At 41.2% G+C, this 72,089-nt stretch overlaps 3 protein-coding genes across 3 annotated transcripts; 2 read left to right on the top strand and 1 right to left on the bottom strand.

Annotated features, from left to right (window-relative positions):
* Positions 1 to 37,605: 37,605 nt before the first annotated feature.
* On the bottom strand, positions 37,606 to 38,764 carry LOC135497675 (uncharacterized). The gene is made up of 2 exons (XM_064787507.1): positions 38,605 to 38,764; positions 37,606 to 38,300 (listed from the first exon to the last, which is right to left on the bottom strand). Exons 1-2 carry the CDS (start codon positions 38,762 to 38,764, stop codon positions 37,606 to 37,608), a joined length of 855 nt encoding a protein of 284 aa, XP_064643577.1.
* A 2,251-nt stretch (positions 38,765 to 41,015) lies between these two features.
* LOC135497674 (piggyBac transposable element-derived protein 4-like) lies at positions 41,016 to 42,116 on the top strand. The gene has a single exon (XM_064787506.1). The coding sequence runs from the start codon at positions 41,016 to 41,018 to the stop codon at positions 42,114 to 42,116; it is 1,101 nt and encodes a 366-aa protein (XP_064643576.1).
* Positions 42,117 to 47,914: 5,798 nt separating this feature from the next.
* On the top strand, positions 47,915 to 69,370 carry LOC135497988 (uncharacterized). The gene is made up of 3 exons (XM_064788096.1): positions 47,915 to 48,103; positions 61,836 to 62,199; positions 68,247 to 69,370. The coding sequence occupies exons 1-3, from the start codon at positions 47,993 to 47,995 to the stop codon at positions 68,927 to 68,929; spliced, it is 1,158 nt and encodes a 385-aa protein (XP_064644166.1). The 5' UTR covers positions 47,915 to 47,992; the 3' UTR covers positions 68,930 to 69,370.
* Positions 69,371 to 72,089: the final 2,719 nt, after the last annotated feature.

Here is a 72,089-nt window from a genome sequence, read left to right as displayed (position 1 = left end):
ACGTTTTAAAAACTACACGCTTAACGGGCTAGAATTAGCTGTGAGAGTTGTACAGAAATAACAAGAAATAAAATCTTTTTAACCCATATTTATTATATTAAACTTAATGTGCACTTTACACCATACTTTACAATAATGTTTTCATATTATTTACAATCATTTCATTTACACGTTAATAACAATTACAATTAAATTTACCCCTTTAATTACAATCACTTTATTTACATTTGAATTAAAATCTTATTTGCCCCTTATTTACAATCATTTTACTTCACAATTACTTGCAATTAATCCCTTCTATACAATTAACCCCCGTATTAACATGTTACAATCAACGGATTCCCCACCCGCTTTACAATTATTTACAATTAATCCCTTCCATTCAATTAACCCCCATAATTACATGTTATAATCAATGTCTTTCTCCACCCGCTTATCGTCTATCTCCTACAGCTTGGCCCAGCTGTCGGGGCTACCCACAGCTAGGCACCTGTAATTTGTATAGCCACGCCAAAAGTCTTTCTCCTCTGGCTCTGCTGGGCCCTCATCTCGACGGAACAGCTTGACGATGTAGGCAAATGAGCGCTGCAATGCAAATGGCGAACGATTAATAAGAATGCAATATCACAGGGTATGGCTGTTTGTCTGGTCAAAATAAAGTAGTGATGAATAGTCTAATTTTGGCCATCTCCATGTACATGAGGGGTGCACTTGCAATCTGCAGATACATGTTCGCTGCTAACTGAATACAGGTAATGAAACATATATCGTAACTCTATGGTAGGTCCATGACAAGCACATATCACACTGTTGGATGAACCATGTATCATGTACCGACCGGCATGGCCATGGGATGTGCCCTTGGGGTTTCCATTTAGCGGTTGAATAGAAATATACACTTACAGTAAATCTATCAAGCAGAACAGGTCAGATCAATCTGGATCAGATATGTTTATATCGGATAAGTTTAGATTTATGTTAATGGGCAGGGTGAATAATATCGAAACTCCAGCCCAACAACGCAGACAGCACTCATCAGACAATCCTATTCAACATAATCACGATGAGAAGTATATTGTCAGTTGAGTGGAAATGTTGATGTTGATGTGCATGTGATTGTACCAGGTTACATAAGACTGGTCAAGCGACTTAAGCACTTAATAAACTGCTGCTAATAGGCTAATAGCGACCTATATGTAAGTTACCCTGGGACTCAAATAATTGATTCTCATAAGTTTTGGGGCCGTTAATTAATAACTTAAGATCGTTTAGTGAACACCCTGGGGTGAACACTCAATGTTAATCATGTGTATGTTCCATACTGTGTGAATTTCGTTTATTGATTTCGATTGCTATAGCTTGGCCGAAAGACAAGGTAACTGTATTCTGGATGGACCCAGGCAGATGCATACAAATTAGAGGAATTACCTTTCTCTTCAGGTCACTCCTGTACTGAGTAAACCTATGTTTCTTGTGACTGTAGCACGCCTGGATAATGTGCAGATCTGTAGAATCTAAGCCGTGCGTATTCAGCAGCGATGTTATTTTATCCTTGAAAGAGAAAGGACATGGTGAAAGGTGAATCATATTTAAAACACTAGTGACCATTCAGTACACATGTTCCGTCAACTAGTATTTAGAATGACTTCAGTCAATAGATAGGCTTGGATCAGGCCTTCGGACACCGTGGCCGTAGTGGTAACAGAAAGATCATCATGGCCTTATCATTGCCATGTTTTACAAAGAGGGTTAAACGAGTTTTTATTCTGATTGGTTGTGATTGTTGTCCTTGATTATGAGGCCTACCACTGACCACCTAGCATGATTTGAAATGTTTGCATGGCGTGGGATCATCAGTTTATGGTTACTAACTACTGTAATTCAAAACTTGACTTACTGCTAGCAATTGGCAGTTGTCTGGCATGCATACGTCAAGGAAAATGACTTTTTTTAGCCAACGGTCATATGGTTCCTGCAAATATACATGTAAATGTAAGAAAATAAACGTAACCATTCATAAAGGCCTTAGTTGAAGTTGCACAAACTGCCACAATGATATGTATAGAGAATATGTCCATACCTGTTAGTCAAAGTCCATTATCACCCCTGTCGTTTTCCGGTATAGAAGTTGAAAATGTCCTATAATTTGGATAGAATGTTCGATGAACAAAGGTTTCTATTATGCGCTTCAGTCCCTGAGCTACAATAGACCCGGACACTTTTTCCAGGGGACTTTTTTTACTTCTTCACCAGCTACATAGATCTCATTACCGTCTGCGCTAATGACCCTGATATTCATAATGTCCCTAGTTTCTCAGAACATGAGATAAAATTACAATGTATTCAGATTAAGAATTCTTCTTCAATAGTTATTGAACCTCACCATTATAACTGACTCGGTTACTTTGAATGATTTTGATAACATCTTCTTCAGAGATGCGATTTATCTTGTCATGGCATCCATCTGATTAGCCATTTTGTTATTGGCCGCCTTCTGGTGGTCAGAAGCCTTTCTTAAGTACGCCAACTCTTTGACTGAAGTGAAGCAGAGACAGCATGTATTAAATGTATAGAAAATTGGTTTAATTGCTTTATATGTTGGTCACGTTTAATAAACATGTTCGAGGACCTCACTACACATATATAAGTATATCTGAAGTGTGAGAAGAAAATGATAAAAGAAGAGTCGATTATCAGGGGCGGAGCGGGATGTCGCAGCAGGGATGGGGGGGAGGGGTCGCCCGTTTCGCAAAATGCGAGCGCCGAAGGCGCAAAACCCTGCGAACGCGAGACCGAGCAATTCAAATAGCATTCTGCGATTATATACCATGGAGAGCGCGGGAACGATTACATGTCGTCACCAGTATCCCGGATGTCGCACACTATTGATTTAGTCTCTGTCGCCCTACATAAATTAGGGTTGCGAGGAGTCTCTTAGTCTTAGCCTAGGTAAATGTTCCCGAAATAAATAAACCCGCCGTTTCAGGTGACTACAGCGTATTGTCAATAATAGAGATTGGAGGACCCAGCTATGAACATTATGATATTTTATTTTATAGACTTACGGATTTCGGCCAACTGCCCAGAACGTCCACCTGCTCTTGAACTTGTGCTGGGCACCACTACATTTCGATGTCTGCTTGGCGGGGGAGAAAGCGACCGAACAGCAACTTCTTCATCGAATAGTTCCTGGCTTCCGGCTTCTGCAGGCACCGAATCTTCTTGTGACACATGTAAAGTTACAGAGTGATCTTTGGACACGTTCTGACGAAACATTATCTGCATGGTGGGTAATATCAAGTAATACTCACAGATATACCGCAGGGATGTATAGCTAAAGACAGAAGTGTCTTGTATAGAAGCCCCTGGATTTCGTACTAATCTCTTATGCGAATTCAATTTTACAATTGGTGCCCAACGGAATGTCGCATGTCGGCATTGTTTAGCGGGAAACCACATTGTTGGCCACAAACAGGGACTGGGCCGGTGTAGAAGTTTAAAATGTCCTAGGATGAAATGTCCGGAAACAAAGGATTCTACTATGCGCTGAGCTGTTGACGGCCATGGCCTCTATAGAACCATATGCAATAATCTGTCTGAATACAACAGGCCCGGACTCATCCCGTGGTAAGAATATTAAGCTGTAAAATCGTAAGCCGAGCAAACGCCAAGGTAGAGATTATCTAAAGAATCCGGACCAGGCCATCATAATCCTGGGATACTAGTTTAAGAAACATTTTCATTATGTCATCAATACGCGGTTTGTTTTGCCCATTATATATTGCGTTTTCACGCCTTTGTTACAAATGTATCTTTAGGCCGACAATGCCCCTCCCTCTACAAGGGGAACGGGATTTGAAGCATTTAAATGTCTAACGTGATGACTGACGTCACATAGTCATTGTGTCACCGTGACTACCCGACTACCGTATATATCGTTTGATTATGGTAGGGCCGTTCCACAATTCCACAAATACAATGTAGCTATACGGACTTAAAACCGCTCTGCGTACGGGATTTATAACTCACACAACGTAGTGAGTGTAATGGTTACGTATGTATAAGTGTAAACAAAATTCATATATCCATCATGTCCATCGAATCTGAAAAAATGTGTGCAGACCCATGACAATTCTGGTTCCGGTACATTTTGTCGCATTCCATACGGGCCGCGCGCTGGCCGTTCCTGCATTCACGACGCACCGCACCCACAGTTACCACGTCGGACGTGATTCACATTGTTTCCTTCCCCGTGACGCAATTATTTCATGACGTCATGAGCCATTGACCATTCACACAAGTAGATTTATTCACACCGGCGCCACTCAAGTGCGGGTGTGGGATAATATGTATAGAGCAAGCTCTAGTGAACTCACACAACTGTTTGACATGGGGGAGCCCCCCAAACCCCCGTCCTTCTGACATATTTATAAGCCAGTACATTGGGGGATGAGTCCCCCAAACCCCCTCCCCCGTTCTCTGAAAGTGACAGGTTTTAGTCAGTACATTGGGGGAAGCCCCCCCCCCCCATTGGACTCTAAAAATAGAATTCCTTGGAGACGCTGAACAATAAGGCCCCATAAAGAAATAGTCCCCGCCCCGGTAGCTGTCTCATATCTGTGGACAGAAGCAGCTCTTTGTGGTGAAATAAAAATTGAATTTTCCACCTGCTAGCCTAGATATTTGTGTTTGTTTCTTCACCAGTTAGTTAATAACGAATTTTTGTAGCTGATATATTCTTAATTGTTGTTGGATTCGTTTGGCGCCAAAATCAAGAATGGCAAATTTACGATCGAATTTACGTAAATCGAGAAGAAGAGGACATTTGCTTTGTCTGCAATGAAATGTCACAACTGTCTCCGCCGACGTTGTCATGTATGTCTTAGCAAATGATTTTTAAATACATGATGTCCCGCACCCGCACTTCAGTGGCGCCGGTGTGAATAAATCTACTTGTGTGAATGGTCAATGGCTCATGAAATAATTGCGTCACGAGGAAGGAAACAATGGGAATCACGTCCGACGTGGTAACTGTGGGTCATGAATGCAGGCTCGGCCAACGCGCGGCCCGTATGGAATGCGACAAACTATACCGGAACCAGAATTGTCATGGGTCTGCACAATTTTTTTCAGATTCGATGGACATGATGGATATATGAATTTTGTTTACACTTTATATACATACGTAACCATTACACTCACTACTTTGTGTGAGTTATCATGTATTTAAAAATCGTCTGCTAGGGTCTCGTTAGGGAGTTTTTCCAAAATGTACGCGATGATGACGTGTCCCATTAACAGGACGTAACATCTATTTTAAAATGCGTTTCCAAAGTAAATGCATGAGGACAATCCATTTGTGTCGTATATCACTGGAAACGCCCGATTCCCCTGATTCTGCAGGATGTTAAATCGGGCATTTTATTTCTTTAAATAAATCATAAGCGTCGCATTTGCTCCTAGCTCTGTTCACCATCCCAAATGGCAATATTGCCAATTGGGCCAGACAATCACGAAAAACCCCAAATATCATACATTTCGTCCTGAATAATTCTTAGACAAAGAAAACGTGCTCTTCTTCTCGATTTACGTACTTTACTTCAAAAAAGTCAGTTTTAACACTACTGCACAAATATAGAGTGGTCTTAAAGTTCCATTTGGATAGAGATTTGAAGGACTGATTTGGAAATTCATTCCAACCATGCAACTGTTTCAGAAATGAGAAAAAGCTCCTGGGTGTCATGACATGCATGATGTGTCTTGCCTCTGCATTTTTGTACTCAGACATGTCAGAGGGTTTTCAACTTTCATATCATTGAAGAAATAATTCATTCCAATCTACAAGTACATCAATCACATCATTTATTTAAAAATCGTCTGCTAGGACATACAGGACAACGTCGGTGGAGACAGTTGTGACATTTCAATTTTCATTGCATAGAGATTTGACGGACTGATTTGGAAATTCATTCCAACCATCCTGGGTGTCATGACATGCATTCAATTATTATTTCACCACAAAGAGTTGCTTCTGTCAGCAGATATGAGACAGCTACCGGGGCGGGGACTATTTCTTTATGGGGCCTTATTGTTCAGCGTCTCCAAGGAATTCTATTTTTAGAGTTAAATGGGGGGGGGGGGGGGTTGGGGGGGGCCTTCCCCCCAATGTACTGACTAAAACCTGTCACTTTCAGAGAACGGGGAGGGGGTTTGGGGGACTCATCCCCCAATGTACTGGCTAAATATGTCAGAAGGGCGGGGGTTTGGGGGGCTCCCCCATGTCAAACAGTTGTGTGAGTTCACTAGAGCTTGCTCTTTACATATTAAAGAAAATATCCCCAAATATATCACAAGACATATTAAAGCCTTGAATACTGCCCAGCGCGTACGCATGGCGTAAACCGAAACGGTCTAATTAGCTTCCTCCGACGTCGGCATCTCTACGTAAATAGGAAGATAATCGGTCGAATGGCGTCATTCCCATATGGTGTCTCGGTCAGGTGTGTTGGCGGTGTCGGAAACAGTGACGATCTTTTCTGAATGGACACACAATTTATCCGCCAAGAGAAACGTCGATGCTCTTTTGTTTTCAATTGTGACCGAGTTGCTAGGAAAGATGTAAGAGCCGTTTTGATTGGGCGGAGTAGATTTGTCCGCCTTGTCCCGCGAATAACCATCGGATTTCTCCAGGGTCAGTAACGTGTGCGAGGGAAGGAGGATACGACTGACTCTGGATTTTCGAGGATGACTAACCGGCGGCTCATATCGATCTTAAAGTCTTCTCATTAGATAGGAGGGAATGCTTAACCCATGGAACTACTTCAATGCTTTACCTATGTGATTACAATTGTTTCAAAAACACATTATTTCAATTTCAGAGTGATGGAGAAGCGCGATTCGTGCACTACATGTTGAAAGGCTTGTAACCAGGCATGCGGCATTTTGATGCTTTTAAAGAGATGTCTGTTGGCGACCTCAGCTGGGAGAGTATTGTAAAAGAGGTAAAATGCACATTTTGGTTATCAGATATGATATATGTTTTGGTCCTTGAGGACGGCAAGCAGAAGGGCCACTTTATACATGTAAGGTCCTTAGGCAAGACACTCAGCATCAGTAAAAGCAAAGTGTGTTGTCTATGAAATATAAAGTTGAGTGTGTCATTGAAACAATAACAAATAAGTATAGAAATAACCAGGCATCTCGTGAAAGTTGATGTATCCACTATGTCTTCTACATCGTTGTAGGTTCAAGATGACGATGGCAATTTCTTCTCCTTTATAACTCCGGAAAGCATGATCAAGATAATGTTCTCTAACCCTCGAACTTCAGAAGTGTTACTGAGGTAAAATACTGAATAGTGCAACGACTGGATATATACACTGTATGGACTCTTTGATTAAATGTAGCCTTTACATAAAATGTAGGTAGCAAACACTAAGCAATTAAGTTCACCATTAATTGGTTTCCAGCAAGTTTCCAATAGAGAAAATATATTCATATGTACAGCGAAACAACATTAACCCCATTCGTTATCTGTTGATGTGTTTGAGATGTAACACTGCTTCTTTATTTCAGAGGGGACGATTTGACACCGGCAAATGATGAAATATCGGAGCAATGTCATGGGGCTAAATTTCAAAAAATGATGCCATCTGCAGATAAGATTTTTGCGCCTGTTAACTTTTTTCCTGGATGACATGTCAGCCAACAAAAGTCGTCGATGGAAACCACTTCATGTCGTCCAGGCCCAGTCTGCGATAGTCCCAGTCAACTTACGATCAAAATTGGACTTCGTCAGATTCATTTCTGCTTCGGAGAGGGTTCCGATTTTAGATTTGATGAAGGTAATCAAGGAGCATATGGATACAATCAAAGAGTAAGTATGGCACATTTCTGTTTTCAGCAGATTCACGTGCTTTATGTTCAATTAATTTGCAAAAAAATGTTTGCCGTATGCAGTGTTCCGTTGATAAGTAGCTTTATACATTAATTTGTACTATATGCTGGTAGACAGGCATGTACTGTTCCATAAATCTCTATGTTTCCAGCCTATGGAATCTGCTTCCATAACACATGGAGGTAGTACATGTATTATAATACCTCCATGCATAACAGAACCAACGAAGACCAACGAAGAACTTTCGGGGGCTTTGTGGTCGAATTGCATGCAGACAACTTTCCACTTCATATATTCATGCTTAATTCTGTAGTACCCGTTGTCAATATCAACAAGTTAGAATTCAAAATTTGCCTTTTTACAGGAGTGGAGTTGGAGTTTTCGATGCTGCTACGAAGTCTGCGAAATTAATGATGACCGAAACCTGCTGTGGCATTGCCGACTTCACTGAACTTCAGGAGGTTTGTTGTCATTTGGGACCAAATACACATAATACGTTTCCAAATAAATTCTGCCCAAGATGCCATGTGAGTATTCAATCGGTTGGTCTAGTAATTACAGCCTAGAAATGTCTTTTGCAAAATGACATTCTCATCATAATTTATCATAATTTTCTAAAATGAATTACCTTGTATTAGCTTATAAATGTGCAGGCCTGATTCATAACCGTCATCGCGTTTTTCCCTAACGTTACTATCTTATCAATGGTTCTCAGAATATGTATAATATATTGTCTTTTGCAGGCAACAGCCAAAGACTTTGGGCAAAAGAGCGTGATGCGCTCCGTGGCGGAAACACGAACAACCTTGTCGAGAATGAGCATTAGAACAAATAATCAAGAGCTCCGAAAACAAACTGGCATAAAGGAAGGACCAGGAAATCCTGTTATGGATATGCTCAACCCACACGAGTTTGCGGAATTCCAAATATGTTTTAATACACTATACATTATACAACTTTTGATATCATCAAAGGTTGAAATATTATCATGTTGGTTCTCAAATTATCATACAATCTTTTCAACTGTTCTCTTCATATGATCGTCCCAACATAATGATGGTTTAACAGACAGTTATTTTGGAGAACGGGAGCAATGTAAATTTCATTTACGGTGGTCAAAAAGAGGACACTACGATATGCCAAGTTTGTACTCATGTTCTCATAATATTTGATTATTTTCATTACAGGGACATTCCAGTTACAATCCTGCCTTGGATTTATTTGGGCCTTGGAAAGCACCTACTCAAATTCTGCATTAACAAACTGGATGACAAAAAGAAAGAAAAACTTGTACTCCACCTACGCTCGATTGACCAGAGTGACTTTTCAGTCGCTTTTACATCAGATATCACGAAGTATCTCGATTCAAGACAGGGAAAAAAATATCAAACAATATGTAAGTCAAATTAAAGTACCCCATTTAGTATTTTTCAAACAATAATCGTTCAAGATAGGAATGGTTTATTGTCTGTCGACGCTTTCAAATGCAGTTCCTATGCACACTTCCACAAATATACCAACTAAATATGCATTGTCTCCTTGAAATGTGTCATTGCATCTTAATCTCGTTAATAAAATGTAATACATGTATCGTCATTTTTATAGGAATTATATTTACTTTCAGCTTCAACTTGCTCCGTTTAACTTCGATTATGCCGGGTTGGAGCCAAGGTTCTTGAAAATGCTTTGCAAACTTGCTACAGTAAGTTCAATTTACTGGTAGATTAATACAGATGCACAAAAAGAAAACTGCAATGAACTCTGTACTAAGTATTTGGACTTGCAACACCTTCCTGCAACATAACATAGTATCCTTACAGGCTCATTTTTTTGTATTCTATGTCAAATGAGAAACTTTTCTTGAATCGAAAATACGACATCCTGTTTATAAGGCCGGTGCTCTAAATACGGATACATCTAAATGGTAAATGTCTTTTATTCGTCAGATTTCAAAAACCATAGATGAAACAAAAATATACACAACAGACAGTATCATCAATCTGCAAGAAGAACTTAATGGATACTTGAAACAAGTGCAGGAAAATGCGCCTGATCTGGGAAAAAAGGTAAAAACACACATGACCACACACCTCGTAAGTTGGTACACACTTTACCTAGTGTGCAAATGCTTTAGCACATTGCATGTAGAAAATCATTATGAAACAGCTAGCGCAACGAGTAGCACTATCTAGGGCAGTCTGCTTAATAGTCAGTTAGAAGGCCTTATAACCATCCTGAGGAAGTCAATGAGAGGTCAATGTTCGCCTCTCCAGCCTTGCACCAGGGCGGGAGAAGCGAACATCAACCCCTGATTTCCTCAGGATGCTACGACCCCCCCCCCCCCCCCCGCAGTGGTTATCCCGCCCCTTTTTCATACCGTGCTAAGGATGAGGATGACAGACGCCGCAATCCGAAGGAACTGGGTTAAGAGTCAAGTACAGGATGCCTGATAACATGCTCGGCACTTTGGATAACTAATTCTCTAGGGGGAGGTTTTTGATGTGCTTATTGGTGCACTCTTTTAAATTACATATTGATGACATAAGAAACCACGGACCTCCAAAGGCATACCGGAAGGATCAGTTTGAAAAACTTCATTGCAATATAAGAAATATCTTATTCAATCAGAATCAATTGGCCCGAAGCAGAGACACCGTCCGTCAAATTGCCGACTGCCAAATACTGCAACATATACTTGATGGGGGCTATTTCAAGAATGGGGGAGAATGGTGCGTGTATAGTATGTAGCATGGTCAGAATCGTTGTTTATGAAAAAGTGAAATATGATGTTTTGAAAAATCGATGTTTTGAATTAAAATGATTTGTAATTAATCAAAGCACTGAGGAGATCAGTTAACTGTTCCACTGTCGTGGTTTCTTTTCACAGGGTTAGCTGTGGCAGCAATGTCAGGGCCATTGGAGAATGTAAGTACTATCACATCAAATGGAGCCGTAGCTCTATCCTACTTCATGGTACAACCATAATTTTAGCCCAAAAAGAATTATCCTGAACGTATTAACCTTTTACTATTAGATTACCTTCTTTTATTGACTCACTTCATAGAGAGTTATGTTAAAGTTTTGGTTTCCCCAGCCTGTTCGTCATTAATGAAGCGTGGTCACAATGTAAAGACATGTCGGCACCGGAGTTTCGACCATAAAAAAATTACTGTATGTTTGTATTGACATCACATTGACAAACATGACAAGTGGGGAAATGATTTCTGAAGATTGGTTGATACACTTCGCCACGGATGTATAGACTTCGCTTACGAATTATGATCAGCCTTCGTATATCAATTTGCACAGACTTCGTCTACACTGAACCTGTTCGATAAACATTTCATTAAACGCATTTTTCAGCAATGGTGCGATAGGAGAAGAAAATGTATTAGAAGCAAGTGCTTGCCGTGCAATGTCGGGCGAGATAGCAAATGTTGGAAATGCTGTGTTGTATGAAAATGAACATGGAATGGTAAAAAACTATTGCACTAGTTACTATTTTGAAAATAATTAACGTTGTCGCATACACAAGTAAATCGAATCAGCTACATAAAAATGTGCCCACAGCTATATTATACTTTGTGGGATTGATCGCAATAGTTGTACAACAATGCTAAAAAGGTCTGGGGGAAGGAAAATAGTTTTTATTTCAATCTATATTAACTTTATTTTCGAACCAAGACTAACTGATGTTTCGACATGTTTGTTCATGTCGGTTTTATAATCTGTCTAAACTCTCATCGTCTTTTCAGGAATGTTTCGGCATATTCATGGGCGGCAAAAAAATATGTTTGCACCAAGAAATCACGATACAGAAATTGATGCCGATGAGACAAAAAAAGACTTGGTTGCGAACTGGTAGCAAAATCAGCTGCCGACAGCATTTGCACACGGCCATCAAAGTTGATACGGAAAATATCGGTGCTCCATGAATGCCAAGGTGGACATTGTGTGGTAATGGAGAAGAAGGTTAGCAGGAAGGTTGAGCAGAAAAGTGCAAATGTCTTACAAAAGCTTTTGAAACACAATGAAGACCACAATGTCTGGATTGTTAATAAATTCAGACTAAATCGTTTTAATACTTGTTGATGCATCTCTAAATTAAACGGCTGGGGCCATTGTGCTCACCGTAAGTATATTTAGTAGACAATTAATGCATGCTTGTTACAGAAAGTGCTACAGTATGTAGCCAAATGAAAGTTTTATGAGGTAAAATCAAAAACCATGTGCAAGTAATACTGTATGGTGGTTGCTGTTCCCATGTTCATCAGACTGCTTAAAGCTTCAAGTTCATAGCTTTTGCGGTTGAGAAACGCGCCATAATATTACACTCAAACCGCCATTTTACGCCATTTGACCTCTGCGACCTTGAAAAGTCGGTCAAATTGTATTCGGATTCCATCAACTATCCATTGACGGCCCATGGACGTTCCATCCACGGACGCCCATCCACGGATAGCTGCTGGAGATTCTCCATCAGCTATCCGTGGACGGCCCATGGACGGAACGTTCATGATTAATCACCATCAGCTATCCGTAGACGGAGACTTTTGCCTGAGTACCAAGCCAATTTTGGCGCGATTTGCTGTGGGGGTTGGAAGTTGGAACAGCCTGACGTATGTGCCGGTGCCTCGACGAAAGTAACCCCCGATAAAACTGCTAACCCGTCGCTGATTTATAAGCGCGCAGCAGGAAGCCGAAGGCTTTTCTGCGAAGCGCTACTATGATTAACGTACATAACGTATCCAATGTAAACAATGTTTCTCAAGTCCATGGATTCGATTCAAATGGCTTATATTTGACTTAAAATGGCCGCCAAAAGAGATAAACGCGCGAAGGAAGCAACTCGACTATTCTGAGCTCTGAGAGAGAACCACAAGAATATTCACACTATTTTTTAATCAAACTTCAATTTCAGGGGGGTTTGGGGGTTTACTTCCCGTCATAAGTGTTTTGAATTTAGTAATAATATCCAAGAGATGCTTTTAAATGGATATAATCCAGAATTAATGAAGCAAAAGACGGGAAGGCGTTTCGAGAAAAAAAAATTATTTTGAGGTTTCAATAAACCTTTTGAACGAATTCCATATGGGCCGTGGTGGGATCCGGAGACACCTTAAGGAGGAATGTATGTTTTTATGGGGTACCATTGGTTTTGCAGATCTTCTGTTTTTTTCTAAAGAATAATCAATATTCGCTAGCAGGCTTTTTATGCTCCCAGGTATGAAGAAGGTTCTATGTTCCTCAGGTTCTTTGTTCATCAGTCTGGTGTTCCTCAAGAGTCAAGTGTCTTCCAGTCTCTTGGCCTGCAAAAACCCTTTCAAACCAATTTTTTTATGCATTAACCATTTGGCAACATTTTGGTAGGAGAAAAACCTGATCCCTGACCCCTTGAATTGGTTGCCCAGGTACGACCACAAGCAATTGTTTCAAGGAAGCCACCAGTACGACCTCTTGGTATTCTTGCCAATATCATACCAGTGAAAAGGAATGGTAATGATGGTTGAGGGTTGGAGTTAGGGTACCATCAAAGGAGTACTCCTTCCTCACTCTGGGTTAAACGTGTCAAAGGACTGCACCATCATGAAGGTTTGGGGGTTCCACTCGAGCACCCCGGGGTGAGCAGCTCGGAAGGACTTATTGAGAGGCCAATAGGGGGTTGAGGGGCCTTCCCCCAATGCACTGGCTAAAACATGTCAGAAGGACGGGGGTTGGGGGGGGACTGGCTAAAACATGTCAGAAGGACGGGGGTTGGGGGGAGGAGGGCTCTCCATGTCGACAGTTGCGCGAGTTCAATAGAGCTTGCACTTTACATTAGAATCTGCCAGAGTCCCAGACTACGATAGTCCGGACACCTTTCGCGGGGGGGGGACACTTTCCATTTATTTGCCGGCTAAAGTTCAGCCTAAAGAGATACACGGAGAAAACTGTATATCAAAACAAAAAAATTGGCGGATTGGAACTCTAACCAGGGGGGTTGGGGGGTTTCCCCCCCCCCCCAACCTAAAGGCGCTTCGCGCTTACTAGGGCACTGCACTGATAATATTAGCATTGACAATAAAGACACTATACCTATACCTCCTTTACCTAGTACCTTTTTACCTGTACCTTTTTTGCCGAAACCTTTTTACCGATACCTTTTTTGCCGATACCTTTTTAACTGGTACCTTTTTTACCGTACCTTTTTTACCTACATTCGTGCCTTAGTGTGTGAAAGGTACTAATAAGAATTGCCCACGCATATTGAACCAATGCCAACTTGAAAACATCCCGTGTTGGACCAAGAGGCCACCTTCAGTAAACCCCCTCCCGCTTGTCTCTCACTAGATGCTGTAGCTTTGGTGAGTGGAGAACTACAACAACTAATCGGAATATTTGTGCAAAACCGATGTTTGATGTATGAAGTGATGATTGCCCGCCAAAACTACAATCATTTCGATTGTAAAGTAATTCAGAAAGAGACTTGAAACGTTCAAATAATTTGCAACATCATCATAATTTCACATGCATGAACATGTATTGATAAATGCCAGTCCTGCAACCTATGATGTCATCCTATTGTTTACTAATTAATCGTTTTCAATGCAGTTTGCGAATTGTTGTCACATCCGAAGGCCTCACTCGGAATGAACAATTGAAAAACCTGATCATTCCGCCGTTTTCTCTTTCCCAATGTAATTTTCTTTGAATCTGGTGATGGTAAAATACCATAGACTGTAGATGGGGTGATCTGGCCGCCCAATCACTTCCCTATAGGGCGGCAAATGCCGTCACATTTCTGAGTCAGCCACTTTTCGCAACAACAACCGCTTCATGCAACAATGGTCAAAGGGAATGGTCCATGTTTTTTGTTTCGAACTGAAATGGCCGGAAAGGTACAGAATATCCTACTAATTGATGGCATCGATCGTGCCAGACAAGATTGTAGATGCCAACATCTTGGCAATAATGCCGTACATGACACTGTATTCGAATGACATACTTATCTTCTTCTGTGTTGTCATCAATTGTTCTTTAACAACTGCTGGTTATTCTCTAGTAAATTATCAACCATTTTAATTGAGGATGTTTTTAAAATTGCCTATCGATACATTATCTGCAACGAGCCCCCACCCCACCCCCCCCCCCACGTATCTGCATATGTGCCTGTAACTTAAATGTTGTTTTACAAAATTGCTATTGAAACCCTTCTCTTTCATTCTAGTGGTATATTTGATGAACTTCTGCTAAAAAGTATTTGGCCACCAACGGGAGGCTTGCCAAACCAGCTCAACCTTGTTTAAACGATAATCAAACCACTTTAGAATATTACAATATGTTTATAATTTTCAGACGAAGTGTGCTCCGGGATATCAATTAACACAGAATTATGGAAATTTGTATAACGATCGAGTATATTGTCGAATATAACAAATGCTGACAGAAATTGGCAACATGTTGTTGGTCACCAAATTTAGAACGTTTTGACACGGAATCAATAAAATGTTTTCTCCTGATTGAATTTCAATTGACAACTTCATTTAAACTATCATGGTTACAGCGAGGATTGGTCATGCACTGAGAGAAGGTATCTTGTTGGTGTTTGCCATGCTATCAAAATATTCTTGTGTCAAGTGTGAGAAGTGTAGATTGACATTTGTGTAAGATTGCAGCAGTTTCCTGATGCAGCGAGTACACGACTACACGGCAGCTGGCCTAGACTCTGCGTCAAAACATGAGTCAGTCGGCAAAATAACATGGCCTGTACAACTGGCACACTATGAAACATCCAATGTGAAGACGCTCGAGAAGAAGAAGTTGTTGGGTAGCACATTTTTCTTTTTTTTCTAGCTAACCGCAGAACAAACCAAAGGCGCTATTTTTCGTATTAGATGATGCAATGCATTCATGAAGAACATCGGAACTGTAATTTCCTGAACACTCCGGTTGACTGTTGACTGTCACATATAAAATCACAGAAACACTACTGTACCAATTCAAATTCAAAACCACCGAATCTACAACTCTCATCGGCGACAAAACAAAGATGGAGGTCTTCAATGACGTATGGTTCAGGTGTCAATCTAACGAAAGCCTATTCCCTTGGGAAAAATTACCTAATAGTTGAAGCTGACAAAAAACACGATCAATTTCGTAAAACACACGAGGTGAATGGGACGTTTATAATATGCACGAAATCGGTAACCATGGTAACGAGGGAAAAAAAGGTGGTTAAAATCAAATTTATTACTAGTGGGAGTGGCTAAATGATGTTACTGGTATCCTTTCCAGCCAGCTTTTTCATGTTGTTCTCTATCCAAACAAGGAGGGTGAATTCGTTGGCTGGCCTAGAAGGAATATAGTTAGTGGCCGGAGTATACCCCTAACTGCAAAGATCTATAGTCATACGTCTTAATGAATATGAGTAACTAAAATGAACAGAATTCGATCCAAGGCGACCAGTTACGTCCAAGAGTGCGATTCTTTTACCCTATAATTATTCCAGGTAGTAATTCAGGTTTTCCAGCACCATTAACACTGGTTGTTGAAAAGAGGTTAATGGCTCGAGGGAGAGTGGTTCCACCAACACCACCACTGACATATTACATATTTTGGACACCTTACATATTTTTGGGACCCTCTGTCGTTCTCGGCAAAACTAATTTTCCGAGTTTACTGGGATATTGTTCTCTGATCAACAATATTTGAAACTGATACAACTAATTGATACTAATAGTTGATAACTAACAAATTCGCCTTGCCAGCACACTTACTTTATATTACATATCATGTTTTTTTGACTCAAACCAACCATACGATGAACTATTCATCTAATGTGTTTGTTGTCACTTATATACGTTTTGCTTAAAGGGGGACTATAGGCAGGAGCAGGCGGGTCAAATTGACTATCTTCAGGTGACTATATACACGGTAAGCAGGTAAGGGCTCTGAGTCATGTTAGATTCAGCACTAAATATATGCCTCCTACAAGCACGAATAGTTTTGACGTACTGTGAGATGTGAGAGACTCCTATTGGCGACTTCTTGTGATTTTATCTTGCCGACCTAGCTACTTCCTATAGAGTTCCTTTAAGGTTTGGTTTTGTAACGGAGAACAATAAATAAAATCATTAAGCCAGCAGCTATCATCAGTCATAAGAATCGATCTTACCATGCTATCCATAACGGTCAGGATCACGCCGTTTGACAACTGTTATTGTTCCTTAGATTGTATTGTGCTACTGTTTCAGTTCGAAACCAATTCTATATTTCATGAGAGTGAGAGCTAATAAAGTAAATATCATCGTCGGTTCCTCATCATTATCATTCTACCCCGTGAGCGAGCGATGACGGTGAAGTATTGGCGATAGGTCATGTGTGCTCTGTCATTTGGAACTTGATCATTCCAGCAAATTCTCCGAAGAGAGCTTCTTTGTCGGTTGCTTTCAGCACGGTCCTGCAGAATGATGTTGTCCAGTCTTTTAGTACCTTTTGTTGCTGTCCTGATGTCAAACGAACCATATCGAAATCTCTGAACTCGTTTGATGTGTGAGGATGATAAATGACTTGAGATATCGTTTTGTTACAGTTAACAAATTTTTGTCAGGCGGAACGCTCTTTTTTTTATTTCAGCCAGACTCTCTATGATTGTGGTGCATACATATAATATCAAGTGTAGATTAATCTATATTGATAATATGAACAATAGCCTGGTGTGACGTAGCGGCTTTTAAGGCACTGGTACCTCTTTGTTAAAACAGCTGAACACCTATATCAAAATAACAATGAGTTTATTATAAGGTTTGGTTTTGTAACGGAGAACAATAAATAAAATCATTAAGCCAGCAGCTATCATCAGTCATAAGAATCGATCTTACCCATGCTATCCATAACGGTCAGGATCACGCCGTTTGACAACTGTTATTGTTCCTTAGATTGTATTGTGCTACTGTTTCAGTTCGAAACCAATTCTGTATTTCATGAGAGTGAGCGCTAATAAAGTAAATATCATCGTCGGTTCCTCATCATTATCATTCTACCCCGTGAGCGAGCGATGACGGTGAAGTATTGGCGATAGGTCCTGTGTGCTCTGTCATTTGGAACTTGATCATTCCAGCAAATTCTCCGAAGAGATCTTCTTTGTCGGTTGCTTTCAGCACGGTCCTGCAGGATGATGTTGTCCAGTCTTTTAGTACCTCTTGTGACTAACCTTATACTGCTTCTGCTTTGCAACCACCGTCAGCCAGGTAGGGGTCTTGATGTCTATATTCGATGCAGTTTTGTGAAGTTGTCATTTGAAATGTAAGACACAACTGTCCTGATGTCAAACGTACCATATCAAAATCTCTGAACTCATTTGATTTGTGAGGATGATTTCACCTCATTTCACAATACTACGGAATTCCATGAGATGACGTCACTTATTCCCGCCAGCAGTACGCCAAGTGACCCTGCCAGCTAGAATATTTTGCACGCTGTGTGCTCTCGTTATCTTTACTAATATTTCGGTCTCTTGACTATTGTGTTGGTTTTTTGTGTGGCTGCCTGAGAGTTTTGATCCTTGTGCGCTGGTTCGAGCTTGTTTTGGCGAAGATCGGATCGCTTTGGTGGAGTTTTTCTGCTCTTGAGTGACTGACTGTCATCGAGTCCGGCAATTAAAACATGGCGTCTCAGTTAAAATCTGACGAACTCGTTGCTGACGCCGAGGTGGCGGTTGACCCCTCCAAGCTGTTAAATACATCGAGAAATTCAAAAAAATCAGATAAAGCTTCGGCCTCTGGTGCGGACATTTTTTCTTTGCCGACCAAGCCTAAATCGACGAGTTCGAAACGTAAATCCGTATCGGCGGTTACGAAAAAACCGAACAAGCAGAGTCGCCAAGATGGCGGACATGTTGTGGAATGTCAGTTTGATGATGACTTTGGTTCGGATATTGCGGCGGTTTCTAAGACGCCTGTCGTTGGATGTACTCACAGTCAGGATAACACTGTGCTAGATAAGATTCTTAATCGGCTTGAAGCTTTAGAAAGTGCTACTCGGCCTCTGAACAGGTCAGTAAAGTCTGTTTCTGCAGCTCTTGGTGCCCCCCCCCCCCCCGGCCGGTGATGATGGCGATTTGATTGATGGGCCTGGTTTCAGCTATGATGACCAAGAGGAAGGTGAATGGGCAGATGAGCAATTTGTTGCTGATGATTCTGATCCTTTTATGGTTTTGGAGAAAAAGTTACATCTGCTGATTCCGCACCTCGGACGAAGGACAACCATGGTTTGGTAGATGATGCTCTTGCAGATTTGCACAATTTCTTTGAGCAGGATGAGTCCTTGGGCACTCCTGTGCTCAGAGAAGACTTTGGACAAGTATTCTTTCCCTGATAACTGCAAGGCCTTGACAGTGCCTAAAACCAACCCCATCATTTGGGAGAAAATGAAACGTCAGACGAAGTGGCTGGACAATTCAATGCAAAAGAATCAAAAGCTAGTTCTCAAGAGTATGGTGCCTATTGTTCGTCTTCTCCATCAGGTTCGTACGGAGAAACTGAAAATTGAGAGTATCTTGCCGACGCTAACATACACTGTCCGTATTTTATTGTCATTATTTACGAAGACTTGTCAGACTCGTAAAGAACTGATTCGCTCCGATTTACATGAGCCTTTTACTAAGCTGTGTGCTGTTGATCACCCCATTGGAATGAGCAATTTGTTCGGAGATGATTTGTCCAAAGACATAAAAGACATTGCTGAGTCAGACGTTCTGGGGAGGAAATTACATGGTCGAGCTACCCGACTGAACAACTTTCGAGGAAGATTCCGTTCCACGCCCTACTCACAGTCTAGACAGCGTTTGTTAGGGCAGCGTTACCGTTGGGGGAGTCCAAGTTATCGTTGGATGCAGCAAGGACCTCGTCGGGGTCAAGATCGTCGACAGTACCAGCCAAGGTCGTCCAGGACGACCGACACAAAAGTCAAAAAGTAGATAATTCTGTCTTGATAGTAAGTAAGTCTGATAACACTCAACTTCCTGTTAACTTGAGTTCTGACATGTATGATACTAGGTACAAAAGACTGGTGGACTGGAAGCCGAAAAATACGGCTAAAAATTTTACGGCTGGTAAAGTCGCCAGTGCTCTCGATTACTGGCAGACGATTACATCTGACCCTTGGGTTTTGTCAAATATTCTAGGCTATGAAGTGGAATGTGCTGTTGAACCATACCAGGTTAGTCAGCCTAGGGAGTCCAGGTTTGATAAGGTTACAACTCTGATTTTGGATAATCTATTGACTGGGCTTGAGAATAAAGGTATTATTGAACCATGTGTTATTACTCTGGATATCTATGTATCTTCGGTTTTCCTTGTACCCAAAAGGGATGGTTCCCATCGGTGGATTCTGAATTTGAAGGATTTCAACCTCAGTGTTGAACATCATCATTTCAAGATGAGCACCATCAGGGATGCTCTTAACATGATTAAAGAAGGGTCTTGGTTTGCTTCAATAGACTTAAAAGATGCGTATTTTTCTGTACCAGTCCATCAGTCTTCAAGGAGATTCATTCGTTTCCTTTGGCATGGTCGGGGTTTTCAGTTTACCTGCTTGCCCCAAGGACTAAAGAGTTCGCCAAGAATATTCACGAAGATATTACGGCCTGTCTTTGCTAAGCTTCGGCAAGAAGGTCATTCCATGGTTGGTTATATTGATGACTCGTTAACTGTCGATGATACCTTCATTGAAGCAGTTGAAAATATTCTCGAGTCTGCGGGCTTATTAGATTTGCTTGGTTTCACTATTCATCAGCTGAAGTCAATTTTGACCCCGACACAGATAATTGAGTTCATTGGATTCATACTAAACTCGATTAGTATGATAGTTTCGTTACCTGCTAGAAAGAAGGACAAGATCAAGAGATTGTGTGCCTCCCTATTGAATTCTGGCAAGACCACTGTAAGAGAACTAGCTCAGGTTATTGGGAATCTAGTGGCCACTGAGCCGGCAGTTCCAGTAGCCCCATTATTTTACAAATCTCTCGAGGTGGTCAGAAATCTTGCACTCAGGGAGTCTAAGGGTAATTTTGAGGCTGCAGTCTGCTTATCCACCGCAGCTCGGATGGATTTGAAGTGGTGGATAGACAATATTGACTATCAGCAGGGGCCAATTTCTAGACCAGGTCCTTCTATTTTTCTTACCTCAGATAGTAGTATGACAGGCTGGGGTGGTGTCCTTGATGGAGTACAGTCTACAGGGGGTAGATGGTCGGAAGCAGAAGCAGAACATCATATAAACTACTTAAAACTTCTTGCCTGCTTTCTTACATTGAAAACTTTCTGTTCTGAGGCAAGAGATGCTCATATCAGAATTAGAATGGACAACATGACTGCAGTGGCATGTGTCAACAAGTTAGGCAGTGTCAAATACCAGTTGCATGAGTTAACTAAAGAGGTTTGGCTCTGGTGTTTAGAACGAAATATTTGGCTGTCTGCCCAATATTTGCCAGGGAGAGACAATACCCTTGCTGATCGAGAATCTCAGCAAATAAATGAGGATATTGAATGGTCAGTGCAGACTGTGGTTTTCAACAGAATTTGTGAAATTTTTGGAACTCCTGAAGTAGATTTGTTTGCTACTAGATTGAATTACAGACTGGAAAAATTTGTTTCCTGGAGGCCAGACCCTAAGGCATTTGCTACTGATGCTTTTTTCCTGTATTGGCATTACTCATACATGTATGTCTTTCCACCTTTTAGCCTGATTTGCCGGATTCTACAGAAGATAAGGGTCGACAGAGCAATGGTCTTGCTTGTTTTTCCGGTGTGGAACACGCAACCGTGGTTCCCAACGTTGCTGCAGATGGCCATCGACATCCCCAGGATCCTCCCCAGGAGGTCACTGTACTTACCTCAGAACACGCAGTTGTCTCACCCTCTGGAGCCAAAACTTCGCTTAGCGGTTGTAAGGCTATCAGGCAAGCCTTCACTATCCCAGGACTTTCGCAAGACGTTGCCAAGGTTATCATGTGCTCATGGTCTTCGGGGACACTCAAGCAGTACTCCTCATACATTGGAATGTGAGATGAGTTTTGTTGCAAAAGGGACATTTTAATTTCCCTTTTGCAACAAAAATCACCTTCGTCCCACTGTAGATCAAGTACTGCAGTTTTTAAACGAACTATTGACAGTGAGACAGCTGGGGGATAGTGGAGTGAATTCAGCGAGATCCGCCTTGTCAACTTATGTGATAGTAGATTCTGTTCCTGTGGGACAGCATCCCATGGTTGTACGTTTTATGAAGGGGGTATTCAAAATGAAGCCAGCTTTGCCTCGGTACAATACAACGTGGGATGTTGCATGTGTGTTACGATACTTGAAATCGCTTTCTCCTGTTCGTAAGATTTCTCTTTCACTCTTGTCGCATAAGTTGGCAATGCTTCTTCTGCTGCTTTCTGGTCAGCGAACTCAGGTGTTGCCGTGTTTAGATGTTAGGAATATGCAGCTGTCTTTTTCGAAAGTGATATTTACTATAGGTGATATTGTTAAGCAAACTAGGCCGGGGACTCATATGGCCCCTATTTCTATAACAGCTTATGCGCCGGATAGGCGTTTGTGTATTGTAACTGTTATCAAGGAATATTTGCAGAGGACCTTGGATGTCACGGGTACTGAGACTAGACGCAAGGGCCCAACGCGCCGCGTAGCGGCAAAAAAGCGAAGCTGGCGAAACATTTATAACGGGTCACCGTCACTTATTATTGGACTTATAGCGCATTTACGGGGTTGCAACTATTTTGCTTTATAGTGTCACCAGGAAAGAAAAGCATGCGACCTAACGCCGATCTATTTGTATAAAGTGATAATTGGAAGGTATATAGTAGGAAATATCAATAAAATAATCATTCCATGTCGTCTTTTGAGGGCATTTTTGATTGTAAAAAATATATGTGTACGTCACCGTAGTCTCTGCAATGATAATTTTATCAGAGCAGTCTCGCGCAAGTAGAAGTTCTTTACCTATCAGTTCTTCACTTATTAGTCTCAACGTCTGGCGCGAAGCCAGACGTTTTCCATTACGATTTCACTACGATGTTTGACAAGAAGGAGCAGTGCGCGAGATATGCTAATGAGCAGACTTCCCTCGCTTGAGTTTCTGAAGAATGTTCCATATCGCGCTAAGCTCATCACTGCTGATTATGACAGGCGTGCAACGGTAGGTATCTGCTCCCCAACTTCCATCCTAATACGGTACAATAAGTTACCATTTGATGGGAATGGGACAATGCCCTCACTGTGTATGGAGTCATAGGGATAAGAAGACATTATTCATTAGTGTTGGTACAAGTGATTTTGCCCAAAAAGCATTCGCATTCAAAAAACAAAATATGCAAGGTATCACGTACATTACCATGACGACGTGCAGAAAGTGCATTGGTCAGTGCATACCCTATGGCTATGTACTAGTAAACATGGTAAACATGGTAAACATGAACAACATCATTATTCATCGGCAGTTCATTTTACTCCGAGCTTTTCCTGAAACATATAGCCATGATGATTAGGCCTACCATGTACCATGACCAATAACAGCACTAGATCATGTAGATGTCAACAAGTTCACATGAACCGTATAATCCCGCATGGCGCATGTGGGGCATGCGTCTAAACCAAAGCCCCAAAATCACTTGTTTTGGTCTATTTCAGTTGTGTTTCCCCCGTCTCCCAGTCCATAATACATTTACAGTTTACAATCCCCGATCATGGCCCAACAAAAGGTCATCGGTTGACTAAAGGAACACAACTGTTCAATGGATTTATAGTTGAATGCGATCAAACTACGTCTTTTCAATCGTGGATTGTAAATTTAACCCCATGGGCCTAGGGAAGGCCCTATAACAATACTTTCGACACAGTTATTATCTCCGCTGCCTCCACCATGTTACACACAGTGCTCACTGCTGATTCTAAAATGCGCCACCTAGTCAAAACAGGACATATGTTCTTCTAGGAATAGATCTCTTTCCAGTATTTCGTCATTCCACTATCGTCATCACCTCATCATACTTTCATTGACATTACAGGCACACATCCCCAGAGCACTCTTCAAATCATCTAGTGGTTATCCAACTAGGATTATAAAGGTAATTTCTTAGCCCCGCACAGTGGGTTTCAGTCTTGATAAAGGGGCACTATTGCTAGCAGCTAGGTAGGCAAGATAAAGTTAGCCGAAGTAGCCGATAGGGGTCTCTCACCCCTCAAAGTCGTCACAACTATTCAAGCTTGTACAAGGAATACATGCAGCGCTGACTCTAACAAGACCCAATGGGAATGTCGCACAGTCATCTGTCAAAAACAAGACCTATGTTGTAGTATGATCTCTTGCCAATATTTAATAATTGCACTATCGTCATCACCTCATCATACTTCATTGACATTACAGGCACACATTGACATAGACCGCTGTTGCAATCAACAACACAGTCGCTATCCAAGTAGCATTATAGAGGTAATTATCATTATCATACCTCATTAGCATGTGAACCAATCGCGTCGCGTCCTTTGCGATCACGGCAAAGCCTCATGGAATAATGTCTTTCACCGTTGAATAATTTTTCATATTCCATGCCTACAACTTCAATTTCTTCATATTCCATGGCTAGAAGTTCAATACTAATATAATATCCAAGATAAAATTACAAGAAGTAGTCAATAGGGGTCTCTCACCTCTCACTGTATGTCCACACTATTCACGCTTGTACGAGGAATACATTCAATGCTGAATCTAACAACACCCAGTGCCCTTACTCTGTATATTAGTCACTGGAAGATGGCCCATTTCACTCCTTGCTTCTACTTCACCTATAGTCTCATTGCAAACGCCTCAGTTCTATGATATCACATTCACTTTCAGCTGTCATGCAACGCAACAACTGTGCTATCTGCCATCGCACATCAACGAAGAAGTGCAGCCGCCCACATTCCACCTCACGTCTGTCCGACCAGCTGCAATCCTCGAGGACGCCCCACTGTACCACGATTTCACTACGATGTTTGACAAGAAGGAGCAGTGCGCGAGATAGGCTAATGAGCAGACTTCCCTCGCTTGAGTTTCGGAAGAATGTTCCATATCGCACTAAGCTGACCACTGCTGACCATGACAGGCGTGCATTGGACTGGTACAGGTTGGAACTGAACATTGAATATGCTGGTGGTGACGCTTTCTGATGAGAAGTTGGTCGTGACTGATGCAGTATCCTTGGACTTGTCCACAGCATCGTTCAATCATTGCTCTCTGAGCTGCCTTGATTCTGTACTTACCCAAATACTAAGACCAAATGCCTCTTGACTGTGCTTTAAGAGAGACTGGCGCCATGCCTAGAGATATGACTGACCCCTATTGGCAAATTTGTATGACTTTATCTTGCCTACCTAGCTGCTGCCTATAGTCTCCCTTTAACTGCGGAACACTTCAAAGTCGATAAAATGCCATGTTCCACCTTTTAATGTGTTCAGACTGCCATTTTCAAAATAATCAAGTCAGGACACTGCCTTCTCGTCTCATAATAAATTTTGCTTTCCTCAATAATAACATTTCTTCTTCTTCAATGCTTTCATCATTCCAAACTTCTCCTCCTCTGACTTTTACAGGGGTACAGTCATGGCAATCAAAACCCAAATACTGAGACCAAATGCCTGTTGACTGTGCTTTAAGAGAGACTGGCGCCATGCCTAGTCTCTCTTAAAGCACAGTCAACAGACACCAACCCCCTCAGACTCAGAAACCACAAACGCCCAACCCTTCCTGCTACCTTAATACTTCTGGGTTGTTACTTACGACTATTAAGCCTCATAAGGCTGCCTTTCAGGGAACTATATCTAGGTGGATTAGAACAGTTTTAAGAGAGGCTGGTATTGATTTGAATATTTTTGCTCCTCGTTCAACGAGGGGGGCAGCGACTGCTTATGCTGCAAAGGCTCAGGTACCATTGGCAACGATTCTTCGTACTGCTAGTTGGAGCAGAGATTCTGTTTTTAGGAAATACTATAACAAGCCGATTGACAATGATTTGTCTGTTGCAGAGGCTATTTTGAAAACCCAGTAGTCACATAGGTTTGACACTGGGAATTGGTTTAGTTGGTTAGTAGAGACAATTTGGACAGTTTGGAGATGTTTTTTTGTGCGAGATCGCATTTAATCTGTGCCCAGATGGGCTGTGATGTTTGATGTTTAGTTTCTTGACAATCATTTTTTGATTTGATCAAAGGCGGCTAGTCTGAGCTGCTGGTTTTCACAAAGAACTTAGCCCTTTTTTGTTGAGGGTGTTTTGTATTGTGTAATTTGGTTTTGTGTTGGATTACATAGTTCTCAGTGTTTTTGCAATTGTTGTGTTGACTGTTGTTATTGGATTCTTCCTGTTGGTGTTTGACTACAGGTGATTGATGCCATGGGCTCTGAAGTTTCATGGAATTCCGTAGTATTGTGAAATGAGGTGAAATTGAAAAATTAAACAAGACTTACCTTGGGAAGTTGCAGTTTGATTATAATTTCACCGAATGAACTAAATACGGAGGAATAACATGCCCTCCCTATCCCATCCCTAATTTGATCGTTTTTTGGTGGTTTGGTTCTTAACATGGTTTTTGTTCCATGTCATCAATTTTCTCTAAATCTGCCGGCGGGAATAAGTGACGACATCTCATGTTATTCCTCCGTATTTAGTTCATTCGGTGAAATTATAATCAAACTGCAACTTCCCAGGGTAAGTCTTGTTTAATTTTTCAATTAATGACTTGAGATATCGTTTTGTTACAGTTAACACATTTTTGTCAGGCGGAACGCTCTTTTTTTATTTCAGCCAGACTCTCCATGATTGTGGTGCATACATATAATATCCAAGGCAGATTAATCTATATTGATAATATGAACAATAGCCTGATGTGACGTAGCGGTTTTTAAGGCACTGGTACCTCTCTGTTAAAACAGCTGAACACCTATATCAAAATAACAAATAGTTTATTATAAGAGAAAATTATGTACAATATTTATATAGCCATCTGCTGAAATAAAGCATATATTAGTCATGGGAGTTCGTGTAGCAAAGTGTAGCAATGTTCAGTTCAGTCCCTTCAGTTCACAAGGGCAAAGTTCACACGGCAATGTTCACAGGGTAACTGAGAAAAAGGTCAAGTTCCAAAGATGAATTCCAAGTATAACTGCGAAAATGTCCAGTTCCGAGTAAGGGCCCAGATATGGCGACACAGAGGTGTAAAGGGTTAAGAGGCAATTATACGGACTTAGGCTATCCGTTCCCAATAAGAATACGGAATTTAGGCGTTCCGATTCGAATACGTATATGTGTGCGTTTCACAGCTGCAGCGACGACTCCATTCGACACCAACGCCAGGCGATCATAATTCCCGAACCGAAAAGTCCGGATTCGATAAACAGCTTCCCCGAAAAGGGATTCTGGAGCTCAAATCAATTCAAATCACAAGGCAAGCATAACCAACAGCTTTCCTTGGAGTCTTTCTGAGTCCTCGCCAAAAGCACACACCAACAACCATAGATCACCTAACCACTCGCCATTGTCAAAACATTGTTAAGTCATTGTAAAGTCATTGATCTGTGCTATTGTCCAGTCCTACATGAATGTTCATTCCTGATTCTAACTGATTCCATATTACATGACTATGATCTTGGATAACATTATGACCATGGTTATGGTTACATGATTCTGATCTTAGATTACATAGCTCAATTGACTCACAATAAACTCACCAATTAATATAGGGAAGAAATAAAAACAAAACATGGGATTCATCACACTTGGACTGCGAAGATCCGATCCGATGTGCCTTAGATAACCCTGAATCATCAGCGCAGTGGTCGCAAAATATTGAATACGGCATGTTAAGACATCTTGCTGCAGACAAACAGATCAATTATGACGTTTAACAGCGTTACCTTACAGTGCTAGGTGATCGCTGGATTAATGAGTTTTTTAATGTTCGCTGGCTTTGGTAGACATGGCGGCGCTTGCACACAGTGCAGAGTTCACTATAGTTGTCTTTGACATCGGCATCGGCCAGCCAGATGGAGGCACATACGATGCTATTTCTCTTTTAGCGTGTGCTCTATTGTGTATCAATCCGGACTGTTTAACAGTAGCCGCGCTACACGTTGATGCACGGTTTCACTGTCATCTGAGTGAAAAGAAGGCCACGTGTATGGAGAGGGTGGTGGCGTGTCGTCAAATGGGTTCACGGGTATACCAGAAGAAGGTACGTGTAGCTTTTTGTGCAACCAAGTGACAGTGTAAAACACTATTGGTTTCTCACAATGGTATACGTGATAGATAATTGATCGAGAGGTATTCTGTTTTTCTGGTCCTCCATGTCCAAGGAGGTTCTCGAGTAGTAGCCCAGAGATATATCTGCACTTTCCAGACTGATGATTGGTGGGCTGGATCTTATTACGGTATCAGGCAAGAACTCACTATCCAGATTCAGTCGGTCCTTTTTTAAAAATAGCGGGAAATTTTGTCTTGAATCTGTATGATTTTTTATGGGCTCACTCGGTTACCATGGTTTACATGGTTGATTTCTGATTTTCGGAGGTTTCATACACAAAACCGCACGGGATCGATTTCAAGAGATATATATCAGACCACACCCGAGTAGTGGTCATTGGCTTGGAAAACCTTAAGGCTGTGGGTCGAGCGGTTTGCTTGTGGTATACCACACCGGCAGAAATCAAACGAAATCAAACGAAATCGTTTTGTACTCAAAAAAAAGATATTTCCCAGGTCAAGAGAATCACCACTTTCGGAATTACATTAGTTCTGCGCTTTGACTCACAACATAGTTCGCTAGATGAGACTTCAAAACATTGCTCTGTGTAGCTTCTAACAGAATTATGCTTCACACGTGCATATAATTTGGTTGCTGTGTGGGATACGTTTGTTTGAATAGGGTGTAGAAAGTTGAAATGTCCTTGGATAGAATGTTCGGGGAATAATGATTTGATTATACGCTTTATTCTCTCAGCTGTTGACGGTTGAGGCCACCATAACATAATATTATCAGTGCAGTGCCCTAGTAAGCGCGCAGCGCCTGTAGGTTGGGGGGAACCCCCCAAACCCCCTGGTTGGGACCCTGCTATAGTTCCTTCCGCCAATTTTCTGTTTTGATAGACATTTTTCTCCGTGTATCGCATTAGCAGTAACTCAACTCCATCGTCATAATAGCCGGCAAAGAAATGGAAAATGTCCCCCCCCGAAAGGTGTCCAGACTATCGTAGTCTGGGACTCTGGCAGATTCTAATGTAAAGTGCAAGCTCTATTGAACTCGCGCAACTGTCGTCATGGAGAGCCCCTCCCCCCCCCCCAACCCCCGTCCTTCTGACATGTTTTAGCCAGTGCATTGGGGGGGGGGGGGGGGGGGGAAGGCCCCTCAAACCCCCTATTGGCCTCTCAATAAGTCCTTCCGAGCTGCTTACCCTGGGGCGCTCGAGTGGAACCCCCAAACCTTCATGATGGTGCAGTCCTTTGACAGAGCGAGGAAGAGGTACTCCTTTGATGGTACCCTAACTGCAACCCTCAACCATCATTACCCTTCCTTTTCACTGGCATGATATTGGCAAGACTCCCACGAGGTCGTACTGGTGGCTTCCTTGAGGCAATTGCTTGTGGTCGTACCTGGGCCACCAATTCCAGGGGTCAGGGATCTAGGGATCAGGTTTTTCCCCCACCAACATGTTGCCGAATGGTTAATGCATAAAAAATTGGTTGGAAAGGGTTTTTGCTGGCCAAGAGACTTGAAGACACTTTACTCTTGAGGAACACCAGACTGATGAACAAAGAACTCAAGGAACATAGAACCCTCTTCATACCTGGGAGCATAAAAAGTCTGCTAGCGAATATTGATTATTCTTTAGAAAAAAACAGGAGATCTGCAAAACCAATGGTACCCCATAAAAACATACATTCCTCCTTGAGGTGTCTTCGGATCCCACCACGGCCCATGTGGAATTCGTTCAAAAGGTTTATTGAAATATCAAAATAAAATTTATTTTCTCGAAACGCCTGCCCGTCTTTTGCTTCATTAATTCGGGATTAAATCCATTTTAAGCATCTTTTGGATATTATTACTAAAGTTTCAAAAATCAAAACACATATGTCGGGGGGTAAACCCCCTGAAATTGAAGTGTGATTAAAAAACCGTGTGAATATTCATGTGGTTCTCTCTCGGAGCTCAGAATAGTCGAGTTGCTTCATTCGCGCGTTTATCTCTTCTGGCGGCCATTTTAAGTCAAATTTAAGCCATTTGAAACGAATCCATGGACTTGAGAAACATTGTTTACATTGGATACGTCGTATGCACGTTAACCATAGTAGCGCTTCGCAGAAAAGCCGAAGGCTTTTCGTCAGGATACAACAGGGCCGGAAACATTTTCAAGGTGGGCACTTTCTACTTCTAAACATTTGTCACAAAACGCGTCATTTCTAACTATGGTTGTCAGTGTGTCAGTATGAGTGTTGGTGTGAAGGGGTTAATGTTTGGTTTGAATGGGTGTGTTGTAGGAAGTTGCCCAGTGGGTTTCTGAGCACTTCCTGTCTGGTGAGAATGAGGAGAAGGAATGAGGTGTGAATTTGCTTAGGGTAAGTGTGCCAAACCTTTTGTAATATACAATGTACACTTGGTGGATATCGCTAGGTTCAGTGAAACCAGTTTCAAAGTAGTTACACGTATTCAGTTGGGTTGTTTAGTTAGTTTGGTGTGATAAGCCAGTTTGTATTAGTTTGGTGTGATAAAAAACAGTTTGTATTAGTTTGGTTGTAGATAGCCAGCTTTGTATAGATCTGGGCGCAACATCGAATCTGTGACAACATTCAAACGCTTTCTCCGGGCAAAAAGATTAAAGATTAACTGTTAGTTTGTGTCCTATCAATGACCACGTTAAATCTTTCGGTTAACTCTGGGTTAACACTATTAACAAGAATAAGCCCGCTGTTAACCATGAGATTAGATCACTTTGCAAAGTTCTGGGACAACCAAAGGTTAATTCAAAATTAACAGTTTTTTTATTCTAGTGTTCACTCCGAATTAACTTGTATGACATTGCTTTAACACTAACGCATAGAGTTAGCACATTTCCATAGCAAATACTCGTACTGAGCTTCTGTCTAAGGTTTCAATGTGATTACGGCATGTAGGGCTTGCGATCTACTAGATCCGAAGCCATATTGTGCTGTTGCTCGTCGTGGCTGTGTGCGTCTGTACGTATACGGCAGCGGTTACAAACTGTAACTCGACCTCGTGTCAGCTACAATCCTGGGATGTCGATCATTCCAGATTGAACCTTACTTTAGGAACAACACGAAAGCATCAGCAAAATTGAGGCGGTGAGAACCATGAGTCGCCGAAGCGAAAATTTGGTCAAAAATGAGTTAGGTGCATGTAGCAACCTCTTACGTTGAATTCTATTTTTGACACATTGAAGTAGTTTACATGGCACCACTCCTATTTTTTTTCATTAAAAATTCAGATATTGAGGACCCAGAACCAACCATTTTTTTAAATTGAAAGTCATTTAGTAGACCAGTTCTTACCGCCTAAATTTATGCCTCATACGTGGGTGATGGTTAAATTAACGGATCGAAGGTCCTTATTTTGTCTCTGTGTCACTATGATATTGAGATATGTGACACACTGCCAAATTGAGGCTGTAGGGAGAAACTCCTGAAATTGAGCTATTGGTACTGGCTTATTCTTTAAAATGATGTCTGATACATGGGGATCTCTTGATGATGGGCTGAGATACGAACATCATAATATATCACCCTCTAAAATAAAAAGATGAGACAACCTTGTCCGAAAATAGGTTATTTATGGATAAGCACTTGAAAGAGCAACTTGGCTTTAGTGGCCTCGAAACACATCTAGACATAGTTGAAATGACTCAGGAAAGTCATAAAATCATTTTTCCTCCCCCTTTTCCCCTATTTCTCCCTTCTTCGATGATAGTAATAATAAAGTAATATTTATTTTTCGCCTTTCCAAACCCTGATAAAGCCGGTACCCTACCAAAGTCGTCCTGAAATTGTTTGGAGAGAGTTTCACATGTTGGGGAGACCGTTGCGCGGCAGCAGAAAGTTGGACAATGTTTGAAGATCGTGTGTGCTGTGGATTGTTCTTTGGTCATAGTATCCCATCGAAATACTTTGGTGGAGGTCCGTTCAAAACCTTGTATGCCAAAAGAAACGCCTTGTGTGAGATCCTGCATTTTACCGGCAGCAGGTGTAACTCTTTGAGCACAGGTTTTATGTGCTCAAATTTCCGCCGGCGGCAAACTCTCCTGGCAGCCCAATTTCGAATGCGCTGGAGTGGAATAGTACTTTTCGGAAGACCGTACAGAATACCATTTTAACATAGGTTACCGATGATGCTCTCTCAGAATTTGTGATGTTCAGCTGACTCCCCCGAAGAATCAATGACTGATTTTCCGAATCTTAACGAGCAAAGGCTCGGGAGTTGGGTTTGTTCCGAACAATGGGTCACTGATTTTTCTCTGTCTTTGATGGTTGAGGCAATACCAAGATAAATTGAGGTTTGCGTCAATATCCGAGTGGCACCGACGGCAAATAATGTTTGGGCAGCAAACGAACGACTCGGCTAAACATATCGGCTGCAGCTCTCACTAAAGATGTTGTTCTCTGTGATTCAGCATCTATATCACTTGAAGCGAGATATCACAATTAAAGGAGAGTTTCCAGCGCAAAGTGCTAGAGTTTATTACCACCAGGGACTCCAGGTAGTCGCGATGGCCGCTCCTGTCGATATGATCTTCTCAACGCCTCGAAATGTGTATGCCTATCGCCTGAACAAGACAATGTCTTCTTATATACTGATTAGGCATTTCACTGTAAAAGAGCTAATACTTATATGTGGTGAGTATAGGAATAGTTTTGTAGGAATAAGTAATACAGGAGTTACCTGGCTTGTGTCGGAACGGAGGACTGTTAAAATCACCATATTTGAACTTGAAGGTAACATACGGAAACTAAAAATCCCTTATAATGAATTTAAGACGCGTCTTGTGAGTGGGCGTAAACGTTTTCGGTGGTTAAGAGTGGCGACATGCGGAGAAAATGTTTTCTTAGAGCTAACTTATGCGATGAAACGAACATATGGCAACAGCAAGACGAACGGACCCATCGCTGTCTCACTGTCATTTCTACACTGGTTCAAGATACAAGACTGTGGACTTTTCTTCAAGCTTAGACATGTAAAGAACTTGGGTTCAGCAGGACAGCCTCGAAAGGCAGAGTTGTACGAAAGGAGTGTTGAACTCAAAAATATCCAGTGTGATAGAGAATGCATTTATTCGTTTACCTTCAGACCTTTTACAATCCGATGCAAAACTCTCATTGATGACAAAACAAAGATGGAAGTCTTCAATGACTTATGGTTCATGTATAAATATAACGAAGCCTATCTACTTGGAAACAAATACCTTATAGTTAAATCTGACAATAGCATCGAAATATTTGATAAAAGACAGGATTTGCATGGAAAGTTTCTAAGTGTGTACGAAATCGTTCACGTAGACAATGATCACGTTAAAACTAAGAAAAAAATAATTAGTAGCGGGAGTGGCCAAATGAGGTGGCTGATGTCCTTCACCGCCAAATATGACACGTCATATGCTATCCTTCCAACCAAAGCTGGTGAATTCGTTAGCTGGCCAAGGGAGAATAGGGGCCAGCATATACCTTTAGTCGCGAAGATCTATAGCAAAAGAGTTTAATAAAAGGTGAATAAGCAATGGAAAACTCTCGGAATTCGTTCCAGAGTGGTAAATTAGGTTCAAAATTTTTTTTTCTTCATATTTTGACAAAGTGTTGTGAATATTACGCGATGTACTTCGAGTGTTCTTCCACTTGTAATACTGGTAGAGAAAAAGACGACAGGGCCACTGGAGGTTGTTTCCACTATCATACCAGGGAGAAAGACAATTGATGCTAGCCCTTTTGCTGCCAAGCAAATTTTTTTTTTTCGAGTCCTCAGTGCCAAGCAATTTCAGGTTAAATTGAAAAAAATTGATATGATCAATTTAAATATTTTTCCTGAGAAAACTATTGGAGATATGTCAAAACAATGCACATGGAAGTTGTTCAGTATGACCTGGACTTCAAATTAAAATTTTTAAAAAGTAGGTCACGCCCTAATTTGCATGCCGCCATCTTGAATAACTAATGAGGATTGAAGATTTTGTAGAATAAACCACTGTAATTTGGAATAAATGTAATAATACAACTAATAAAACTATTTTTATGCATCTGCAAGTTTCTTTACTCTTTCCTTTCTAAGTCCATAACCTTGTTAACCCTGAATTTGTATTGCTTTGTAACAAAATTGCCAAGAAATACCGATGCGTTATTTACAGAAATCGAGCAAAATTCTTCAAAATTCAATGATCAGCCATTTACTTTGTAGACCAAAAATTACTACTTATGGTGATATGTTTGGACTAAATTACATACCTTCACTCCCTAGAGCTCCTTTTTAGTGCTACCAGAGAACTAATAGTAGATAGGGGGGTCAGGGGTCCCTATGGAGGGGGCCTGGTATAAAACAGCTAAAATTCAGGGTTTCCTCAACTAAACATGAAAGTTCAAAGTTTCTCAGCCAAATGTCCTGTCATAGAATGTATGTAGCAGTCAGATAACTCTATTCTAATAATTGACAACTGTGTGGTACCTTTCGAATTCGGGCCCAGAATCAAAATCATGCATGATATCCAATTCATCGAGTACCGGTGATAATGACATCCGATTCGCCATTTTGTAAACTTTTGGAAGTGATTTTCACCCGAAATCTCAGCAAATCGATATATAACATGTACAGTAGAAACGTAGCGTGGTAACTCCTCTACCACGCCATCTATAGGTATATACCATAAACGACGCTAGCAGACGAAAAATCAATGTATTTTCACCACATAGGAAAATTTCGCCAAAATGCGAAGTTGGCAGCAAAAGGAACAAAAGTCATTGTGCAGAAATGCGAAGTTGGCAGCAAAAGGGCTAGGATCCCACGGAAGGTTGTTTCCACTACCAGTGAAAAAAGAAAACGATCGTGACCATTGGCCCAGGGAAGGGTGTTTCATCTCTACCAGTGACACACTGGTGTTTTGGGAATCCCCATTTCTTGCTACACAAGAGTTGAATACAATGGGTGATTTCAAAGTTGGTTTTGGTTTTAGTGTTGGGTGTTAGTGTCAGTTTTATTCTTAATTTCTACCCCTAAAAACCTATGTCTGGATAAGACCAATTCGAGGTTTTAGTTTAACACCAACACCTGGTTTTATCTAAACACCTAAAACCTGGGCTGAAACTAAGAAGAGGTTTTATTTTGCAGGTAAAACTAACACCAAGATGGACAGAGATAAAACCTTGGAAAAACCAAACTTGCATGTTGTTGTCGTTGTTACTGTTGTTTCCCTATTGTAACCGCTTCCGAGCTTGCCTGACAAGAATTGTAGCAGACGCCTCAAATAAAAATTGTCAACATTGAAAACATTTGTCAGAAATACAAATTTTATCGATTTCAAGGAGATTTTTAAGGTGAGTTTTCATTTATTGTTGTCATACATTCCTATAGCCATAATATGATTGGATTGTGGCTTGATTACATGGGGTGATTTGACAAAATGGGCCACTTTGTACTGGCAAGATTTCAAACTCATGGCATGATTACTACTAACTAAACTAGTAGCCCACTAGGCTGGCAATGTCATCACGACCGGAGTATCATGTAATTCATGAGTATAGAGGACCAGGTGGTCGGTGGGGGCATGTCTAGCCAGGGATCGTAGGCCAAGAAGCCCCTGTACATGTCCAGGAGTAGGATGGGACGAGGATACTCAAAGGGCCATGTTTAGGAACATCCTGGATGGAGGCTTGGGGGGAGAGGTTTCCGACATTTGACTTTGAGGGCCAATTTTTGGTGACTTTAAGGCTGTCAAGTGCCGAGTGCCGAGACTGCTCATTTGAAGGCATCTCTGTCTGTGGTCGATTCTGCCTCTCATTTTCACAACACTCGGTCAATATTTTATTTTTGATAAGTGGGGGGGGGGGGGGCGATGGCAATTCAAACGTTTGGCCTGATTATTGTCCGGGTGGGGCAATGTCCAAATATGGTGTCCCCTTTGTACTGGAAGGTTGGTTAGGCCTAGGCCTGATCCTGCCATAAAGCAGACAATAGGTTCACGCAGGAATAATTACAATTAATTACTATATATTTTTTTATGTTTGTGTTGCATGTGGATGTCATTGTCAAGGATGAGGAGAGGGACTAATTCGTTATTGGCTTAAGGGCCTGAAGTTGAGGGGGTTGGCCTATCAATTGATACCAATAAATTATTATGCATTTTGGCACCTGAAAGGTATTTTTGTTTTGGGCCTAAATATCTGTTTTCCATTTCACTTCAGAATGTCAGGATTGAAACCGAAGAGGTTCACGTGGACCCAAGAATCAAGGGAGCGTGCATTGAATCTGCTGATTGAAAAACACAGAATACATTTAGCAATGAAGAAACAGGGGAAGACGGTCGAATTTTATGACATAATTGGTCGTGTCCTGGGAACAGAAGGCTCCTCGATCTCAAACTTCCTCAAGAACACTGGGACTGACTTTCGTACAGTAACGAGGAAGAATGCCATTTCTGGCATCGGAACCGACAGTGAACCAGAACTGAAAGGCTCAACATCCTTTTATAAGCTATATGAAGAATTCAATGAGTTGTATTTTCCTGCCGGAGGGGCAATAAAACCAAACTGCATTGTTACACCATCAAATATCATTCGTTTGAAGTCCAAAACGTCTGATGGGCCTGCAGCCCTAGGCAGGCTTATGTTTGAAGACGATGACAATGATAATTTGGGGGCAGCAGGAGACTTTGATTATGAACAGGTTGATTTCACACATAGTCCCGATCACAGTGATGATGCAAGTGTTCAACGCGCTAACTCTCCTAAGCCTTCAACTTCAACTACATGTAGCTCAAAACGTAAAGCCAGCGCACGGCAGGCGGCCCCAGGCACAATGAAGCAGCAGAACGTTGAGCAGAGTTCCTCAACACCTCATCTACGTTCCAGTCGAAGTATCTTAAACTTGTGGAACAGCAGAACGCTATCCTGGCGGATATTGCAGAGGAGCTCTCACTATTCCGCAAGGGATACTATGTTGCAGAGAATATAGTCGCCCGCGTAGTTGGAGAGGAATCCGCCGAGGATAAGCCTACTAGTAATGATCAGCAGCCTCCATCGCCATAAACTACATAGACTCATAAAGGATGAAAATATAGAACTAAGCGGAATCATAGTAATATCAAACGTTTTTATTAGTTGAGTTTACATGAACGATATCCCCAAATTATTTCTTTAGAGTGGTATATAAAGAGATTTAAAAAAATTAAATTAGCCCATTAATTGCTTCAAATCCCTAGGACTTGAATTCATCATCTTCTCATTGACATTGTTACTTTTGTACTCCATTTGTACATCATTGTTGATCACGTTATTGTTAATTTATTTCATCTGTCAATTTGTACAAATATTCGAAGTTGATCACATTATCTAACATGTTTAATCATGGCGCTTAGGTATTCATGTCCATGGTTTAATAAAGCATTGTTTCTGTTGAGAAAAAGTTTTTGTCTTTTCACATCACAATCAGTCATCACAGGAAATTTGTAAAATGGTTGTGGAGTGCACAAATACTAATGGTGCACTTAGCAGCAAAAAGGGGACCTCCTTTTGCTGCATATCTATTTTCCTTGTGTTGGTCCATTCGCCATTTCAGCTCTGTGGCTCCAATGCTTCTTTCGACAATCTGCCTCAGCCTGGTGCAATGGCCATTGAATGCTTGCTGCTCGCGAGTAAGATTCCTTCCGGTGAACGTAGTTGTGACTCGTGGATGGAGATTGCGATACGCTGGATCACCAAGGACAACCACATCATCTGGTAACCCATCAAGATAATCCATGAATTCCTGAGACCATTCAATGGCGGTCTTATCATGGGTGGCACCAGACAGACCCGATACAACATGTCGGACAATTCCTCGTTTATCTACAACGTACTGGACATTAATAGAGTCACAGGCCTTGCCAGCTCGTCCACAATAATAGGCATCCCCCGCATGCGCTGGGCGCTGAATCCTTACGATAAGTCCATCGATGTACAGGATCACACGGGTAACTCTCCCTCCTATGTTAGTTAATGGTGATGATAGATCTTGGTATTCCTCTGGCTGTGGAAGTTTAATGTAATTTGGAGCTCTGTCCATCATGAAGTCGCTTACTTCATGTAAATAATCGGATGCAGTTGATGTTGCAACCCCATACGTGTAGGCAACTTGACGGTAGTAACCTCCTGAAACAAAGATAAAAATCCCATAATACTGTGACAACTGTACAAATGTAATTCTAGTACCATGCAGAGACCTGAGGAGTGCACTGCTCAGTTCCATGCTTTTGAGAAGGATTTGCTTTTTTCCCTCCAGACTGAAGGTTGAATGCGAAATTATGAAAATACCCAAGGTTCAGAACTTAACTTCTCTTTACTTATTTTTTTAAACATCCATGGGCAAAGGTGAGGGGGCTAAAACCCACCAGCCCCCCCCCCTCCAGCTGCTACGCCCCTGCCCTATGGATAAATTGGATTTACATGTATATACCTGAAGCAAGATATGCCAGAAAAATCTCAATCCTTCTCTCTGATGCAGGTCTCGAAGCTCGAGGCTTGCCTTGTGATCTGTGCTCATGAAATTCATTCACAAGTTCTCCAATCTGCTGAGCATTAAGTCTGATATGCTTGTCGGGTGACTCTGAGGACATTGCTGGTCGTCGAACGAAATTTGGTCGTCTTCTTTCTCCATCATCATTCCCATCAGCGTTCAAAATACCAGCAACTACTTCTTGAAATGGCACGAACAACATGATTTTTTTCCCTTCTTAACACCAACACTAACTTTGAAATCCACTCGGTGTTAATGCCTAAGGTGTTAGTTTTATTGGTAATACAAAATGCACTACAAAACCTCCAAATATAACACCGAGCTGGGATTAAGATCAGACCTTGGTGTTCCAATTGGTTTCAGTGTGAAACTAAAACCTAATTTGAAATAAGATAATGCTAAATCTGAGTGTCAAAACTAACACCAGAACTGATTTCATTTCTGGTGTTGAGGAGAGTTTTAGTTTTAGCCCCGGTGTTAGTTTTTGACACTAAAACCGTCCCTTAGTTTTAAGCTAAAACCGGACATAATGCTAAAACCAACAAACACCGACTTTGAAATAGGATGAAACTAAAACCCACTTCATTTCAATGCTGGTTTAATCAAGGGTTTTAGTGTTCCATTTAGTTTTAAAATTAAATCTAAAAACTGACTTTGAAATCACCCAATGTACTGGCTCTGTTTGGAGGAAAATCTTCCATTTCTAGTAGAACTTCGGTGGCTTAACACTCATCTCTCATAATAAATTGCAGAAAAATGGTTGCTTACTGATAGTATATAAGGTCTTGCTATAATACCCACTCGATTTTGCTAACTGAAAGTGAGACCCTCAAAATAGGCAAGAAACGATGTATCAAAAGCATAAACACGTTAGAGTGGCATTATTCAAACTTATGGAATATAAAAATAAATTGGCCAAGTTTACCCGTATATTCCATCATATAATCTATGATGGCCCATCATAGATTCTATAACGGATTCTACCAACTATCCTCTGATGGCCCATGGACGTTCCATCCACGAGGGCAATCCATGAATAACCGATGGAGACTCTCCATCAACTATCCATGGATGGCCCATGGACGGAAAGTTCATGATTAATCCCCGTCAACTATCATGGATAGCTGATGGCCCATGAACGTTCCATCCATGGAGTCCATGGATGGAACAACGTTTAACAACAGTTACTGGTCTCCCATCAGCTATCCACTGACGGGCCATGGGTGGAACGTTCATGGGGCTTCCATGGATGGAACGTTCATGGGACTTCCGTGGTAGATTTTATGCTGTGAGTTCCATCATAGTTCCACTAGTGTCAGAGTGTATCATTTTTGCTCCCTCCTGATTGGATGAAATGTGATCACTTAAACATCCCTTATAAGTATACTTTGTCCTTATCCTGTGTATTTCATTACCACCTAAGACATACTTAGTGAATGGCATCGTTTCACAATTGATTTTATTTTGATTAATCAGTCTAGCCCGTTAAGTGCGTAGGGCGTTATATAACGTCCTGGACAACTGCCACTCACTGTGTGTAGGGCGTAATATAACGCCTAGGAGGTATTTTCCCCAACCTGTTCTTAGAACATAGTTCGTAGATAGATAGATAGATAGATAGAATTAGCATTTCTATAGCGCCCCATATCACTGTCGCAATGTTCTGTGGCGCTCCCCACCTAGTTTGAATCACACCCCGAAATAGTCTCGAAATAGAAATGTCTTTAGAGAACTTTTGAATGTGGCCAATGAGGTCTCTTGTCGCAGTGTGGCGTCCAAAGTGTTCCACATTTGGGGAGCAAGAATCTCGAATGCTCTCCCACCAAACGTTTTGAGTCTATATGTTGGCTGAGTTATAATATCCTGCGACCCTGATCTTAGTGGCCGGGTTGGCACGTAGGGAGTGATGAGGCTGCAAAGGTACCCGGGGGCTGTGCCATGTATCGCTCCGTAGACCAGGACCAACAACTTGTAAATCATTCTTTGCTCCACCGGCAGCCAGTGCAATTCCTTCAGGACAGGCGTGATGGACAGGCGTCACTTGGGGGAATCCCTTGGGAATTCCCCCACAATCGCAGCATGTGTATAACGGCTCTCCTGAGTGCGTAGGACGTTATATTACGTCTTGGAAACGTGGTCGAGGAAATCTTTGCCTGAACATTTGCAAGACGACACAACCTCGTTCTGACTAACAAAATCTCGTTCTGAGTAACTTCGTGTTCAGCTTTGAGTTTGACTATGCACGTGGACAATAATGGCATCGTCCAGCAAGCGCAAGCTCTCTGAAGAAGAGGTCTTGAACAGTATTCTGGAGTCGGAAGATGATTTGTTGTCTTACGTTGGTTCGGAATATGAAACTGACGATCGGGAATGAGGCGTATTTGATAAACGCCAGTGACTTAGACACTGAATCTGAGCCTGAGGGTGATGATCCTGGTGATCTTAGTGCCAGTAGTAGTGATAATAATGGGGCTGCTGGTGATGGGCCCGCGCCCCGCCATGTGGTGGCTCGTGCAAGAGGACCACGTGGTCGACCACGTGCAAGAGGACCACGTGTGCCAGATCGAGATTGGAGTCCACATGGACAAGCAAGGGCCAGGTTCCCTTTCACTAGCAATCCTGGCTTGAAGGTGAACATTGACGACCCAGAGGATCCTCTGGAGTTTTTTGAACTCTTTTTCAATGATGAGTTGATTGATCTGATCGTAACTCAGACCAATCTATTTGCCCAGCAGTTCATGAATGACAAGGGACTTGGACTGAAACGTCGCTCTCGGGCTAAACAATGGGAAGATACTACTGGTGATGAGATGAGGGTTTACTTAGGCTTGTATACAACCCCCTGGAGAAGAAGAAGGGCTGAGTATCAGCAGTATTTTTCGAAGAGGGCTTCCCTGGATACACCCTTCTTCCGTGATGTAATGGACTATGACCGGTTCGTCCTCTTGAACAAGTTTTTGCATTTCGCAGACAACACCAAAGCAGGAGACGATGATACCATTCCATGTAAGCTGTACAAATTGTGGCCAATACTCCAGCACTTGAAGAGAAGATTCTCAGAAGTTTATCAGCCAGAGAGGGACGTAGCTATCGACGAGTCCCTTATGCTGTGGAAGGGAAGACTGGGGTGGGAACAGTACATCCCTTCCAAACGTGCACGCTTTGGGATAAAGTCGTTCGAGATATGCAAGTCCAGCTCAGCCTACATCTTGGACTTCTTTGTTTACACAGGGGAGGGTACGGTGTATGATCCAGGGCTTGATGAGGACCTACCAATGCGTTCAAAAGTAATCCTGACACTTGGTCGGCAGTTCTTCAACAAAGGTTACTGTATCAATATGGACAACTTTTTTAGCTCACCTGGTCTTTATGATGAACTTTGTGCAAGAAGCACTGATGCTGTTGGAACCATCAGGCCTAACCACAAAAAGGTCTACCCAAAGACTTTCTGAAGCAGAAACTTCGTAAGGTAGAGATCAAAGCTGTGTATAGTGAGAAGCTGATGCTTCTGAAGTGGAGAGACAAGAAGGACGTCCACATGCTCAGCACCATCCATGAGGCCAGAACCAGGCAAGTAGCAAGAGCAGATCCAAATAAGCCACCAGTAATGAAACCACAAGTGTGCTGCGATTACAATGATACCATGGGTGGTGTTGACCTGAGTGACGCCTTCTTTTCTGCCTACCCAGGTTCCCGGAAAAGGTTGAAAAAGTATTATATCAAGCAGTTCCGTCATATCCTGGATATGGCTGTACTGAATGCCCATATCTTGTTCAAGAAGATGGAAGGAACCAGTCCAAGACTAAGCTTCATTCTGTCACTGGTGGATAGGTTAGTTGGGAAGTACAAGGTACAACAGAGAGAGAAGAGGGTGGGGCGTCCGTCCCATAGTGACACTCCGTTGCGCCTCACTGAGCGTCACTTCCTTACCTGCATCCCCCAAACACCCAAGGAGGAGTACCCTCAAAGGAAATGTCATGTCTGCTTATCAAAAGGCACCAGGAGAGACACAAGTTACATGTGTAACAAGTGTGACAAGGCTTTGTGCATTACTCCATGCTTTGAAATTTGCCTAACCTCGCTAAGTTGTGCCGAGTTGTGCAGGACTGATATAGTTCCTCCCATCCCCCTGGATCATGTCTCTCACCCCCCAGTAAAATTTATTGCACAAAGAGATGTAGAAGAAAGTAGTATGTACACTATTCTGTCCCAAAAAGGAGACAAATTGTAAAATTGAATTATACTTTTCAACAATTCATCAAATTTTCAAAAATTCGTCAAAAATGTGTAAAAAGGGACTCAAAATACAATATATAAAAATAAATGTCACTATTTATTTCATTATTTCACACTTAGAACAAAGGAAGAACATATATTTGACATACAAAATGCAACAGAACATGTATAGGAGCAATAACAACAGTGCTATCCAATCAGGAATAAAAAGGTCCAAAAATGACGTTTTTTGTCAAATTAATTACACAATAGGGGGAAGTTAACGTTTTAAAAACTACACGCTTAACGGGCTAGAATTAGCTGCGAGAGTTGTACAGAAAGAACAAGAAATAAAATCTTTTTAACCCATATTTATTATATTAAACTTAATGTGCACTTTACACCATACTTTACAATAATGTTTTCATATTATTTACGATCATTTCATTTACACGTTAATTACAATTACAATTAAATTTACCTCTTTAATTACAATCACTTTATTTACATTTGAATTAAAATCTTATTTGCCCCTTATTTACAATCATTTTACTTCACAATTACTTACAATTAATCCCTTCTATACAATTAACCCCCATATTAACATGTTACAATCAACGGCTTCCCCACCCGCTTTACAATTATTTACAATTAATCCCTTCTGTTCAATTAACCCCCATAATTACATGTTACAATCAATGGCTTTCCCCACCCGCTTGTCGTCTATCTCCAACAGCTTGGCCAAGCTGTCGGGGCTATCCACAGCTAGGCACCTGTAATTTGTATAGCCACGCCAAAAGTCTTTCTCCTCTGGCTCTGCTGGGCCCTCATCTCGACGGAACAGCTTGACGCTGTAGGCAAATGAGCGCTGCAATGCAAATGGCGAGCGATTGATAAGAATGCAATATCACAGGGTATGGCTGTTTGTCTGGTCAAAATAAAGTAGTGATGAAGAGTCTAATTTTGGCCATCTCCATGTACATGAGGGGTGCACTTGCAATCTGCAGATACATGTTCGCTGCTAACTGAATACATGTAATGAAACATATATCGTAACTCCATGGCAGGTCCATGACAAGCACATATCAATCTAGATCAGATATGTTTATATCGGATAAGTTTAGATTTATGTTAATGGGCAGGGTGAATAATATCAAAACTCCAGCCCAACAACGCAGACAGCACTCATCAGACAATCCTATTCAACATCATCACGATGAGCAGTATATTGTCAGTTGAGTGGAAATGTTGATGTGCATGTGATTGTACCAGGTTACATAAGACTGGTCAAGCGACTTAAGCACTTAATAGTAATAATACACTGCTGCTAATAGGCTAATAGCGACCTATATGTAAGTTACCCTGGAACTCTAATAATTGATTCTCATAAGTTTTGGGGCCGTTAATTAATAACTTAAGATCGTTTAGTGAACACCCCGGGGTGAACACTCAATGTTAATCATGTGTATGTTCCATATTGTGTGAATTTCGTTTATTGATTTCGATTGCTATAGCTTGGCCGAAAGACAAGGTAACTGTATTCTGGATGGACCCAGGCGTATGCATACAAATTAGAGGAATTACCTTTCTCTTCAGGTCACTCCTGTACTGAGTAAACCTATGTTTCTTGTGACTGTAGCACGCCTGGATAATGTGCGGATCTGTAGAATCTAAGCCGTGCGTATTCAGCAGCGATGTTATTTCATCCTTGAAAGAGAAAGGACATGGTGAAAGGTGAATCATATTTAAAACACTAGTGACTAGTATTTAGAATGACTTCAGTCAATAGATAGTCTTGGATCACGCCTTCGGACACCGTGGCCGTGGTGGTAACAGAAAAATCATCATGGCCTTATCATTGCCATGTTTTACAAAGAGGGTTAAACGAGTTGTTATTCTGATTGGTTGTGATTGTTGTCCTTGATTATGAGGCCTACCACTGAACACCTAGCATGATTTGAAATGTTTGCATGGCGTGGGATCATCAGTTTATGGTTACTAACTACTGTAATTCAAAACTTGACTTACTGCTAGCAATTGGCTGTTGTCTGGCGTGCATACGTCAAAGGAAAATGACTTTTTTAGCCAACAGTCATATGGTTCCTGCAAATAGATATGTGAATGTAAGAGAATAAACGTAACCATTCATAAAGGCCTTAGTTGAAGTTGCACAAACTGCCACAATGATATGTATAGAGAATATGTCTATACCTGTCAGTCAAAGTCCATTATCACCCCTGCCGTTTTCCGGTGTAGAAGTTTAAAATGTCCTATAATTTGGATAGAATGTCCGGGGAACAAAGGTTTCTATTATGCGCTTCAGTCTCTGAGCTACAATAGACCCGGACACTTTTTCCAGGGGACTTTTTTTACTTCTTCACCAGCTACATAGATATCATTACCGTCTGCGCTAATGACCCTGATATTCATAATATCCCTAGTTTCTTAGATCATGAGATAAAATTACAATGTATTCAGATTAAGAATTCTTCTTCAATAGTTATTGAACCTCACCAATATAACTGACTCGGTTACTTTGAATGATTTTGATAACATCTTCTTCAGAGATGCGATATCTCTTGTCATGGCATCCATCCATTTTGTTATTGGCCGCCTTCTGGTGGTCAGAAGCCTTTCTTAAGTACGCCAACTCTTTGACTGAAGTGAAGCAGAGACAGCATGTATCAAATGTATAGAAACTTGGTTTAATTGCTTTATATGTTGGCCACGTTTAATAAACATGTTCGAGGACCTCACTACACATATATAAGTATATCTGAAGTGTGAGAAGAAAATGATAAAAGAAGAGTCGATTATCAGGGGCGGAGCGTGATGTCGCAGCAGGGGTGGGGGGGGGGGGGGTCGCCCGTTTCGCAAAATGCGAGCGCCGAAGGCGCAAAACCCTGCGAACGCGAGACCGAGCAATTCAAATAGAATTCTGCGATTATATACCATGGAGAGCGCGGGAACGATCCCATGTCGTCACCCGTATCCCGGATGTCGTACATTACTGATTTAGTCTCTGTCGCCCTACATAAATTAGGGTTGAGAGGAGTCTCTTATACCATGATTGATTTTAACTTGGCAGAGCCCCAGACATGCCAGAGTCCATGCAGTCAACCTCGTGGTTTTGCGAAATGGACAATGTTCCATTGATCTGATAGGACTGGTCTCCTGTCCACCCAGTGCATTTTCGAACTACTTTCATCGATGGAGAAGTGTCTCATTAGGGAGTTTCTTTTTTATTCATGTGCGGCCAAGCCCTAACCGTAGTTCCTAAAATCATTGATTTCTCGGTCCTTACAGTATGTCAGCGTTGATTCAGCAGTTGTTTTGGCAAAGACATGTTTTTTTGGAGTTTCTGAAACCTAGAGCGCTACTCAATAGGCGACTGACAAGAAACTACGCATTTATACTGTTGTTGCCGACGTATGTGTACGCTGAACTTGGGATGTGCGTCGCCCCGTGTTGAAATGCCGTCCAGTGCCAGTTGGTGCGTTTTTCGCTAATTTGTGCAAAATTCAACATGTCTCGAAAGTTCAATGGTTGACCCTCGATTTTTTTTTGATTTTTGCAACTGTCTTTCATGGGAGAATGGTCTCTGTAAGAATTATTCAGGAAGAAATGTATGATATTTGGGGTTTTTCGTGATTGTCCGGCCCAATTGGCAATATTGCCATTTGGGATGGTGAACAGAGCTAGGAGCAAATGCGACGCTTATGATTTATTTAAAGAAATAAAATGCCCGATTTAACATCCTGCAGAATCAGGGGCATCGGGCGTTTCCATTGATATACGACACAAATGGGTTGTCCTCATGCATTCACTTTGGAAACGCATTTTAAAATAGATGTTACGTCCTGTTAATGAACTCCCTAACGAGACCAAGAAACCAGGCTAGCATATTAGTCTATTTTCACGCCGTACATTATAGACATAGGTTTTAAGGCCTAATTTCTCGATATGGGCAGTTCTCGATTTCTTCGTTTCTCTGTTTATTAATACCCCTGATCCTTCCACACACTACTGTTCAGTGCCAAATCGTCAGAGCCAAATCAGATTGCTGGGTTAGGGGTTAGGGTTAGGTTTAGGTTTAGGGTTAGGATTAGAAAGTGTATATCATACATGCAATACACGTCTGACGATTTCGTAGGCGACGGACCTCCATCCACATGGCTTTCTGGACTTTGCGCAAAGAAAGCAACGCAACGCGACGAGCGCAACGGTCCCTAGATGTATTTTCCGATACACAGCCTGGTCATCATAGGATCAGGGTTACATGGGGAGTAATCAAGTACTAAGTAGGCCAAACGCAAGCTGAGGCGATCTAGCTAGCACACATAACTCTAGCACATGCCATGATCGGACATAGAACTCCAGTAGGCTACACATAGGCCTAAGTTTCATGGACTGGCCGCTGAGGCGACGGAATACTATTTTTAATCACTGGTGACTCACTGGCAGTTAAAGGGACAATTATCTTGTCACATGAGGTCAGTTTGGAATATGAGTTTGGCTAAGTTCATGGGGATCGATAGGTGGCGCCAGCATCTAACTGTCCATATATTGCTGCTATGGTCATAAATAGAGGGGCTATAAAAAAAAGTGCAAATGACTGGGACTATTATCTTGTGAGATGGGGATGGATAGGTTATGACTTTTGAAAACCCACTTGCCCAATTTTCCCGATAGTGGCGCGCCATTGTCTAGTAATGAAAATGTTGTAGTATGCACCGAGCATTATCCGTGAGTTATATGAAAAAAATATATAAATAAAAAATACGTATTTGGCACCACCCCATTGAAGATATCAAGAATTGTAGCTGTGACCAACGCGCTACACCATCACACCGTTGACCGAGCATTAGGCCTACTCGATCAACAATATGGAGGTACGGCTATTCTGTGGCCGTATTAGCCCAAAGTTTATTTTAGGAAGACAAAATGGTGGGGGTCAAAAATAATGGTCGCTCCCCAATTGTGCTCCTTGCTTTCTTTGCGCAATGTCCAGTAAGCCCGTGTGCAGTACCACAGAAGTACCAATTTATGAATCGCGAATTTTAAGTCTGTTCCGCTGCACTTCCCTCAAAAACAAACACGAATAGAATGAAATATGAAGAGGAAGGCGACGTCCAAGTCCACAAGTGCATGTTCTCCGACAACACCTCCGTCGACGGAAGGCCTGCTAGTGAAAGGGCGGCCTAAACACCCTGAAGATTCTTTTGTACGTGCGTATGCAGGCTAGGTCATGTACTATGTTATGTAGTGTTTACATGACACAATGCATTTGTGCAGTGCATGCGGTGCATTGTGACATTGTGAGTGCACAGGAGATTTTGCACTTTTGGTAACCGGAAAAACGTCAACAGACCGACCTACCAACCTACCATAGCAACCTACCTACCCAAGGAGTTTCGTTCCACGCAGCCGCAGGTCATGTGAAATGAAATTGTAAACAAGCGCAGATGCGCTGTTCAAATGTCAACAAATGTGCGTTGCAGTTCATGAGTTTTCCCGGGGTTTACTGTATATGGAATAGGTTTGTCCTGAGTGAGCCTAGTTCCGTTCTTCACCTCCTGATTTAAAAGACAATACACCAGACGACTTTGATGGAGTGACATTCATGAATGAGTTCACTCGACTTCGTCGGTGAATTAGCGCTGTGGTATAGTGTATACAATAAAGATCCTACGAACTTGGTTGGCTAGCTAGAAGTCGAAGGTTACGTTGGGTGACGCGAGATCGAAAACCGTATGCATAGTGTGACGGTTATAGGGGGACTATAGGTAGGAGCTGGGGGTGAACTTGGTGGTATTCATTTTACTAATAACATGTGCAGTTATACACGCACACTTGAGGGGGGACAATTTTGATATCTATATACATTGTAGAGGGCAGCACTATAGATCCATGCACTTGATTGGGAACAACGTTTACATAACGTGGTGTTGATCGTCGTCACGTCACCATGCATTTTTACATTAGTGTAACATGACGTGACGCGAAGTCTTCGTAAATGTTGTTCCTAAATCAAGTGCATCGATCTATAGTAGCAAAGCACTGCTTTAGACTCTTCACCAGTCTCCTCCATTCACTCATAGAAGAGATTGGTACTTGACATCCTCTTGCAAACGGCCTACAATACATGAGTGAAATTGCCGGGTATTGTCAGGATGGGTACTTGATGGCATTTCACTCGTCATGAACTATATTAGGGGGTGTCGATGGCTTCGGTCACGTGTTTCTAACAAGATTGGGCAACAAATGCATGGCATTGCAACCTCGAGCTACTGAATTATACCAGAGCGTTCGGTATTGACAGTGCATCCACTGTATGTATGGCTCACCTCCATCACATCCATTGCGCTGGGCACTACACAGATGAGATACATGTGCTACATAGAGAAGTGAAAGGGATACGCTATGACAGTAGGTCGGTTGGTCGGTCGGCGTTTTTCCGGTTACCTGCACTTTTGCTTGCCCGTCATACCAGTGTGGGGATTCAGACAGTGTCAGGAATCAGGTCGGGACAGGCTCTCAATCGATGCCCTGCGAAAATAAATTTCTGCCACTTTTAAACGACCGTTTTCACTGCTTTTCACAGGCAACGTTTGTTGACCATGGCATAAAAGTAAAAATATACAAGCTTATTCAAGCAATTTACTTCAAGTTGTCCATGCCTTTCAATGTTCATGGTATTTTGATTGAATGCTTTTGGTGATGTTTTGATTCAAAACATGACTTCTATGTCATGGTAAACTGAGCTGCCTATGAAAAGAAATTTATTTTCGCGTACGGTTTATTGACGGATGGTGGCTAATTTGAGGAAGGTTCTTTCAAGTGAGAGTCCAAATGCAACTATCCGCGGCACTCTCGGGAATTGCCGTAAACAAATAACAATCGTGAATCAGTCGGGACCAACCGCCAAATGAACCGAGCTCGGGTGATCACCTGAAATCGGCAAATCAGCCAATCGATATCGGCTCATGAAAAAATGTCGCTGGGTAGTTGCAATCACGCTAGTTCATATGCCATAAACTCGATGTATAGCTGTTTTACATTGGGGTTTCAGCTTGGCTATCATCGAGTTTATGTTGGTGACAAGAGGGTATGTAGAGACGTGAGAAATTAAAGGCATGTTTTCACGCACATTTGTAAAGTCTACAAAGAACTGAGCATTACAGACTTATATCCACTATGATCACAAGACTCTAAAGTACACAAAAAACACCGCCATGTTTTTATTTGAACTTGGTAAAGCGAAGAAATTGGGAGATATATCCAAGGGCGATGTTTCCTGCCGTGCATCACCATTTGCCGAGAAAACCCCCCGGGAAAACACAGGATCACACATTTCGTCACTGTGCGAGTTTGGATTCCCCAATTGAACCATCTCTTAACTTTATTCTAAATCTGCCATTGTTTGTTATGAACCGACCCCTCTGACAGTGAAGTTCGGTCCGATTTGATTCTTGACTTGGCCACAGGGGGCCAGAAGTGGAAACCTAAAAAGTGTGATATCTCTCTTATGAGTGACTGTTTTTTTTATGGTAGGTTCTCCTAGCAATGATATATGACATATTACAGTTTACACGCGCAGGTTTTGATTTGACCCAATTTTCATGGTGACAGAGGTCAAATGGCGTCAATTGGTCATTTGAGTGTAACTATGGCACGTTTCTTAACCGCTGAAGCTATGAACTTGAAATTTCGTATTCATGACTCCCTATGTCATATTCCACTGACACCAAATTTCGGCCTGATCTAATTCTCGACTTGGCCACCAGGGGGCCAAAACTAAAAAGAAGTAAAAAGTGCAATATCTCGCTTATTAGTGACTTGTTTTCGATGATACTTGGGGATCACGTCCAAAGTCCGCATGCGATATTTGCCGATGAAATTCACCCTGCAGTATTTCGCCTGCGAAATCTGTCCGAAAATCGACTGGCGAATGCGTAGCGATTTTATGAAATCGTCGATATGTCAGATGCGAAATTCGCCCACAATCGCGCCTATTCGATTTCACCCCAAAAATCGCTCCAGCTGATAATGAAGCGATTTTACGAAATTGCATGCTCTTCCGATATTCGTTAACAATTTTGCAACAACTTTCGCCTTGTTTTATCGGCGGGAAAGTGCAGTCACGTGAAGTAAACAAATTGGGTCATACTAAACAGAGTCCACCAGGTTTAAAAACATACTTAAAGTCATCAAAGTAAAATCGAATGATCATAAATGAAATAATCAGGACATTTCCTGATCATTTCATGACATTTGTGTGCTAGATTAGCGAGTTGTTGTCAAAAATATACCAGTGTTCACCACCCAGTTGGGGCCATGGCGATTTAGCGGATTCTGCGGAATCTGGTCTGCAGCGGATTTTCTATGTTATGGGTATCCGGTCGTTTCGCTCCCTGACGTTTTCGCCCCCAGCCTTTTCGCCCCAAAACTTAGCCTAATACCATTAGGCCCCACGTTGTGGCGCTGAAGGTGGCCGCTGCCGTGATGTAATGTAATCAAGCTAAATCAAGTGAGTGTCTGAGAGTCACTCTACCCAAAAATCAGTCGTTTCGCCTCCTGGGACTTGGGGTGGTTTTAAGGATCGTTGCCAGGATCTCGGGCTTGTCACCTGTCATCGCATGATCTTGCTGGCTGTTTGGTCATCAAGAGTGGGATGATTGACTCGGGTGGACGTTTTATAAAAATCTTTTGATTTATTATCATGAGAGTGGGAAATTCTCTGTTTAAACTGATTTGTCATCTTGGAGTCCTGGACATCATCAGTCATCATGTGACTTGAATATCTTAATGATGGATCATCAAGGCAATCGTATGTTGCTCGTGCACAATTTTGCGATGTTGTAAAATAAAGAGAGACGTGTCAACCAGGCCTGTGTAGAAGTTTAAAATGTCCCTTGGAAAAAGTGTCCGTCCCTATTGTATTCTGCACGATATTAACAAATTAACGAATGAGCGAAAATGATGTGTGTTTTTCGGGTGCGTAACGACTTACACGATTACGGGCCAACTCGGCCTATTACCAAATCGGCCTGGGTACGGCCAATGTGGAAATCGATAATAGAATGCAGACATTATTTTCATGCATGTTGGGGTTTTTCGAAATGCTTGATAATCTTAGCGGTTTAGACAATTTAACAGTTATGGAATATTACAAATATTTATTATAAGGATAATTTATCATAATATCGATATTCTCGTGCTGTTTTTATGCTGATTCCGCCCAGATTCCGCAGGTTCCGCAGAATCCGCAGGTTCCGCAGAATCCGCAGGATCCGCTAAATCGCCATGGCCCCCAGTTGGTGGCCATGTTGGATTTGACTTGGAGAAAATGATAGGGCTTCCCAATACAACAGGAGCCCTGTGATTTTGGTCAACATCTCCCTTATTTCCCGAAAAGTCATGAAATTTTCAGGAAATGTGTTTTTTATGGTGTACTTATTACGTTTATGGCCACTGAATTATATTTTGTTGACTTTATACCTGACTTTAAACCTGGTGGATGCTGGTGGGCGCTGTTTAGGATGACCGGATACTACAACAATCTTGATTGGTTGGCTGAGACTCAGAAACATAAGCCTAATGATTAGCTCTATGATTCGGTACATTCCATCACAATCCTTCAGAATGCATACCATAATACTAACAACCTCAAACCTCTGTGCCAAATTTGTGTAGCACCTCGTGGATAGATGCAATGTATTTCATTACTGGAGTCAGGTTGACAGGGAATTCCAGTTTGTGTTTTTGTTTGGTCTGCTATCAGCTGATGTCGGAATTCGCATACTACAACGCATGTAATATTCACTCCGTTCCGATGGTTGGTGAGAGCGTATTAGACGCGATTATTGATAGATTTTAGCCTGCGATTTTCATTCAGTCTGAATTTTCGCCTGATCATAATAGAATCGCCGAAGCAGGCAGCGATTTGAAGGCGAATGAGTGTGGCGATATTCAACCAAGCGAATTTTCGCCCCGATTTGCGCGCGGACTTTGGACGTGATCCCTTATATGGTAGGTTCTCCTAGCGAGGATACATCACATATCATATAGGTTTTTGATTTGACCTAATTTTCAAAGTCACATAGGTCAAGTGCCGTAAATTGGCCGTTTCAGTGTAACTATGGCACGTTTCTTAACCGCTAAAGCTATGAACTTGAAATTCGGCACACATGACTCCCTACAACATATAACTGCTGACACCCAAAATTCGATCCGATCTGATTCTCGACTTGGCCACCAGGGGACCTAGACAAAAAAAGGTAAAAAGTGCAATATCTCGCTTATTAGTGACTTGTTTTCGATGATATTTTTATGGTAGATACTCCAAGCAAGGGTACATCACATGTCATACCGACTTTGGTTTGACCTATATACTATACATGTAGCATGTTTCTTAACCAGGATGAATTCCTGACCACCAAATATCTATACGGTGAGCACAATGGCCCCTGGCCGTTTCATTTTCTGAGAAGTGTTAATTCACTCATTCCCATACACTTTAAGTCACAACCAATGGTATATTGGTTGAGTAAGCATCTAATGGTTCAAAGAAACAATATTTTAAAACATATAGTGGCCATCTTTTCTTGGTGGCCATATTGATATTCAGTGAGCCTACTTGATGTGTCATGTAGCATATCAAGATAGACAGTGCATTCCCCGCAAGCAATAGTGGCACACGATTGGTATTTGTGGCTTAAAACGTACATATCCCACGATCCAAATCGGGCTGGCCCAGCTGGTAGCTAAACATGAAACTAGTATCCATTTTGCGCACTGTGGGATAATGAAGAACTACCCTGTGTGGTATTGACTGGTTCTCTTCGACCATAAATTCGTTTTCAACCTGGGTTTCGGTGGGACGGTAAGAGCAACGTCGAAAGCCTGTCTTCATTTAGAGGCGACCGCGAAAGGGAGATTCACTTGAACATCCCCACATTGTATAATAGTTCTTTCGACTGATATTGCTTGCTTTCAGTAATGAGAAATACCTTTTTGGTTAATAAGGGACAAAAATTTTGGCCATTCAGAAGTGTCCCTACCCTAGTTGAAACAAACCCATCATGTATACTAGGTCTTCAAGTTAACCAAATCCTTTTGAATTAGTGTAAATAATTTTGCCTTCGAATACGGTATTCCCATAAAGGACAGGTGTGCGTGCCTTTGGTTTCTCAATGACGTATTCGAAGATGATTACGGGGCAGGTGTATTCTGTCTGGTTGGATGTGATATTGTCTTCAAGTAAATCAAACCGTTCTGAACGATATCATGAATTATATATGAATATATATACGCATATATAAATTGATATCTGACTAATTACACTGAGCTCAGATTCCTCGGCACTGACTCCTTATCACCTAACTCCTCCTCTTCTTCCTCAACATCCCGATTGACTACCAACCCATGACTCTTCACCTCAGCAAACCAATCCTTTGTCTGCTTTCTGAGAAAGGCCTTTTATCTTTTAACCACGTGGGAGCCAGGGGGTCAGCTTCAACTCGTCCCAACAGACCAACGCAAATGCAGTTCTTTTAGAAGCGGTTTACTGAAATATATCAGAGTCACAAAATAAACATTGGTACCAAATGCAGAAATATACAAAGGAAAAACACAATCAAACAAAACAACGACAACAACGACGATTCCAAAAACCCGGCTCTAAAACATATGTCCCTTGGCTAATGCCTAAATTGACCACAATGAACTACAATACTAATGAAATGACAGAACCAAGACAGATAATAAAATAAAATTGATGCTCTTTTTTCGTCACAGCAATTTTGACGATGTTAAAAAGTGCGACATTTTGCACAAAATGGCGCCGTTGTTGTCAGCGGTTTACACATTTAAAATGCAATGACATGTTTTCGCGAGGAGATGTAATCTCTAAACCTATTTTTAGACTGTCTGAAATGAGCTGTCTTCGAAATCAAGTTGGTTTCGAAATGTCCTCCAAATTCACTTGAGATTTTAACCAATTTCTGGCTATCGATTTGGCTTTACGATATGTTTTTCATCAACCGCAAAGGGTACTTGTTAACATGGTAGCGTTTTAAAAGCAATTCATGTTATGGTTTAAGCGCATGCACTGTGTTTATTACGTACTCGATACAAGTACGTTTTTTCTGAGTAATGGCCGCTGATGAGGGAGTAAGACGGTAAAAGAAAACTTCTTTCAAGTATTTTTGGCTCACCGTAGGGGAGTCTAGACAATACCGCAGTGTCTGTCGTCCGTCGTCTGGCGTCCGCCGTCGTCTTATCCTATTTCTAAAACAGTGGCACGTTTCTTAACCACCGGGGCTGTGAATTTGAAACTTTGTACACTTGACCCCCTAGGACATGTAGGTCAGATGACCTCTGACACTGAATTTCAGTCGCTCCGATTCTCAACTTGGCCACCATGGGGCCAAACGTTGTAACGTAAGAAGTGTGTTATCTCCCTTGTTAATGATGCGTTTTCAATTAAAATGTTATGGTAGGTACTCCAAGCAAGGATACATCACATATCATACAGGTTTTTGATTTGACTTTCTTTTCAAGGTCACAGAGGTCAAATGGCGTAAGTTGACTGTTACTGTTAGGCTGTAACCATGGCACGTTTCTTAACCGCAATGACCATTTATCTCAAATTTGGTACACATGTAACCAATAGTCAGGTGATCTTAGGGATAGAACTTGGGTTCGATCTGATTCACTGTTTGGCCACTAGGGGGCCAAACCTGAAAATCTTTAAAATGTGATTATTCCTTAACTACGTGCCCCATTGCCACCAATTTGATATTATGGGTACATTTAACCACAATACAGTATGTCACATGGATTTGTGGTTTGACCTATTTTTCAACGTCAGAGAGGTCAAATCGCGTACGTTGGCCGTTAGGCACGTTTCTTAACCGCAGTGACCGTTGATCTCAAATCTAGTACACATGTAACCAATAGTTAGGTGATCTCAGGGACTGAAGTTGGGTCCGATCTGATTCACCATTTGGCCACCTGGGGGCCAAACCTGAAAACCTTAAAAATGTGATTATTCCTTAACTACTTGTCCGATTGACACCCATTCGATATCAATTATCATGGGTACATCTAACCACGACACAGTATATGTCACATGGATTTTATATTTGACCTACTTTTCAAGGTCATTGAGGTCAGATGGTGCAAGTTGGCCGATGGGCTGCAACTACGGCATGATTCTTAACCACATTGACCATTGATCCCAAATTTGATACACATGTACCCTATGTTCGGAGATCTCAGGTGTCGAAGTTCAATCCGATCTGATTCACCATTTGGCCACTAGGGGGCCCAGTCTGAAAACCTTAGAAATGTGATTTTTCCTTAACTATGGTACTTGCCTGATTGCCACCAATTTGATATCATAGGTACATTTAGCGACTACAGTATGTGTGTCTCATGGATTCAAGGTCACAGGGGTCAAATAGCTTAAGTTGGCCATTAGGCTGTAACTTGCATGTTTCTTAACCATAATGACTATTGTTTTCAAATTTTGTACACTGTACATGTACCCCATGGCTGTGATTACTCGTTTGTCCAAAATTTGTTTATTTAAATGTGGTAAATTAGCCTTCTTTTAGCGATAATACATCATAGGCCTAGGCCTATATCCTCCAGGGCTAACAATACTTTGGCCTCAGCCATGGTAACTGCATTGGGTGATTTCAAAGTTGGTTTTGGTTTTAGTGTTGGGTGTTAGTGTCAGTTTTATTCTTAATTTCTACCCCTAAAAACCTATGTCTGGATAAGACCAATTCGAGGTTTTAGTTTAACACCAACACCTGGTTTTATCTAAACACCTAAAACCTGGGCTGAAACTAAGAAGATGTTTTATTCTGCAGGTAAAACTAACACCAAGATGGACAGAGATAAAACCTTGGAAAAACCAAACATGCATGTTGTTGTCGTTGTTACTGTTGTTTCCCTAGCAAGTAACCGCTTCCATTGCTGGTCGTCGAACGAAATTTGGTCGTCTTCTTTCACGTCCATCATCATTCCCATCAGCGTTCAAAATACATGCAACTACTTCTTGAAATGGTACAAATAACATGATTTTTTTCCCTTCTTAACACCAACACCAACTTTGAAACTCTGTGTTAATGCCTAAGGTGTTAGTTTTATTGGTAATACAAAATGCACTACAAATCTTCCAAATATAACACCGAGCTGGGATTAAGATCAGACCTTGGTGTTCCAGTTGGTTTCAGTGTGAAACTAAAACCTAATTTGAAATAGGATAATGCTTAAACTGAGTGTCAAAACTAACACCAGAACTGATTTCATTTCTGGTGTTTTGGAGAGTTTTAGTTTTAGTCCCGGTGTTAGTTTTTGACACTAAAACCATCCCTTAGTTTTAAGCTAAAACTGGACATAAAGCTAAAACCAACAAACACCGACTTTGAAATAGGATGAAACTAAAACCCACTTCATTTCAATGCTGGTTTAATCAAGGGTTTTAGTGTCCCATTTAGTTTTAAAACTAAATCTAAAAACTGACTTTGAAATCACCCATTGTATGTCCCTTATTATAATGAACTAGCATAATACCCGTGGCGTGGGTTGTTTTAGGGTGTTGGCTTACTGTGGGGTCGGGGCAATTTGGGTGAAATGAAATTATATGTCTGGGGGTTGTGATGTTATCTTGATTTTGATATGCGTAAAATAGGTCGATGTGTGATGTGGAGCACTCTGCTCCGACCACAGTGTTTACAAATCGAATATGATGATTTGGGGGATGAGATATTCCTCCAAATTACTTACACTATACGCGTTTTTGGCCAAAACGACCGGAAAAATCAAACTCCACCACTCTTCAAAGTGGTCTCGACTTATTTTGACGAACTATTTCGCGAATGGTAAAGAGTTGGCGTGTTACGAACTTAGTACAACAAATGCCGCGAGCATAGTGGGTGGCAGCACCAGATGGAGGAAGTAGTTCGCCTAGGGTTTTTTCGACACCCTCCGCACAGACTCCACTCGTTCCGGAACACTCACTTACTTGTTAATAGGCAGTGGTTAGCCTGTTTTTATTGCAGTAAAGAAATGTTAATCGGGATTTTATATTATATTTTGTATTTGCCCCGGGTATTCATATAAGGAGCTGTGCGCTACTTTGCGGCCAGTGCTTGGGTCAGGTGAGGCGGTTTCGTTATAATGAGACGTGTATCACGTGATGAATTCCCATACGGTACTTAGAAAAATTAAGAGCGATTAAACAACGTAAGGTGAAAGAGTACGACCAAAATAAAGGGGGAAAATTGCGGAAATGGATGAGTGCTTTAAACATGTAGTGGCCCCAATACTTTCCTGGCTTATTTTTGTATGATCCCACACTTTTGATTTAACAGATGGCCCCATATGCAAATCAGACCTGCTGAAAAGGCCCCTTATGTTCATGAGTATGCCCATATAAAGAAAGAACAAAAAGTGCTATTTCTCCGAGATTGCTGCAAATTTTACCAACTTAACCCGGCGAGGTCCATCTCCATATCAACCACGACTTTCAGGAAAAGTTTCGAGGTCATCCGATCTGAACTGACGGAGGAGATGTGTGACAAACTATTTCAGCTCTACGTCCATTATAGTAGTGATATGAATAAAATGTTAAACTTAAATACGGTACCTTATATCTTCTGCTCATCGACAATTATTGGTCAGATCATAAACTAATATATACCGCCCTGTCCTACTACTAGCCACTCAATATACATGTATGAGTATGCCTAGCTACTAGGCTACATATCACCTATTCACGTATCGTAAATAATTTTTAGTGCGCAACATTTGCTTTCAACTACGGTGAGCACAATGGCCCCTGGCCGTTTCATTTTCTTTTATCGTCTTAAGTTTTAAGACTACTGGAGCCCAATGCTCAAAGAGACAGTTATGCTTTATAACAAATATTCCATAATAATATTACTAGGCCCAATGCCAGATAGTAAACTGAACTCAAAACGAACGATAATAGATTCACCAAAACATTCAATAAAGCTGTAATTATATCCAACTAAGCATGACTACTAGACAAAAGCAGATAATTGAATAAATAGGTTAAATGAACATTCATGGAAGGTAAATACTTACACCATATCGATGTCATAGTACATGCTGTACATAAATGCATTTACAAATAGGCAGCACATGTGGATTTCCACAGTCTGAGAAAAAATGGTCTAAAAGTAAATAAACAGTTTACTCACAAGATAAATTTGACCTGGTCGATTATCCCTGATTCCCACTCTCCAATCTAACAAAACTTAAAGCCAATTTGGCTCTCAAACAACTTTAGATGATACTTGATAAACGGGAGAGACAAGATTGCTCGTCTTGCTCCCTGTCCATGATCCTAAGACCCTTGCCTACCGGAAGGGAAGCCCCTTATCAGTTTATGCAAATTAGGAACACAGGAAGCTGAACATGTATCAACTTAAACCAAAACCTTTTTGGAGGGACTATTTGAATAAAAGGAAATGGCCTCTACATGTGCAAAGTTACAGCCTTGCATCAGCCTCTCCAGTAAATTGCAAGGTTGTAAAATAAATTGAGATTTTAAAAATTTGCAAACAAGAGTACAGCATACTTTCTGAGTATCGGCCGCCATTTTGTTAAACTCTATATATCGAGTATAGACCAGACGTGTTAAGTAACAATTCATCACTTTGTATTGAGAATATATCAGCAAAAGTATTGAGAAGTTGATCTGCCCTATCGCGGGAGGGTGAAAAAAAAAGAAAGTTTTTAGCTTTTTGCTGTGTTGGGGCCGATAACGTCATGACGTGCCCCAAATGCGTTGTGACGTCGCGACATTGCCATGGTAATCTCTCTGTTGCCCTCATGATCAGATGGAGGACATCGGTGGTCATCAGAAATGGCCAAAAATGTTCATTTTAAAGGGAAGCTATGGGAATAAATTGATGCAGCAAAATCAAATATTTTTTTAAACAAATACATACCAAGTTACATGACAAACAAATACTCTACACCAAGGATTTGATGAATATTCCTAGGTAGTGCAGAAAATTGCATTTAATAAGCAGTTTGCGGGGGTAGCCATGTTTGTTCAAATCTCCCGGGCGAATGACGTCATGGATGCAGTGGGGTTTTTTCATCAAGGCGAGTACTACTCGTTTCCACTAAGTTTCCAGACCTTTTTCTGCCCCGGTACCTTGGCTCAAACGCATAGGGAAATAGACCTGCTGGTTCTTCTGCTGATGCACGGTTGTAATCGAAGGATTCATCGCCGGACGTCGACGAAGAACCCGAAGAAATGGCAGAACTGTCATCTGTCATTCTAAGCATTTGCCATTGTTCGAACAGCTGATTGTCACAATGGCGGCTTACTTGATTCAAAAATAGGCATTTAAAATCATCCATTTTACTCATTAATGTTTGTTTATTTATAAAACCAAGAGCCACAGTTGTTGTTAAGAATACACAGTTTACGTAGATGTTAAGGTTGTATCTGTGGTCGAATGGGGAGTAATTCCCATAGCTTCCCTTTAAATCCTCATTTTTGGCTCACCTTAGGGAAGTCTATACAACACCGCTGCTTTCCTCGTCGTCTGTATCCTGTTATAAAAGCAGTGGCACGTTTCTAAACCGCTGGAGCTATGAACTAACCAGGAATATGATTATTATTCCTTACTAACACAACAACGCTACATGCTGCCCTCATCGCGTCAATATCAAGAACCTAACATAACAACGCTCCATGCTGCCCTCATCACTTCAATATCAAGAACTGAGGTTGGTTCATTGTTTGGAACACCACAGCACAGGTTTATAAATGCATTAGGCTGAAGTTACATAGACCTCACGTTTCATCGACTCACGACTCATTTGTCACTTGTCATTCGTGAGCTGATGAATGGACATTGGAAAACCTATTGTTCTCATTGAAGTGAATTTTGTAAGTTTTGCCCGCATTCGTCGTCTCACGTCATTTCATGTCATTTCACGAGTGAGGCGATGAATGGACATGTTCATTCTTTGTGAAATGAGCTGGCAAAGAAAGTGGACGTCCATGTGTATTTGTAGCGATATCGCCTTCAAAACTATGAGTATCGCTACTTTTCGGCATTTTCATTAGTTTACACATTAATACAATAGCTAATTTCGATTGGAAATGAGAAACAATAACAAAAATGCAGCAATTTTATGTACCACATTGTTCTCGTCCGTCGCCGCCGCTTTCGTTTTCTATTCTCCATCAGGAGCAGCATGGCTGCCATCTCTTCTTCTGAGTCCATGTGCGTCGCCGAGAAAATCCAAGTGACAAATGAACGAGCAAAAAGTGATCTGTATGTAAACCGCCGCGGTCACTCATGACAAATGAGGAGTGACACGTGAAAATGAGCCGTGAGTCGATGAAAAATGTGGCGTGAGTAGCTCATTCCTATGCAACATCAGCCTTAGACCCTTGTAACTAAACAAAGCCCAGGGAATGTTCTACAACTCCTAACGTCAGCTGACATACTATCGCCATGTGGACTATGTCATGCGTGTTATCATGATTTACATGGCATAAAAAGTGTTTCATCAATGTGAGCCACATGGTCCCTAGACCACTTCATTTTGAAAACTTGACTGATTTCCTCATACAAACTGCTTGATGATACGAGTGTCACGTAAATGAATTTGCACAGGACTTTATGACATGACAGCCCATCGTAGTTTCGTACTTCGTCATTGTTTGGGTTACGAAACCTGTCTATGCCAACTTGATATTAATGTGGGAATCAGAAAGCGCGTGAGTCTAGGTGGCATGCAAGTTGGTAAAAATGTTAATTTCAGTGTGTTTTTTTTTGGAGGGGGGGGGGGCATATATGTACCTGGCGTATTTCAGTATATTATACAAAATAAGAGACTACCTTTGAAAGCGGTATGGTCCCTGAATGTTTCGTTTTCATTTCCAGCATTGGATGTGGTCTTATCCAAAAAGAGCACTGTTGACGAGATTCAGTGTCGAAACAACGCGGAATAAATTCAATGAATCTGCCCTGCCAACAAAAGTGAAGTTGTTCACTCGTCACCCTGACCCTGATGGAGAAGGACCAGTTCGCTGCACATCCTTCTGTGAAGATGCTACAAACCAATTAGCTGACTTAACAGAGACACAATTTAAGGCTGCAGTAAAAGAGGCATGTGGAGATGCATTCAATACTGAGTTGTCCCTTGATAGTGATCCAGATTGGGACAAAGCGTTCGGCATTATCGAAGCACAAGATTACACCTTTTCCAAACAAGGAACATGGGCAACAACAAAACCTGTATTGCCACGTAAGTAGTACTACTTGCTTTGAAGGCCAGACAAAGAATGGGGAACTGGCACACGACATAGGTGATATTAAATGGCGGCGTTAGCATTTTTTAGTTCACCTTGGTGAGCTTATGTCATCACGTCTTGTTTGTCGTCCGTCAACAATGGTAGGTGGATGTCTTATGACAACGCGACTTGACATACCAAAAATCATTGCAGTTTGTCCTACTTTTAGGGCTCAAGGCGGCCATCTTTGAAAACTATATTTTGTTAATATCTTGTGAAACCGGATAGCTCGGATCATGGGTTTTTCTCTGTGGATGCCTCTGATGAAACTTCATGACAAAAATTAAGGTCAATGAGACCTACTTTTCAGGTGTAAGTAGGTCAAGGTCATACAATCCAATGTGGGTAATATACCATATCCTATCTAAGAAACTTTCACTGTGTGATATTCAGATGTCATTGATTGATCTGATCTAGCTTAACATAGTGATTGAAACATTTTGACCTTGACCTAATTTCCAAGGTCAGGAAGGGGTCATTCCGTGTTGAATCACCCCAAAAAATGTAAAAAGTAAAACATACCCCCTTCGATTTTACTGAAATGTGATTAATATGCTTATTTTTGGAGAAAAAGCTGATATTCCCAATTTTATTTTATTCTGACGTATGGTTCCCGAGATACAGCCCACCCAATTTTCGCAATTTTGGCCAAAAAGGGCATTGCTGACAATATTCAAATGATCATATCTCTGTAACCGATTTGTCAAATTTGATAAAGTTGGTATTTCTAGCAGAGGAATTTAGCAATGATTCCAAATCTGACATTACTTTTTACATTGGGGTGTTTCAAAGAGTGATGACCTTTTTGACCTTGAATTTGACCTTGTGGCCCACGTGACTTTGAACTTCACCTGAGGTAGAAATATAGTCCAATATATCCTCCCAATCATATCAAAAAAGGTATAATATTCTTAGTTTGGCTGGAAAATACATTCAAAGTTTATTTCGTCCAGTTGTGTACACTTTCATGTACATTTTTCTGTAAATTTAGATAGGAATTCTTCAAATTGGCTCAAATTAGCATAAATCAAATTCTACATGCCTTCTATCCAGCTATTATTCATCTTTCTGTGTCCATATTTTTCCCCTCAACTTTTAGTCAAGTGATTTTACCAATGTGTGTATGATTTTAAGGGGATTTGGTGCACCATCCTGCTTTTGGTATTCTCTAATACCGTGCAAGATCAACATTCGATCTCGGCGATCTTCCGATTTGTGTTTAAAATAATGTAAACTTTGGGAATTAATTCTATTAATTCTATTAATTCTATCAATTCAGCAGGAGTGCATTATCAGAATTATCCATTGATTTTGCCAGAACCAATCGCCAATTATAAGATGGTTTATCAGACTGTATCCAGTAATCTCGAATCGTCTGCAACGAACATACTAGGGTGCCCATTTTATCTCGTATATTCACATTGAGAATGATTGAGGATTCAGGCACAGGCATGCCAGGCTTCTTGCTCTATTCTAAAGGTTGCTCTGTGTTTCCAAGACTTATTCACCATACCAAGCCTGCCCAGTACCCAACAAAGGAAGGCAAGGTAGTTTATTTTGTATTATAAGTAAGTTTTATAAATAGTGTACTTGCTGTTTGAGACACTTATTGGACCAATTTTCACACATCCTGCGCTATTGAAAATCTATGGATCGCCACAAAAAATATTCCCAAAATTAGTTCTGTTTATCTGCCAGAAATAAAAAATATGATTCTGGTCTGGGATGCAGCTTCTCATTTTTGGCCTCCGTTGTCATCGTCGTCTGTATCCAGTTTCAAAAACAATGGCACGTTTCTTAACCGCTAAAGCTATGAACTTGAAACTTTGTACACATGACCCCCCAGGTCAGGTTACCTCTTAAAAATAAAATGAATTTAGGTTCGATTTGATTCTTTACTTGGTCAGAAGTGTAAACCTAAAAAGTGTGATATCTCTCTTATGAGTGACTCGTTTTCGATAAAATTTTCATGGTAGGTTTTCCTAGCAAGGATACATCACATATCATACAAGTTTTTTGACTTGACCTAATTTTCAAGGTGATAGAGGTCAAATGGCGTAAATTGGCCTTTTGAGTGAAACTATGGCACATTTCTTAACCGCTTAAGCTATGAACTTGGAATTCAGTACCCATGACTCCCTATGTCATATAACCAATGACACCGAATTTCGGCCTGATCTGATTCTCGACTTGGCCACCAGAGGGCCAAAACTAAAAAAGGTAAAAAGTTCAATATCTCGCTTGCAAGTGACTTGTTTTCGGCGATATTTTTCTGGTAGGTTCTCCTAGCAAAGCTTCATTACATTATATACAGGTTTTCGATTCGATCTAATTTTCAAGGTCACAGAGGTCAAATTGTGTAAATTGGCCATTTGAGTGTTACTATGGCACATTTATCAGCTGCTAAATCTATGAACTTGAAACTTGGTACACATGACCCCCTAGGTCAGATAACATGTGACGCAGAGATTTGGTCGCATCTGATTCTTGACTTGGCCACCAGGTGGCCAAAACTGGAAACTTAAAAAGTGCCATGACATAGGCATAAGTCTTGAGCTAATGACCATATCATCACAACATTTTTGGCTCGCCATAGGGGAGTCTATACTTCACCACTGAGTCCCTCTACAAACACTGACTCTCGTTTTTCTCTCGGAAAACTCTCGAAATCTGCATGGGTCACGAAATCTCTCGTAAATCACTCGTAAAGTCTCGAGTTCTTGAATTCCGAGACCTTTCGTAAGTTTTTCAATACCTTTCGACAGTATAATCTATTAAACAGTTATTTTCATGTTGGTTTGCAGGGGGCCCGATAAGTCCGACCATTATGATCAGCGTGCTCATTATTTATGATAGTTGTCAGTTCCACAATGAAACATAGGAGGCGAATAAGTTTTGCCGTTGCCTATCTTTCGTAAAAAAATCATCTATGCGCACGCAAGCAATTCATTTATTGAGTGTCCTTCCTGTGTGGGTTCTTCTCCTATCATAATTATGTTGACTAGCATATACCCGTGGCGCGGGCTGTTCGAGGTATAAAAATCGGATTGTGTGGGTGTTGATATGTTGTGGGTTTGGTGTAAATGGGGTGCTGGTTTGTGAGTAACACTTTTTTCATGAGTGTAATACTTCTTGAAAACGGAACTATGTAACCATGTACATGATGTACAGGCGTCCACAATGCTAAACCAATTTTCGGAAAACCAAGATGGTGCAGACTGGTGATGTACTCGATATCAGCCAGCGATTAACGCCAGAATGGTTTAAGTTACCGGTGTGTGCGTAAATCTTGTCTCCCATTGGGAACATTCCATTGTTTTTCTGTGTAAAATGTCTCCAGTGTTGTTGTTGTTGCTAACAGTAAACTATGATGCGGCCTTACTGGAATCGCCTACTTACTTATACTTCTAACAACAACAACAACAAACAACTACTGCAACTACCAACTACTGTACATGAAGTGATCATGAAAACTGGACTACAAAATGCATGATATTGTCGCAATGACTTTATTCAAAGTACTCAAACATTAACCTCCCTTGTGTAAAACTACATCATGTCAGTTGATAATGGATGACAGTAGAGGTAAAACCAGGCTTATTAAGGCGTTCAACGCTAAGTGCAACTCGTCAATTATAGTAGTGATGACAATCGATGTGTTTATTTGACGCGTTGACCTTTGATGATTCCGAATAAGCATTAAGAAATAAGCATAAACCTGATTAAGTGCGTTGTAAAAAAAATAGAGATTTGTAATTTTTCGGATTTTACCCGATCCGCAATGAATGATATGAGTGGGTCCATATCACACTGCTGACGGTCGCTATCAGTGTGAATTGAGTTTAGCAAAGTTCATATGCAGGACGGGCGATGGCAGACCGATTCCTCGCGTCAGTATATTGTACACTTTCTTCCGCGCTTCACGTTTGCAAGGCGGAGATAGACTGGCGCGTCGACATAGCGTGTTGTATTAGTCGCGCTGTGCTGCAGAAATTACCAGTAAAAACGTCAGTCTGTCACTGCTGCAGCCTCTGAACAGACAACATCTTAAAACCACCGGATGCCACGACCTTTTTCTACATATGTTAATTAAAACCGCTGTATCAACAAATGGTTCGTGATATTTGCTGCTCGGGTGGATGTCGATCACATTATCATTCAGTCTGGTTTGATATTTCGTTTGGCCACTTGATGGCTAAAATCAAAAACAGCCCAGTGACTATAAATGCACTGATCGGGACGACCATGCCATCTGGTGTCATTCTGATACACTAGAATGCAAAACAAGCATGTCTGCTTTCAGTGAACTGGGGAAATCGCAGAAATTTCTATGTTTTTCAACATTGTTGAAGCTTGATATTGTTGTGATCTCAAGTCATGGCCGTAGAAGTAATTAATGACTTTGAAAGCTCCTTCCACACTCAAGTGTAGTGATTGATTTCTCGGTTGAAGAGGTGAAAATAGGTGCTGAAAGGGTCGTTGATGATTGACATAGCCTAAGAAGTAATGTATAATGCATGATATGGTAGGTAAAGTGTATTGCCTATTGGCTGATCTTAGTAGTGGTGAAGTAATACTCGATGTAGATACATGATTCAAGGTTCCAGAATCTTGTGTATGATCTACAAGACTGCCTTTCATCATATGAACCGAATGAACAATACATTGTTTTGGGCGATTTTAACATGAAATCAATAGGTGAAGGTGAAAACTACAATGCAAAGTTGCAAACATTCATGTTTCAAGCATATAATTTCAGACAAAACATGTCCAAAAACACCAACTATCAGTATAAATTGGACCTCGTATTCACCAATCCTACTCCATCTGCCGCAATCGACTTGGTTGATATAATAGACAATTACTGGTCAGATCATAAAATAGTCTATTCTGCTTCGTCATATCTATAGTTACCTCAATTCGATTCACTTTCCATGTCATCCATCAATCCTTCACAAGAGGTGAGCACAATGGCCCTGGCCATTTCATTTTTTTGACCAACAATAAACTTGCAAGGGCTACTATACACCTTACTTTTGTCGTCTGTATCCTGTTTCAAAAACGGTGGCATGTTTTTTAACCGCTAAAGCTACTTGAAACTTAGTACACATAACCCCACAGGTCAGGTGACCTCTGACTCTGACTTTCAGTCCGATCTGAATCTCGTCTTGGCCAAAAGTTAAAACATAAATAGTGAGATATCTCGCTTTTGCTAAATCATACGAGTTTTCAGTTTGACCTAATTTTCAAAGTCGCATAGGTCAAATGGCATAAATTGGCTGTTTGAGTGAAAGTATGGCACGTTTCTTAACTGCTAAAGCTATAAACTTGATATTTGTTTTACATGACTCCTTACGTCACATAACCGTTGACACCGAATTTCAGTCCGATCTGATTCTCGATTTTGCCACCAGGGGGCTAAAACTAAAAGAAGGGTAAAAAGTTCAATATCTCGCTTATTACTATCTCATTTTCGATGATATTTTTATGGTATGTTTTCCTAGCAAGGATACGTCACATATCCTACGGGTTTTGATTTGACCTTATTTTCAGGGTCACATGGGTCAAATAGTGTAAATTGGCTGTTTGAGTGTAACTATGGCACGTTTCTTAACCGCTAAAGCTATGAACTTGAAATTAGGTACACATGACTCCCTATGTCATGTTACCTCTGACACCGAATTTTGATCCGAACTGATTCTCGACTTGGCCACCAGAAGGCCAAAACTTAAAAAAGTAAAAAAGTGCAATATCTCGCTTATTAGTGACTTGTTTTGGATGATTTTTTTATGGTAGGTACTCCAAGCAAGATTACATCACATGTCATACCGACTTCGCTTTGACCTATATACTATACATGCAGCCTGTTTCTTAACCTGGAGGAATTCCTGACCACCAAATATCTAGACGGTGAGCACAATGGCCCCTGACTGTTTCATTTCATTTGCAACTAGTGTATGATGTGCAAACGTTGAATCTCCCTTTTACTTTTTCCCCACAGCTGGCGGTAACGATGGGATACACAATGACCTGTACATTATGGCTCAGAGCCTGGAGCGTGCGTTAGTTACCATGATGAGTAATGGAGAAGCCAAGAAGTTCATTGAGAAAATGCTGAATAGCATTCAAATTCATGAAGGAATCACTGATAGTGTAGTGACGCATGAGAGTCCAGTGAATTATTCATACACAAATGGTAGAGTCCAGTTTGTTGAACCCGATGATGTTGACACATGGGAAAATGATGAGGTTTCTGTCGTTAGCGTGCAGCGCCGCAGGACATCAGCAGCATGGTCCTCGATTGATTCTGAGGATCCATCCGTTTGTCCTTCAGAAATTCATGGAATTGTTCCCGATCATATCTGGTATTTGCATCACTATCCAGGCTTTTTCATTCTTAATGTAGAGTGCAAGCAAGTTGCTGATTATAGCTCTAGGATTCAGTGCATTCATCAAATGTTAACACAGATGCATTTTCAAAATTCTTCTTTTGGTCTTTTGATTTCTAAAAAGGGTTGGCATCTAATCCTTATAAGGAAACATGATGACATATTCTCGGTATATCAAATGAGTAGTTCCCTTATTAGTTTGGAAAATTTACACTTCAATGTACAGAGTTTGAAGTCATTGTGCTGCTGGTTATATAGAATCATGAATTTCAGACTGAAATGTTTTGCAGGCTAGATATAAATGCAGCAAGATCGAAATAGGTAAAGGGCCATTTCATGGTATTTCTGAAGTGGTGTTGAAAATAAAAAGGGTCGAATCTCAACAAAAAACATTTGGATGTGGACATTTGGCTGGATCTTGATTGATATTGTTGAGTTCTTCAATTCAGATACTCACGAGCAGGATAACCGTTCAGGATTTAACCGCGAAGTTACTATTTATAGCTCACAAGGTCATTTGCATAAGATATTGATGACGTTTTAGTCACGTGACAGTCGGACATCGACACTTATTTCTACGCATTTGAGCTTATTTCAAAGTCAATTATCTTTGACCCTGCATTGTTTTTAGTATGAATGATACCATAGAGTCAGAGAGAGAAATATTCAGAACAATTGTGTAGTATTTCCAACACTCGGACATGTGCCAGATTGAATCTAACTGCCCTAGTTAGAAAGCCTGAATCCATTAATAAACCGCATGTTTGTCCGACATTGCCTGTAATTCAGCGATGGGGAAATAGAGGGCAGCAGCTGTAGTGACGTCATCTTCGCGGAATGCTATTCAGACACACACGAGCAGGATAACCGTTCAGGATTTAACCAAAGACGAATTTAATCATTGATATACAACGGTACTTTTATTCACGGAGGGGCGTATCGGTAACCACAACTACATAAAACACATGACTAATACCAGGCCGAAGACAGGTAGGGCCAAAGACAGGTTGTGATAATAATGTCTGATGCAAACATGACAGATATTACTCGCTGAGTATAATTGACTAAGTTGAGTTGCAAGTAGGGCTGGATCTGGATTGATGGTACTTGGCAATATAATTGACTAGGTGTTGATATTAATATGAGCTAGACTGTACATTGTAAAAATAAAAATTTAATGCTTGTTCTTATATAGCACTTTTATACTGTACTGCCTCAAAGCACTTTACATTCATCCCCCAGCCTAATCCTTCTGTAGAAACCAAGGAGCACACAATCCGCATTGCTTTTGGACATTTCGGGCCAGTTGAAAGTACCGAGTGGTACCGGCCAAGCTTCGACCCCTATGACCTACGGACGCTCTTCCACAGTGCCTGCACGCTTCCCGTGTACCTCTCATTGGAAATTATACCTTAGTAGCCCAGTGATCTCAGCATGTTTTTGGTTTTGGAACTGGCCTCATGTGAAACCTAAAAGCCGCATTATTTCTTGGGAGGGTGTATTACATACATTGTATAACCTCGCCATAATCATCTTATCTTGATAAATGAATAAAATTAATTCGCTTGATATATCATATTTTGTTCCTTGTTCATTAGTTTTATCTTGTTTGTTTGAAACGGAAATGTCTCTTGCATGAACAGGAATTTGTACATAAGTCTCCACCTAAATTCTGGAAGCTTTAAAGGACTTTACAGATTGGACAAGGAGTTGGAAGTGAATGTATTCCTCCATTTTGGTTGTGACTTTGTCCTCAAAAGATGAAACGTCAACACTGCTTTCAGATTTTGAATTTTGAATTATTTGTGCAATTTGTTGATGGAAACTACTTATGTCGAAGAGGAGGCGACTGGGCAGCCGACAATGTTTCCCTCATCTGAAGGATGTCCAAACGTCGCTACCAAGTCATCCAAAGAACCGTATGGCGATGTATAGGGGAAACATCATCCTAGGCGAGACATGTCCTAACGTCACAACCAGTTTGTTCGGGGACTGGGATGACAGTGCATAGGGGAAATATTGTCCTCTCGGAGGCATGTCCAAATGTAAGAACCAAGCTATGCACAGTCGCACATAATGATGACCGGCGAAACAATGTCCATTCTGAGATAATATGTCCTAACGCCACAACTAAAGCAACTAGGATGATACTCGGAACATTGATAGGGGAACAATCAACATTGTCCTCTCGGTGTCCTACTATGTACTGCCCTATACCAAGTCATCCATGGGCTAGATGACAGTGTAATAGGGGAAACATTGCCCTCTCTGATGTATGTCCAATCTTCGAGGTATTTGAGGATAATGTATGCTATTAATTGTATGTACAGGCATGATGAGGTGCTAAGAAGCCAACCTCTTTTTCCAGGGGGTCAATGAGCTCCCCACTTCCGGTGGTCCTCTTGTTAATCCCTGGACACATCTAAAAATAAAAGCTCTGTGATTAGTTAATGACAATTTACATAAATATCGATGACGTCACTCGCTATCATGTGTCATTTTCTCATTAGCATATGATGATGAACACATAATTTTTTATTTTGCTTCTGGTGATCATATGAAGAGCAATCCAAGCCTCTGGGTTGAATTCTCGTTCTTGACCTTTGGTTATAACTACTGTGTAAATTTCCCAATTGCGGCAAATAAGCAATGGATTGCGCTAAGATATTTTTACGACACTAACGAGAATATCAATGACACATATTTACCATTTGCTGCATGATTATTGTGAATTAACTGCAACAAAACTTGTCATCAGGATTAAATGACAGTCGCGTAGATTTCTTTATATTGTCATGTTGGGATCGTACATCATAAATGGAGCTGACGAATCACATTCTTTTATATAGTTTATTCACCACAAGAATCCTAACAGCGGTGCACTTCACGGCAAAGGTTGGATGACCAGCAAGATAACTAACTCAAGGGAAACTCAAGCATGGCCTATACAGACGTAGGTCCGCGCACTCCTGATGGCTTGACCCAGTTTATACCTTGACTAGCATCCTTCCACGTGGTCACGTGACGGAGGGTCCTAATGCTGAGGCTCCTCATGGAGGGGTCTAAACTATACATAACATCCCCTTTGTTCAAATTACGGACTTGATTAAGACAATAATAGTTTAGACTTAAAGCAAGAACAAGTTGTTTTAAAATCTTTGGAAGTGTTCATACATTCCGACCACTGAGGCATTCAAACTTCCAAAGCCTTTATACAGATAATCGGAAACAGGGATACCGTGCTTGATAGATTAAGTAATAAAATTTAAGATGCTGAGCTAATGTCAACTAAGTTTAACAGAGTCAGAGAATGCAGTTCCACAGTGGAACATAATTAAACTGGTCATCCGAATACATCGAGATAGTAGACACAAAAGCACAAGAAAGCGAGCACAGCTGGCCTGAAATGAAATGGTTAGTTATGCAGGGCTTAGTATCACTACTATAATCTTGAA

This window comes from Lineus longissimus, chromosome 13, assembly GCF_910592395.1.
Source record: "Lineus longissimus chromosome 13, tnLinLong1.2, whole genome shotgun sequence".
In the NCBI taxonomy this organism is placed as follows: domain Eukaryota; kingdom Metazoa; phylum Nemertea; class Pilidiophora; order Heteronemertea; family Lineidae; genus Lineus; species Lineus longissimus.
This window is presented reverse-complemented; position numbering and strand designations above follow the sequence as displayed.

Bases quoted from the DNA above. Each gene is read 5' to 3' on its own strand.
- LOC135497675 (XM_064787507.1), bottom strand. From the start codon at position 38,764: ATGTCCTCAGAGTCACCCGACAAGCATATCAGACTTAATGCTCAGCAG. The intron at 38,301-38,604 runs GTATATACATGT...TCTTTGTTTCAG, and splicing joins TCTGGCATATCTTGCTTCAG to GAGGTTACTACCGTCAAGTT.
- LOC135497674 (XM_064787506.1), top strand. From the start codon at position 41,016: ATGAAACTGACGATCGGGAATGAGGCGTATTTGATAAACGCCAGTGAC.
- LOC135497988 (XM_064788096.1), top strand. From the start codon at position 47,993: ATGAAGAGGAAGGCGACGTCCAAGTCCACAAGTGCATGTTCTCCGACA. The intron at 48,104-61,835 runs GTACGTGCGTAT...TTTCATTTCCAG, and splicing joins AACACCCTGAAGATTCTTTT to CATTGGATGTGGTCTTATCC. The intron at 62,200-68,246 runs GTAAGTAGTACT...TTTTCCCCACAG, and splicing joins AACAAAACCTGTATTGCCAC to CTGGCGGTAACGATGGGATA.